The sequence below is a fragment of the Nuphar pumila genome, chromosome 8 (genome assembly GCF_984573655.1).
Source record: "Nuphar pumila chromosome 8, dmNupPumi1.hap1.1, whole genome shotgun sequence".
Taxonomy (NCBI): Eukaryota; Viridiplantae; Streptophyta; class Magnoliopsida; order Nymphaeales; family Nymphaeaceae; genus Nuphar; species Nuphar pumila.
The window spans coordinates 88,275,655-88,347,743 of NC_143256.1; the positions used below are offsets into that span (position 1 = coordinate 88,275,655).

Below are 72,089 nucleotides of genomic sequence, written 5' to 3' on the forward strand. Positions count from 1 at the left end.
TCACGAACAAGTTCAAGTTGCTCAAGGGTTTGCCAATTTCTTGAATGACCCATTTTTATCTACATACAATCCGGGTAGGCAAAACGACCCTAATTTTTCATGGAGAAACCAACACTCTCACCCCTCCGTCTCACTAGGTTAGGCCCTGTACTTTCACTCAATCATTTCAGAGGCCAAATTACCCCCCAACCCTCTTCTACCTTTCCCATGGTTATCCTTCAGGAGACAGTTTCACAGTTGTCTCTTGAGGAAAAGATTCTTCAAGCATTGCAGGAGGTGAAAACCTCCAAACATAATGCTATAGAGAAGTGTAACCAAATGCTTAACTCCCATACACATTCTATTGCCAAGCTTGAAATGCAGATGAGTCAGTTAGTTGATGCATTAACGAGGAGAATTGAGGGTAGTCTGCCGAGCCAACCTGTGATGAATCCCAAAGACAAGGAACTGGTGGCTTCCAAGCTGAAGACACCAGAACTCCATTGATAAATACGACAAAATATGAGCAAAGACAATGTATCATATGTACATAGTAGGAATAGAATTTTATTTATTTTGACTTTATTTCTACTTGGATTTTATTGTTGTCATGCAGGTATGTTTTATCATTTGATGCTTCAGTGATTGAGTTACAGGTTATCAGACACAAGACACGACTTCAGAAGCATATTATTTGTCAGACCAATAGAAAACTATGCATTTGTATATGCATAGTGGTGGTGCAAAGTCAAGGCAATTATCAGCTCAAGAGGCCTTGCACATAATCAGGTTGCATATTTCTTTTCTCCCATATTTATTTTATTGTTCTGAAGTGTGCATCTGCATTTGCTTGTTGCATTTTTATATGCCACTAGGGATAGTGTCATTCAGGCATGGGGGGATGGTATTAGATGCATACTCAATAAAAAAATATGTTCAGGTAGCTAAAACTCATAAAATTAGGCCTTTAAGAAACAAGTTTTTAGCATATATGAATGTTTTTGACATAATCTGACAATTTAGAAATTTTTAAGCCCCATATAAAAAAAAATCTGAACTAATCTAAAAAGAGTGGTTATTTATGTAAATTTTAAAGAAAAGATTGTATTTGAATGTTAGAATTGTTTTGAATCACTAAAGTATAAGTATGCACAGTATGTTTTTGAACCACTAAGCAAATGAAAAAAGAAAAAAGAAAAATAAGCTTAATAGAAAAAAGCTTACATTTAGTCGTTGATGTCTTTGCGATCCCCAGTAGCTGGGCTTAGATACAAATTGAAGTGTTTGAGTCTCGTGATGAAAATGATAATGAAAGAAATCACCTTCTTGTCTAGTCGATATCTGTGGCCTATTTGGGTCAAGCAAGTAGAGCCTGAAGGTTGTTTACACCTGGTGCCCAAAAGCCATCTGGTTTGGGAGCCACCGGCTTGGAAGCCCATTACATGGAATTCATAGAAAGCCTAATGGATATAGACATTGCACATGAGAAGAAGAAGACTATACATAAACTATAAAAATAGAAGGTCTAGTGACTCGAGCAATTAACTCTGAGGGATACTCTATATCTGGTGCCCTAAGGTCATTTATCTTGGGAGTCACTGACCCAAAGCTCATTACATGAGTCACGAAAACTGGATATTTGAAATAGTGCTCAAGAAAAAATGAAAAATATAAAAATTAAAAATCAAAATCAAAAGAATGAGCTTAAGGAAAAATTCATTGCTTTGAAGTAATATTGAAATACTGTGCAGAAAACATACAATTTGATAAATGAAAAACAACATGATAATACTTGATTTTATGAGGAAATTCATAGATAATTGCAAATTTTAGAAAAGTGAAAGGAAAAAGTTTTATTGTGGAGGCATAAAAATTCTAAATGTGTTATGAGAATGTAATTACATGCAATACTTTCTTAAACTAATTTCTTAATTGCATAATACTTTTTGAAAAAAGAATTTTTATTTTATGCGCGACATTGATGTTTGTGGGTAGTATCACTGCAAACCCTCATGAGACCTTACTCGTCCACTGGGTTAACCTAGGGGTTTAAAGAGCTTGTTGCATTAGCTAAATGCTACTGTGATTCCTGCGAAAGTGAGTTAGCGGTTTTATTTTATTTGTTCATTACTTGCATTGTTTATTTTTAGTGCTTAGCATATTAATTTTCTTTATTAGTTTGTTAAGGGACTAACAAACATTCAAGCATGGGAGTATTTGATGATGCATGAAATGTACAACATTTTTATAGAATATTCATGCATTTTCATAAGTTTTGAATGTTTAGAACCCGTGTATTGATGTAATTAGGTACAAAGAGGTCACAGTGCAAATTTCACTCGAATCGGAGTTAAAATGAGAAAAATAATGCATTTTTAGGATTTTGGATCAGTTTTTAAGGCAGAACGGGTCCAAATCTCACCCAAAAGCTCAAATTTGGATCCTGAACTAGATCCAAACCATACATATCCCCAAACCCACGTGATCCAAAGTGTTTTTAATAATATTTTTTGAAAACCCTCTCGTTATCAAGCACTTAGGTACCTAGTTGTAAATATTAACATAGTTTAGCATTTACTAGAATTAACTTTGTATTTAGGTAGTTTTAGAATTAGTAATAATTTTAGGTAGTTTAAATAGTGTGATTTTTTTAGGGCTGACATTTTTGGAGTTTAGAAAAGCCGCCCAACTCTCTCTCTCTCTCTCTCTCTCTCTCTCACACACACACACACACACACGCGCCCCCCCCCCCCCCACTCCCCCCCTTTGTGAGTGTGTTCTTCCCTTCTTCTTCTTCATTTCAATTCTTGTTTTTGTATTCTTTTATGTGTTGTGTTTTCACTTTTGTTGGTGTTGCAGACCATGTGGAAGCTTGCCTCGATGGTATGCCATCTACACCAACGCGGGTTGGTTGTGCCTCCTCTCTATACGGCCCTCTTCCTCCCTTTTCTGATCCCTTCTCTTGATTCAACTTCCTGGTGGGTGCAACAGTGAAAAGATGTATTGCAGCCCATTAAAGAACATGTTGAGCACGATTTCAAGCTCCATCAACCACTTTTTCTCCCCCCTCCATCGTCGGACGGCCCTAGAGGTTAGACTTCTTTCTCACCCTTTTCTTCTAGATAGATCGAGTCAAGCCATTGTGTGTCAAGTGTCGTGTTTTGGCCCAATCATAGGTTTGTCTTTTCGGTATTTTGTCAGTCATTAATCTATTGTTTTTACTGTGTTACAACATTAGCAAATCATGTTCTTGCTTATGCAAGAACCGATTTCAAACTTTGTAGCCGATTGCATTAAAAAATTCTATCTTCAAAACAACAATCAGCTAAATTATTTGATCATATACATAGTGTAAATTATGCAATCTTTTTAGTAGCTAATTACATTTTGAATTTTAGTTTTACTAAGTCTGATCGTGATCTGCAGTCATTATGCTGGTTCGGTTAGTGTTGCACCTTCACATCAGTCGGTTAGAAGATAGCAGATTAGAGTTAAGCGATTAACTTAGGATTAATTTATTTAGGTTAGTCTTAATTAAGTCTAATCTCACAGTAATCTGTATAGTTCTAATTCTCATTTTCAGCAGTGTGTTATAGTAAGTTAACCACAGCTATTAAGTTTTATTTGTTGTTTGCATGATTAAAATTAACATAATTAATGTGTTAGGCATATAGGTTAAATTTTCTTGTATTTATTTTGGCCATCAATTGTTAGTTAAGTTAGTTAGGTTAGGTCAAATTAATTTAGACTTAGGTCAATATATATTGGGTTGGCGTATAGATCTTTGAAATTCATTCTTAATGGGTCTTGATGTTGAATAGGGTTAGCAATTTTTTCAAAACTGTTAAGAGTGCTATTTGAGGTAAGTTCAATTAAATGTTCCTTTTAGCCATATGAAAATCTTGCATTTGTAACCCTTAAGTTAATTATCATATTTGGTTCTGTAATTTTTTTTTTTGGCAAGTATTAACGTGTGGTAGGCCTTAAGTTTTTGTTAGGGTTAGCAATTGTGTTTTAGCCAAAACCGTATGGTGCAATAATTTAAGTAAGCTTTTAATTCCCTTGTTTAGCTTTAGGTAAATTTTATGTGTTGAATTAGGGTAGGTTATTTTAATCTAGAATAGGTCCACATATGTTAGTCATTACATCATTAGGGTAGCATAGGGAGTTTTCTTGAAATTTGTTGTTAGTCAAAGTTGATTTTTTTGGTAGCATTCAAAACTATGTAGGTGTTTTAGGAAGTTTATTTGCTTGTTGCTTTTAGTCTTAGGAAAATTCTCTGTGTTAGGGTAATTACTGATTTAGTTCCATTGTTTGCTTTTGGTAAGTATCAAATGGTAATTAGATGTCTTTGTAAAAATTTTAGCAAGTTTTGACATTTTAGATATGATGTTCAAAATCGTAAATTGTATTTTAGGTAGTATTTGATTTCTTTGTTCAGCTCTTGGGTAAATTAGATTTTTAGTCTTAGTATGAGTTTAGTAAATAGTAGATTCTAATAGAGTAACATAGGTAATTGTTGGTACGACTATTTTTTTGGTAATAATTGACTTTGAATAGGTTTTAGACAATTCGTGTGATGTATTCATTTAGGAAAGTGATTGGTTTTTTTTTTAGGCTTAATCTAGTTGCCATTTCTAATTCTTAGCATTAGATCCTTAGTTTGAATTGAATATATTGTCTTTTTTATTTGAATTGATTTGTGTTAATTAAGTTAGTGATTAGGGTTAGCATTAACTTAGGGTAAGTAAATTAAGAATAGCTTTTAAGAATAGACGTTTTTAGTTCATTCCTTACAATCTTGCCTTTTGCATTTTAGCATTAATTTATGTAGCATATTTTTTATTTTTATTTGCTTAATGTCTTTAATTGATTATTTTGGTAAGTTCCACTTTTGTTAAGTGTATTTAGCCTTAGTGGGGTCCAGTAGGGGGCGTGATTGTCCAAGTCTAAATCTTAATTTAAAATCGCCCCCTTGTGTCGTAATTAAGCAAGTAGGTAATCTTAGTTAGTTTTAAATTCAATTTGCAAATTCAAGTTTTAAATTAAGTTAAGTTAGTTTGCTTTAAGTTAGGTACGTTAGTATTAGTTTACAAGTGTAGCTAAATTAGTGTTTTACCCACTTGTTGATTTAGAATTAACTCGTAGTGTCTAGAAAGTAATTTAGGTTTTGATTATAGTTTTAATTTTGTTAGTTTAATCAAGTTTTAATTATTGTTATTCAGCTTAGCGTTAGGTCTGTTTTTGCATAAGCCTAAATTTAGAGTGCATGAATTAAATGCAGTTTAATTGATTTCAAATTGAATTTTGAAACCGGATTTTATAGTCAATTGCAGTCGTTATTTTATGTGAATTTTTTTCAGAGTTTTTTTGAAAAAATCACTTCCATTCTTTTTATCCATGTATTGGCTATCTGTAGACCAAAAATCAGCTCAATCGGAGTTGATTTGGTCAGATTTTTAAACATTTTTCAAAAACTGGTTTTTTGGATTTTCAAATTTTGGGACAGGCTAATTTCCCAATTTTTTTTGGTTTTGAAACGTTTATATCTAAAGCTTCTAGATGAATTTTTAGATTCTATAAAAAGGGTTTGATTCCTGCTTCTGTCAGGAATAAAACAAAATAAATTTAAGAAGTTTTGGATCTGTTTTGACCCTTCAAACTGTATATTTTTTAAAACCTATCAGAAATTGATTTGTGCACTATAGCAAGGGAAAAATAGACATTTCACCAATTAGTTAGTTTTCTATTATTTTTTTATATTTTTTTGCATAATAGTTAGTAATAATTACATTTATTAATTTAGTTAGATTTAATATAAATTAGTTAGTTTAATTAGCATTTATAATAGCTTGCTTTTTTTTTATTTGCAATTTAGTTTTAGTAGTTGTTTTTAGAATTAGAATTAGTTGTACTTTAGAATTAATTATAGTTATTTCAATACTGACTTGTTTATTTTATTTTGCTATAGTTTGACAAGTCTCCTACAGGTTAAAGGTTAATTATGTCAAGCGCGAGAAAGTTATACTTGGTGAAATGATAAAAATGCCCCTGTGACCTGGAGAAAGCTTGAGTAACTGCATTTAGAATTAGCTGTAGTTAATTTTTATTTTGGTAACTTAGTTATAGTGTTTGATTTTATTGTAAACATTTGTTATATTAATAAAGTGAAATTTTTAGATTTAATTAGAATATTATCTCGTTCCTTGAGGATTCGTCTCATACTCGCCACGAAAGTGGAAAGTCAGTTTTTATATTTTTGGTTGACAATTTTCCAAAGTTTTTATTGAAAAATATGTTTTAAAAATACCATTGCAAAAAGTACAACCACTAGTCCTAAATAAGTGACTCTTGTCTTATTTGATTGTGGTGCAACTCATTCGTTCATTTTTGAAATGTTTGTTAAACAGTTAGATGTGCATGTTGAGTCTATAAACTATGCCTTAGATGTACATACCCCTGATGATACATGAAATGCACATCATTTTTATACAATAATTTATGCATTCATATACATTTGAAAGGATAAAAACCCATGTTTATGTAGAATTAGGTGCAAGAGAGCTACGATCCAAATTTCACTCGAATTGGAGTTAAATTGAGAAAGATAATGCATTTTTATGGTTCTGGAGCGGTATTTGAGGCGGATCAAATCCAAATCTGACCCTCAAGCTTACTTTTGGATCATGGATCAATTCTTAAACTGTTGAAATTCAATACACACGTGATCCAAGGTCCAAAGGATGATATATTTCAGAAAACCCCTCAGGAAGTGGCGCCTAACAAATATTTTTATTTTAAACCTGTTTTTGACTTTTCAAAACTTCGTAATAGGTTTAAATACTTTTTGAAAAATTATGTAAGGGGTCTTTGGCTATGGAACTGATGCTCCTTCCTCTCTCTCTCCCTATCGTCTATTCTAAATCCTTTTTTTTCCCTAATTTCTCAATTGATCCTTCACTTTGTAGTCATTCCTCGTTCCCAACGCTCACCTTGTTTTTCTTTTCTCTTCTTGGCTTCGTTTGCACTGTTCTAAATTGTGTTTTACCTTGAGAGTATTGTTGTGTTTTTACAGGTTATAGCAGCCCCAAGTGGAGGACTTGCTCATATTCGGTTTGCTGCCTACCACCACCGAGGATCGGCCGTGTTCGCTCTTCAACCGATTCTCCATCTTTTCTTCACCATGTATCTTCCTCTTCATATCTCAGTTCTCTCTTGGAGGCATCAGACATTGAAAGCACAACAGCAACATCAAGGTCATGTGGAGTGTCATTCTGCACCAAAGACCAATCTACCTCACCACCTCCCTCGTCGGACGACCCTAGAGGTTAGTCTTCTTCACCCCTCTCTTCTAGTTAGGGTCGAGTCCTATCTTGGTCCAGTCATGTGTCAATTTTTGTAGGATGTTGTGTCAGTCCAATATTCACGTTTTAATGTTTAATTCTCAGCCAAAATCGAGTTCTTGTCTGAGCAAGAACAGATTTTGAATCTGATGTTCAGCTGGTGAAATCCACCAATTTCAATCCCTAAGTATCCATCAGCTAAACATGTATATTATATATATATATTGTAAATAATTTTAATTCTTTTATTTTTCTTTTACTTTTAGATAATTAAACTCTATTTTTCTTGTTGTTTTTGTCAGATCTGGGTGTGATCTAGCTGCAACTAGATCTGGCCACTAACGTGTGGTTAGAGTTAGAATTAGTCGATTTAGGGTTAGTCATTCCACCATGTTAGTGTACAGTCTATAGTTAGTTTTTTTAAAATTAATTTGTAATGATTATAATTATGTCTTAGCAATTGTTAACAGTAGATTAATGTAGGTAGTAAGATTATGTGATGGCTGCTTAGTTAAAATTAACATAGTTAAAATGCTAGGTATGATAGATTAATTTCTTTCTTAGTAATTTGAGTAGTATAAACTCTCTTAATTGTTAGTTTTATGGCATTTCCAATTTGTAATTAATATAATTAGATTAGATTATGTTGCTTAGACTTAGGATAATATAAATTTTTACAATCATGTCAATTGGTTAGCATATAGGCTGGGCGTGTAGTTTTAGTAATAGTTGAATTTGTTAGGGTAGTAGCCAAAACCGTGTAGGTGTTTTAGGAAGTTTGCTTGATTGTTGTGTTTAGCCTTATGAAAATTCCATATATAGAGCAATTATTAGTTTAGTCCATTATGTGTTTTTAGTAAGTCTCAAGTGGTAAGTAGGTGTCATTACAATGTTATTAACAAGTTTTGACTTTTTAGATGTAATGTTCAAAAACGTGCATTGTATTTTAGGTAGTCGTGCTTTCTTTGTCCAACACATCGGTAAATTCCAGATGTGTATTGTTATGTTGATTATTAGATATTGCCTTCTAGGGTTGAGTGTGGCAAATATGATTTTTTGGAAGGATGTCACTAGTAATTAGAAAGGTAGGCTTTGACTTTGCTTAGAGTTTGGAATTTTAAAATCGTGTGGGATTATTTAAGTAGTTGATATTCTTTTATGTCTTAGTGTAACTTCCATTTTAAATATTAGATTAGATGCTGAATTCAGATTTTATATTTTATTTTTTTAGTAAGTATTAACTTTTAGGTAGGGTTTGTAAAATCGTGTAATATTATTTTAAGTAAGTAATTGCTTTCTTTCTTAGGTATTAGTGTAAAGTCCATTCTTAGTCTTAGAAAAATTATGAAATTAAATTGTGTAAATTTATTTCTAGCATTGACTTACTTGGGTCTAATTAAGGTTAGTATTAGGTTTTCAAAATTTGTGTGGTGTGTCTTGCCTTGTGGTTTTTTTTAATTTAGTTTCCCACTTTACTTTTAGGCTAGATTTTTATTTGGAATTGTTTCCTTAAATTTCCATACTCCAATTGAATTGTTTTAAATTATTGTTTTACTTTGTGAGTTAGTCAAAATTGTGTATAGTGTTAATTTAGGTAAGTTAGTATATTCCTTTAAGATCTAATTTCATGTGTGTTTTGAATTCTTAGGTAGTTACCATATTTGTGAATTGTGTAAGTACGGTAAGGGATAGCATTAGTAGACGTGTGCATTTATTCCATTTCTTTCTTGCTTTCTCAATTGTGCTTTAGTTTAATCATAGTCTTTACTTGCTTTCTTAAATTATTAGCGTGAATTAATGTTTATTTTTTATTTCTGTAAAGTATCACTAGTCATAGAGGGATCCACTAAGGCAGCGTGAGCCTCTAAGTCAAAGTCAACACATACCCCGCCCCCTTTGTACCCTAATTAACTAACTTCATTTTAGTTAGTGTTCCATTAACTTTTAATTTTAAGTCTAATTAGTTTTATAATTCTAGTTAAGTTAGTATTGTATTCTAATTTAGGTCCTTAGTCTTAGTTTGTAATGGTAGCTTAATTAGAATTTACCTACTGTTTATTTTAGAATTAACTTGTGTTCCTTAAGATAAATTAGAATCTAATTGTAGATTTAATGTTTTAGCATAATTAAATATTGTTTATTGTTATTTAGTTTAGTAGTAGGTCGATAAATCTGTTTTGCCTAAGTTTACATTAGATAGTGTAAAAATTAAATTCTTTCATGTGAATAGTTCACTAAATTTCAAAATCGGATTTTGTTGTATTTTGCATCCATTATTTTATGTGCATTTCCTGAGTTTTTCTAAAAAATTTATTCTATTCTCTTCATTGGTGTGTTAACTGTCAATTGACAAAAAATCATCTCAATTGGAGTTGATTTGGTTTGATTTTTAAGCGTTTTCCAAAAATAGGTTTTTGGGGTTTTTAAATTTCGGGACAAACGATTTTCAAGATTTTATCATATTTGAAACACTTATATCTGGAGCTTCCGAATGAATTTTTCAACTTTGTAAAATCTGACAGATTTTTGAATCTGTCAGAAATAGAACAAAAGAAATTTCATAAAATTCGAACTTTGTTTGTTTCTCCAAACAATCTATTTTTGAAAACCTGTTAGAATTCAATTTTGCACTATATTGAGGGCAAAATAGTCATTTTGTTAAATGGTCAATTTTTTATAGTTTTTCTTATTTTTCTGCATATTAGTTAGTGTAATTACAGTAGTTAACTTAGTTAGAATTGATCTAATTAGTTAGTTTAATTAGATATTATCTTTTTAGTTTATTTTCAGTTTAATTGTTATTTAGATTTGATAATTAATTTTAAAATCAATGTTGGTGTAATTTTTAGAATTAATTGTTGAATTATTTACTGACTTTTATTTTTTGTTTGTTTAGGTGGATAAATTCAATACAAGTCAAAAGGTGTATTCATATTGAGAGTGTGAATGCGGTTATGGTGAAAAGACAAAAATGCCCCTAGTGATCTATAGAAGATTTAGCAACCGGATTAGGAGTTAATTTTTATTTTTAGTTTGTAACTTAATTAGAATTATAATGTTTGACTTAGTTGTATATATTTATGATATTAATAAATTGAAACTTTTATAATTAATTCAAATATTCTCTCGTTGCCTGAGGATTCAACTCGTACTCGCCACATTTATGGAAAGTCGGTTTTTATATCTTTGGTTGATGATTTTCCAAATATTTTATTGAAAAATATCTTTTAAAATACCACTGTAAAAAGTTCAACCAACCCCTATTGGTGATCGTTCTTTATGAGTCACTTATGAATATTTAAGTGTTGTTAGAAGGGCAAAATTTGCATATAGATTTGATCCTACTTGATATGGATAATTTTGATGTCATATTGGGCATGGATTGGTTGTTTGAGCATCATGCTCAAATTTTTTTATCGGAAAGGAAAGGTTTTTCTATCTCAACCTAGAATTTTGAATGTGGAGTATAGACTTTCTAAATCCGCTATGAAGGACCAGGTGATCTCTACCTTGAAGGCGCAAAATTACCTGCAAAAGGGGTGCACTGCTTTTCTAGTTAGTGTCTCTTTGGTGGAACTAAAGACCGTGCCGATTGAAGAGCTGCATATTGTATGAGATTTTTTGTACGTGTTTTCAGAGGAGTTGCCTGGACTTCCTCCACATCAAGACGTGGAGTTTCACATTCTGTTGTTAACTGAAACTTCACTGATTTCCAAAGCACTGTATGGTGCCAACAAAGCTCAAGGAGCTTAAGAAGAAACTGCAAGAGTTGATTGAACGAAGTTTCGTTCGACCGAGTGTATCACCAAGGGGTGCACCAGTGTTATTTGTGAAGAAGAAAGATAGTTCGATGAGCTTATGGAACAAGGTTTCGTTTGACCGAGTGTATCACTATGGTATGCACCAGTGTTATTTGTGAAAAAGAAAGACGGTTTGATGAGATTGTGTATTGACTACAAAATTCTCAATCAAGCTTCTATCAAGAACAAACATTCGAGGTTTGTTATAGTTCTGTTAAGTAACCCGAGTAACTAAACATACGAATACCTAAAGGGGACGGCCTGTGACCGAGAGAGTACTCTCTCATGGCAAGAACTAGAAATATGATGCATCCTGAGGCTTATGTAGAAGACATGGATCTACCACCTAGGATATATTGGTAGTCCTGCCCCCTTAACTTCGAGGATGGGGGACCGGGTAAGAAGCCTAATTCTCACAAACACAAAGAGTATCCCACAAAGTTTGTATCATTTACCCTCTCAAAGTAGACCACGAGTCCAGTAACATACACTGTCTTTCAGGTGTACCCAGAATCCAGAGAATCTAGTAACATATACAGTCTTTCAGGTATAACTAGAATTCTAAATTTTATTTAAGAGTGTTTATCTTAGTTTGTATGTTACTTGATACGTGTCACAACACCTCACAATAATATCATAATTCCAACCCGTACTTGGGTGAATCCAAGTGTAAACAAGTCTGACTTATTACAAATAAAATACTCGGACAATTATTCACAAACTGTAGGCTCATGTTCACCTAACACTCTTTCACTACATGTCAAGTCCTTTTGACAATTCAAATGTACATGACTGTGTCATGCCTTTTATAAATTTTGCTAGAACTCTTATGATGTGGTCTCGATAAGCACCGATCCACGATCTAAGATCCAAACGGATCTTAACACGCGTGGAAGCTTTTTACGGGGATGAGTCTGAATAGGACTCTGGGAAACAGGGTTCTTGGAACCCATGCACTCTGTTTTGATAGAGACAGTCCAAAAAAAAAATCATGCGTGACTCGCACACCTTTCCAATGAATCTAAAATCACCATATTTGTATCTGAACTATCTGATCCACAGACTCAGAACTGGGACAGGTAGACAGGTCTGTGAGAGACTTTCTGGGCTCGATGGGAAGTCTGTTTGAGGGGGTTTTTGACCGCTCAGACGGTAGAGTTTGCAAAAACTCCCAACGGATGAATTAAAGGTCGGATCGAGACCTTTCTAGAAAGCTAAAATTCTGATTTTTTGGGCAATCCTACAAGTGTCTACAGATTTTTGAAGTTTCTGGTCGATTAGGTTTCAACTGTCATAACCCATGACAAAAGGTTCTATTGAGTCACTCAAATCACCCTGGATTCGGGCACTTAGATGAGGATTTTGGAAGAAACTCCAAACTTTAGTAATGTGCAGATAAGTATTAGCTAACCACACCAATTTTTAGTTTTAGAAATCACACACTAAAACTCCATATATTTGAAAATCAAAACAACCTATGCAGGATTCTACAACAGTCAATTTGCATGCTCAGTTTACAGTAGGTGTAGAAAATTTGACTCTTTCGAACTACTTACAGGATGATTTGGAAATATTTGGAAATATTTGTAAATATGAAAGTTATAGATCTCTGTTCTAATTTCCACAGGATCAAATGGATCTAATTTTTATCAAGGGGATTATGAGAAATCTTGAAAATACGGAACATTGTCTGGAGCATTCTAGACTGGGCAGGGACTGATAAACCTTGCCTGTCCAACAGTTTGTCAGGGATATTCAAGGACTCGACAAGCCAAATCAGGCCAAGACTTCAATAATAAAGTTGGAGGTCTGTGTCTTGGCTTTCCAAAAAGTCTAAGAACACCAAAATCTGACTAGTATCTAGGCAGATACAATTGATTCTTTAGAGTTATCTCAAATAACTCAAGAACCAAGAGACCCATTTCTTGACAAAAACTGAACTAAAATAAACCACAAGATGCAAAATGCTAAAACAAATTCTAGAAGCTCTCAGTAACTTAAAAACTTCAAAACTTTCATTCAATATACATCAACAAACCATTTGCAGGATACAAAGATCAGAAACATCAAGATTGAAGCACATAAACAAGAGAGATCAAGGTATGCAAACACAGTTTCGTAAAGAAGATGGTGCGGCTGTGTAGCAACCAACACCATCTCATGGAAGGTGGGAAGTGCAGAGCCCTCCAGCCATGGATGTGACTCTTGCAGCAACTCGACCAATGTGACCTTCTCTAAATGAACCTTTAAACACATACCAAGCACCAACTCGAGTTTTTCTTTCACCTTCTTCCTTGATGTCGTTAGCAGGCAACTTGTTCGGGACTTTAGCAACTTAACTGAGCCAAATCAAGCCAAATGGTAAACAGAAAACTTGTAAAGCAAGATCTTAACTTTTCAGCAAGCTAAAGATCATGCAATTTGAACCAGTATCTAGGGAGATATAGTCAAAATACAGAGACTTTGTTCACCCTTCAAACAGACACTTCCCCTCTCTCATCACCATTTCAAATTTCTTTAAAAGTTAGACAAAGGACCTCTCACTAATTTTTCTGTTGGAATTTAAGGGGCACAAAGAGAGCAAGTTCTCTCGTTGGCCATGTGAGAGGCAACCGCTTTTTAGGCCAATGAGGGCAGCCTCCCTTGAGACCAATGAAAGAGCTTAATTCAAGCAAGTTCTAGCTCTCATTGTACCTCAAGTTGGCCCAATGGCACAACACCCTTTTGAATTAATTGGACCAGCTAGGCGGCACCTCAATTACGCCCAATGAGGATGGGCTGATGTGGTTGGTCAAGAGAAGCTTGAATATCATTGACCCAAGTCTATATTGGTCCAGCTCTAGGGCACCAATATGAATCCAGGTGGTCGTATTGGATCTTGTTACAAGATTCAATACTCAAACTAGATCTTTACACATATATTACTTTGGATCCAACATTAAAATTATAAAAAATAAAAATAAAACTACCTAATTACCTCGTACATCCTCTAGTGCCACAAAAAGATCCTACATGGCACTAGAACTATTCGGATGTGAAGAATTCAACACCTAAAAAAAGAAAAAAATAACAGAAATAAAATACATAAAAAGTCTAAATGATTCTGGATATACAACATGGAATCAAATATAAAAATATAATTTCTGAGAAACAAACAAAATATCCCAGAAATTGGAACATGATATTCAAAGTGGATCTGAGTACGCAGAAATCCAATTAAACCCAGATAGTCCTGTACGATTGGATCTACCATGGATCGCATCCCGGATCGGATCTGATGAGTTGGATATGAATCCAACTTGCCTTCAATGCATGGATCTTCAAGATGCTCTGCATCATTCTCCCTAGGTAGAAAGGCTTTATCCTCAAGCCTGTTTCTGCTCAACCGCCACTCCATAATCCCAACAACATTTCAAAATATAATCAGTGCAGAAACTATTCAAGGTAAATAAAAGAGAACTAAACAAGGCAAAAAATTCTCTATAAGAATGACAAGAATATTTGATGCAATGCAATGCAATGTGTTGGGCAAAATAAAATTCAGATAGATGCGATGCAGAACTTTGGAATTAAAGATCAAAATCATGTAAAACATTATATTTAATGATCTTACCTTGCATCAAGGCTTTACAGATAGTTTCAAAATTTGGATCAACCACGACTAAAAATTGCCTATAGATCATGTTGTTTAATAATTCGAATTTTTCACTAATATTTTGGCAATTATACGACAATTCACGAGCATTACAATATAACATTAATTCATATTTACTATGAAGATTTATTAAGAATGTAGAATCTATATTATTGACTAAATCTTGATGTTTTCACAATAACTTTGGGGTATGCATGATTGTTATTTCAGCTTTACCCATAACGCATTTGGGGCTCACATGAGGCTCAAAACTTTCTACTGGTTCACTGAGAAAATTTTCAGTTTTTAAGGATTCATTGACATGAATTTTCATAGACTCTCTAATACTTCGATTGAGCTTTTCAATTTTGATATTAGCCTCAAAAATAGGATTATTAATGATAAATGTGAAATCATTGATGACATCCTCACACACAAACGCCTCTTGATCTTTGATGTCTTCATCAGCATCGCCATAAAGTAGATTATAAAAAATGAAGTTGTGCTCGAACCAGCTTGGACAACCTTCGGGATTCTCCATAAATAAAGGGTTGTCAAAAATGTTGTGAGACAACTCTTCATGATTTTATATATCAAAAAGTGAAGAAAGATCAGACAACTCATCGGTCTCTCTAACGAGGGTGGGTTCTACCTTCATCTCTTCAAAGACTCGATAAAAAATGAATGCACTCATAAGAACATCCTCAAATTCAGGTGAGGTTTCCTTCACGATTTCCTCATTAACTTCAATGATAGAATCACTATCGAATTCAGAAGAAGGGTCCGCTAGGGAATCCTTCATGACAGAATGGGATTTTGGTTGATCCTGAAGTTCATGCCTCACGATGAACACACTAGGTCCCTTGATTTGAGATGCTGGGATCTTAAGGGACTCATGAGGAGAAATGGGGATGACAGAAGAAGAGGAAGAAATGACAATAGGAATGGTGGATTAGACAACGGATGATAAGGCGGAAGACAATGGAGGCAGATCTTTTGAAGGAAGCAACTTGATCTTTCTGCCTTCAAAAGTAAAGGAATAGGCATTGGTCTTACCATTATGCATGACATTTTTGTCATATTGCCAAGGTCTTCCTAAAATCAAGTGGCTCAGATCCATAGGAAGCACATCACACCACACTTTATCAAAGTAGGTGTTTTCTATCGAGAATTTGACCAAACAGTGTCGGTCAACATGGACGTCAATGCTCTTCTGGAGCCACGACATCTGATATGGACGGGGATGAGTTTTATAACTCAAGTTTAATTTGGTTATGGCTTCGACCAATATCCCATTCTCACAACATTCAGAGTCAATAATAAACCGGCATACCTTTCCATTAATGGTACAGGCAGACTCAAATATGTAAGTTCAAAGCCAACAGTCGTTTGCTTCTTGATACGGGGCTAAACAGATCCTCCTAGAAATGAGTACTTCGCCTCTATTAGGCAACAACAGCTCCTCCACGTACTCCTCTTCGGGTTTTTCCTCAAAATCTTTAAGATCTTGATCATAAACAGGATTGGATTTGAGATCCAATCTAGAATCATTCTCAACATGCGATCCTTCAATGAACAGAGCCTTGCCATGACACTCAGTGGACTTGTGACCCGACTTCCCACAAGTATAACACTTGATGGGGGTACTCAAACTAGAGGTCCTTGCCTGATTTCCTACTGGGCCATTCTGGCTTATAACCCTAGGTGGGTTTGATGCATTGGGGTGACGGTAGGGTGGGACAACTTTTGTATTGGGGCCTGCATTGCTGGTCTAGTCATAAGACTAGGCCTAGCCAAGGTCTTTCTCTGGGTGGACCTCTCCCATTGGCGTGCCTTTTGATGTGCCTTCGACACAATCCAACACTCTATAAAATGCAACATATATTGTAACTGAAAGTTCAGTCCTCCAATATACTTTGATATGAGTTGTTTCTCACTCTCACATATATCATTCTGTGCAACAAGATCATGGAAATCTTTGATGTATTGGTCCATCGATCGGGTTCCTTGCTTCAGACTCTGACATTTTTTATATAATTCACGATGATAGTTCAGAGGCAAAAATTGAGCACGAAGCTTCTGCTTCATGTGCTCCCAACGCTCAATCGGGGCACGACTCTGATGTTAGTGCATTTGTTTGAGCTGACACCATCAGGCTGTAGCTTGACCCTTCAATTTGAGGGATATCAATCTCACACGATGATCCTCTGGGACTTCTTTAAACTCTAGGATTTTGTGAACTTCGCTAATCCAATTTAAGAACTCTTCGAGGGTTCTAGTTCCCTTAAACTCTGGGATCTTGATACGAAGAGCAGAATCTCAATGAGATCTCTTCGGTTGGAAGTTATCTCTCATTTTCAAATTATGACGATTTGACTCAAAGTCATCGTCAGAATCAAAAGATTAGGTCTCACGTGTTCTTCGAGAACCACGTGGACTTCGCTCAGCTCGCCATTCTTGAGTTCTTGCGCTTTTGGCTAGTTGATGAGTTAATTCTTTAACTTGGTGCTTAGTCTTGGTGAGTTGCCTCTTAAGATCGCGAACCTCATAACGTCGGTCACAATCATTTCTTCTCCTATTAAGGTCATTCCGACCTCGACCTCCCATTTGACCCGCCATGGTGAATGGTACCTAAAATTTTGTTTGACCTCCCACTACATTGGTAATCGTGTCATATTAAGAAATCTGACAACCCTTTCTCTGATACCAAATGATATAGACTCGCTAAGCACCAATCCACGATCCAAGATCCAAACAGATCTCAACACGCGTGTAAGCTTTTCACGGGGATGAGTCCGAACAAGACTCTAAGAAACAGAGTTCTTGGGACCCATGCACTCTGTTTCGATAGAGGTTGTCCAAAAAAAAATCATGTGCAACTTTCACACACCTTTCCAATAAATCTGAAATCACCAGATTCAGATCTGAAATGTCTGATCTACGGACTCAGAACTGGGACAGGCAAACAGGTCTGCAACAGACTTTTTGGGCTCAATAGGTAGTCTGTTCGAGAGGGTTTTTGACCTCTCAGACTATAGAGTTTGAGAAAACTTTCAACAGACAAATTAAAGGTTGGATCGAGACCTTTCCATAAAGCTAAAATTTTGAATTTTTGGGCAATCCTATAGGTGTCTACAGATTTTTAAAGTTTCTAGTTGGTTAGGTTTCAACTGTCATTGCCCACGACAGAAGGTTCTATTTAGTCACTCAAATCACCCCAAATTTGGGCACTTAGATGAGAATTTTGGAAGAAACTTTGAACTTCAGTAATGTGCAAACAGATGTTAGCTAACCAAACCAATTTTTAGTTTTAGATATCACACAGTAAAACTACAGATATTTGAAAATCAAAACAACCTATGTAGGATTCTACAATAGTCAATTTGCATGCTCAGTTTACAGTAGGTGTAGAAAGATTGACTCTTCCGAACTACTTACAGGATGATTTGGAAATATTTGTAAATATGAAAGTTATAGATCTCTGTCTTAATTTTCATAGGATCAAATGAATCTAATTTTTATGAAGGGGATTGTGAGAAATCCTAAAAATACGGAACGCTATCTGGAGCGTTCTAGACTGGGCAGGGATTGACAAACCCTGTCTATCCGACAGTTTGTCAGGGATATTCAAGGACTCGACGGGCTGAATCAGGCCAAGACCTCAACAATAAAGTTGGAGGTTTGTGTCTTGGATTTCCAGAAAGTCTAAGAACACCAGAATCTAACTAGTATCCAGACAGATACAGTTGCTTCTTTGGAGTCATCTCAGACAACTCAAGAACCGAAAGACCCATTTCTTGACAGAAACTGAATTAAAATAAACCACAAAATGCAGAACGCTAAAACAAATTTCAGAAGCTCTCAGTAACATAAAAACTTCAGAACTTTCATTCAATATACATCAATAAACTATTTGCAGGATATAAAGATCAAAAATATTAAGATCGAAGCACATAAACAAGAGAGATCAAGGTATGCAAACACAGTTCCGTAAAGAAGATGAGTCCAAAGAGGGCAACCTCCCTTGAGGCCAATGAGAGAGCTTAATTCAAGCAAGTTTGAGCTCGCATTACAGCTCAAGTTGGCCCAATGGCACAACACTCTTTTGAATTAATTGGATCAGCTGGGTGGCACCTCAATTACACCCATTGAGGATGAGCTGATGTGGTTGGTCAAGGGAAGCTTGAATATCATTGACCCAAGTCCTTATTGGTCCAACTCTAGGGCACCAATATTAACCCAGATGGTGGTATTAAATCTTGTTACAAGATCCAATATTCAAATTGGATCTTTACACATATTACTTTGGAACCAACATCAAAATTATAAAAAATAAAACTAAAACTACCCAATTACCCCGTACACCCTCTAGTGCAACAAAAAGATACTACAGGGCACTAGAACTATCCGGATCTGAAGAATCTGGCACCTAAAAAAAAGGAAAAAAAATACAGAAATAAAATACATAAAAAGTCTAAATGATTCCAGAGATACAAAATTGAATCAAACATAAAAATATAATTTCTGAGAAACAAACAAAATATTCCAAAAATTGGAACATGATATTCAAAGTAGATCTGAGTACACAGATATCTAATTGGACTTAGATAGTTCTGTACGATTGGATCTACCACGGATCACATCCTGGATCAGATATGATGAGTTGGATATGGATTCAACTTGCCTTCAATGCATGGATCTTCAAGATGCTCTGCATCATCTTATGGCACCATACGATTTCGACGAGACCACAAATAAAATTTTGAGCTTTAGAAATGCTCTGAATTTCTTTTTAGGGTACAGTTGATTTTTAACCTTGACATTAGTTGGTATTCAGAGTAGGAGCATCTCATGTGCATTCTCACAACTTGAGATATGATTGAGAGTCCATTCAAATTTATCTCCTTCAACTTGCATATCTCGACATATATATAACTATATATGTCAAATTCACACACACACACACACACACACACATATATATATATATATATATATATATATATATATATAAAAAATTGTGTGACTTACGTGGACCGTCTACACAGACTTCCTTCGCTTCGTTCTTGTACCTATCCTGAATGGGTGTCAGGTTGTCCAACATAGTAAAATTTGCTTATTCACTTATTTATTATTGTTTTTTCCTTTATAAACTGATTGAAGCAAATCCATGATGAATTGCAGCCCAGTTAAGCATACTGGTTGATCACTCCTTTACAATGGTGAGTATTGGCAGCGGCAATGGCAACCATCCGATGAGCCATATTATTTTTTTATTCTTTTATTTTGAAATTCAATCTCAGATTGCGCCAGACCCCATTGAGACATGTCTTGCTGATCAATTTGCAACTCACAACCAGCATACTCCCTATATTTTTTGTTCCATTTGAAAGGCAAGTTGGGACTGCGACAAAACCTTGTTGTTCGGATCTGCAGTGCCCAACACATCATATAGTTTTTTTTTAAAGGCAAATTGGGGTTGTAACAACACTCATTGAGACAGCAACAACGTGTTGTTTGAGTCTGCAGTGTCCAACAACTTAGTATAAATTTTTTTGTTTGACAAGGCCAGCTGGGGCTGCAGTAGCACCCATTGAGATAGCAACAACGTGTTGTTCTGGTCTACAGTGCCCAACAACTTAGTATATATTTGTTTTGTTTGACAAGACCAGCTGGGACTGCGACAACACCCATTGAGACAACAACACCATGTTGTTCGAGTCTGCAGTGCCCAACCAATAGGTATTATATTTTTTTCTTGAAACGGCAAGCTGGGGCTGCGACAGACCCCACTGAGACAACAGGTTGTGTTGTTCGGGTCTGCAGCCAGTCACACATATTACCTTACAATGGCTATGTGCCACTTGCATTGCAATGCACAGTCTGTGTAAGGTTGACAAACCTCAGGCCGTTCTGGTCGAACTGACCAGGTACGGCTGGACCCTCGAGCATGTGATACCATGATGTCGGCCTGCAGTCCGCTACACATGTAGTTCTGACTCGAGTTATATTTTTTTTCTTTTGATTGCGTACATCTACACATGATCATGCATAGGGTATGTTAACACAACATTTTATAATTCATCTAAATAAGAAAATGGTACACTAAGTGCATCATAATACATAAAATGACAGTAATATATATATATATATATATATATATATATATATATATATATATATATATATATATGCACTCTTGTAGATCTTATTAAGGCAACACATGATACATGGCATGGTTGGTATATCGATCATGACATGAAATAATAGTCAAGCCTAGTGGTTCATACATGTATTTCGAAATTGCAGATCTGTGATTCATATGTATGCAAAAATTTATATATATATCAATGAAGTTCATAATGCTAAGAACTAGTAGTTATGCACGGTTTCAAACCAGATTAGAGACATAGCATGAATAATATATTTAGATCAAATGTGACTTTGTAATTAGGCACAATACACATTCACAAGCAATAGATCTCCCACATCCTAATCTTTTGCAACAGATTTTTTTGTTTTGTTTGAATCATAGCTCACATATCCTACTTCTAAGTAATGCATTCAGTTATGTCTAGATCTATATACAGATTTTATTTTCTTAAGAAAACTCTCATCTTAACACACACATATCAGATTTGTTTTTGAACAAGAATATATGCTTCATCGACGTTTACCTTTGTCTATTAATAGTATATATGCTTTTACAAAAAAAATAGTCCTTATTTTGTCATACTTTACACATATATTGAGTGAATCCGATATAATGTTTATGCTAATAAATCCACGGTTTTACAGTGGTTCGATGCACAACCTAAGATGTATTCCAGCATCACCACGGATGTTGCACGTTATTCACCAATCTGCGATTGGTTTAAACCTTGATCAACCATGTTTGAAACCCATGACTGAATATGTATTTCATATACATAACTGGACAATATGATGAATATGTGTATCACACGTCCCTAAGCACACATATAGGGATTGAATTTCCCTACCTCTTTCGACGAGTCGAGTCACTGAATGAACTCTCAAGGTATGGCTGAATCAAGGGTTCATAGTCCTTCCTCCAATCGGTCTGTCATCCAACACCTCCAAGATGAGTGGTTGCACGACAAGGACGGAGAAAGAAGAGATGAGAGGAAGAGAAGAGAAGAGTTTGAGAGAGATGAGAGGGAGGGTTTGAGAACCAAAATCATGTAATGCTTCTTTGGCAAATCTCTAAAAAATTTCCTTTTTTATTTCTTTTGTTTTATTACCCAAATTAAATTTTTTTAAACCACCCTCTCCTTTCTCCATTCACGCATATGAGAGGCTGGTCCTCTCATATCATTCATTTTCTTTAATTAATTTTTGCTTTCCTCGTCTTTTTTAACTCCTACCTTTTTCTTCCAGCCATGCCCACAAGGCAACCATCTTGAATCAACCAAAACAAATCATGAAAATAGAAGGGGGAATAAATTACTTTACAAATATGAATTTTGTCAACCTTTCATGTCCTCTTAAATTCTATCTTAATACCATAGGGAAAAACATGTGCTGTATGAGAAATGTCCTCATGTCTTAAAACAAAAATTTTGAATTCCAAAACCCTAGTCATGTATCTCATTTTGGAATGCTTGATTGGTTTTATTTTCATTAAGAAAATGTGTATTTTTTTTAAATAGTTAGAGTTTTATCAACAAGAAAATGTAGTACATCCATTACATAAATCATGTGTGTGGTGAAATTTGAACTCAAGTTATCTCCCTAAGAGGCAACGAACCTCTCCACAACACTAATGCTCTTTTTATTGAAATTTATGTCTATATTAATTTATTTGTATGCATATAGGAGTTAAAATTTTGTCAAAAAGGAAATGTAGTACATTCCTACCAAAACCATGTGTGGTGGGATTTGAACTCACATCATCTCCCAAAGAGGAAACAAACCTCTCCAAAACACTACCTCTCTTTTCGTTGTAACTTATGTTTACATTAATTTATTTATATGCATATGGGTTTTCTAACGGGTCTCAGATTTGGGTTGGATTGCATAATACTTTAGATCTTCTAAAACTCCCCGACTGGATTTCGGATCTTGGTTGGGTCATATAATATTTTGGATCAAATAAAAATCCAATCAAATCCCAACTGGGTTTTGGATCTATCTAGGATCTAAATTTACTTGCCATATCTGAATCGAAATATTGCATCCATATGATCTTGTTCGGATCCAAGATCTATTTGCATAAAATTCATTCAAATAATAACATATTATCATATTTATTCTGAAGAAATTTCACTTTTATTTATTTTAAAAATTATCAAAATTTATAGTTTTTACAGTATGTGCATGACCTGACACGTGATCCAGTTTGAAGATCTAAAGGTACAAAAGAACCTTACTATAGTGGAACGACCAGTTGAGATTCTTGACCGATGAAAACAAGTGCTACAGAAGAAGGTGGTTCCTTTAGTGAAAGTGTGATGTCAACATCATAGGATCATGGAATGCATGTGAAAACTGAAAGAAAAATGAAAGCAAAATGCTCAGAGTTATTTGGTAAGTAACTAAGTATAAATTTTGTGGATGAAATTTCTTTACGGAGGGTAGGATGGAATACCTACATATTTTTTAATATTAAAAATTAAATTTCTTGAAATTTAGAAACAAAATTATACAAAACGTAGGTTTGGATATGCATTTGGACCCAGGAATGGGCCATACAGGGTCTAGATTTGGATCTTAAGTGATAAGTGGGGCCCAAAGCACACGTGCAATACAAGTGGTGCCCACACAGATCGTGAAGCCAACATGCATGTGGCCCAAGTCCAAACCTAGTTGGACATCTCCCTCCTCCCATTCTCATATGTGGGTTGGCTTAGTTGGTGATTAGCTTCCTAATCAAGTAAAGAGATTAGGAAACTAAATAGATAATGATGAGATTTAATAATTAAATTAAACTAATTAATTGAAACCTCTTGGAGATGAGTGGGACGTCCCCCACTCTTTCCTAATCGTAGGAGGTAAGAAAAATATTACAAAAAATTTGTATACACACACACACACACACAATATATATATATATATATATATATATATATATATATATATATATATATATATATATATATATATATATATATATATATATCAAAATAACATACCAAATTGGTGCGGTTTATGAAATAAGCTAAGAATAAGGACTATTAGGAAAATTAGAAACATTATTAGGAAGGGAAATGTGGGACATTCCCACTCCCTTCCCTCCTTTAGTTGAAGTAGAAAATCTCCTCTCTCCTTCCTTTTCCTAGATTATACAACTTCCTCTCCTTTTTTCTTGGGTGTGAGACACCATTGAAGCTACAACCAAGCTCGATGATGGTGGTGCATAGCTACGGAGAAGCCAGATTTACCATCAAAAAAAGAAATTAAGGTAGGGGTATCGTGAACTGAAAGTTACAACGTCAGATTAGGGTATGTGTTTATACCATGACTGTTTCAACATCTGATCAGGCCCTAGATCAGACTTGATTCATCGTTGGATCTGAAATTTAAGATTGATTTGAGTGTGTAAAACATATTTAATGTTTTCCAAAAAACCATGTTTTGAGAAAGCTTGTATAAACGAAAAGATGTGATTGATTAGAGACTTGGTTAATTCTGAGATAGTTGATGAATTTTGATGTTGATTTCATGCAATTTATGTGCTGTTTACTATGTTTTTACCTCAGAAATTGTGTTTGGGTTGATCGGGTGATATATTGGGGTTTGTAGGCATGAAATCGGGTATTGAGTTATTGTTCTATTATGATAAGAAATATATTGCTCAACTTCCATCTGTTTCATGTTGCTTTTTTAGTTGTATATCATGTTTTTAATTATAATATTATGATCAACATCGATATGGTGTCTTATTGGAATGAAGGCATGCATTAAACCAGTCTCGAAAACTAGATACATGCAGTTTAATGTTTTCTTATGATTACCACTTTCAGAAAAACATCTAAATCTTTCAAAACTCTCAAATACTATACAAAAATAAATATATGATGATGTAGTACACATTCAGGACATATTCGAGATGGTATTATATTGCCCAAATGGATATTGTATGAGAGAGATAGGCATGGCCGCTACCCTATTGTACGGATTGAACTGACCCATGTTTGTAAAAACCTTATGAAATCTATGCAAATAGCTGTTTTTGGGATTGCCATTTTTTTGGGGGTTTGTTCTTACATAGAGGAACGCTCGATAGATAAGATAGGGTTCGAGACATTGCAACAAAATTTTAAAAATTCATGCAAGTTGATAAAAATTTATGCAACTCATTGAAGACTACATATGGCACTTTTCAAGAGGAGTCTAGTCGATGAACTCTTCTGATTTTTTTGTAGGCATGTTGAACCTCGGCCCCTTGGGACTGATTGTTAACATGTGTAGGATCCTAAGAAAAGAAAAACAAGTCCCAAAACTTTTAGCATGATTTTTAACAAATTTTATAAAATCAGTCATAAATCTATGCCTACCATTTTCTAAAGAAGGCTAATATATATGTGATGCTTTTTACGTACGTTAATTGTTAAATTATTTAAGTTTCTCAACAATGATGTCTGCTCCATTATGAATACTTTGATGAGTTATACATATTAAAAGGATATACAACATTTAAATACATGCATATCATGGTGAAAAAACACCCTTATACTCGATAGTTTATATGTGCATAATTGTGTAGTTTATACGTGCATAATTGTGCATGCTACCTTTGAAAAACATCAATGCCTAAATGGTCATGAGGCATATATGGATGATCAAATGCAATGAATACTTGTTGATGCTAATAACATGCACACAACATCTATTTATCATGCAATAATAAATTTAATCATAATGCATGTATGCTTTTGTGCAATAAATTTACATGTTAGATGATATATGCATCTCACATTAATTATAAGTTATGTATGCAGTCCTTGTGTGGACCATAATCTGAAAATGTGCTTGGGTCCAAATTGGAGGTCGTTAGCTATGTGAATGTCTATGTTTGTTCATACATGCATGAGGTCTGGATGGTGATCTCTTAAAGCTATGACTGATAAATTGTTAATTGCATGTATGATTAAGATAATTAATAAATTTAAACTGTGTACAATAAGAATTAATTCTCTTAATGACTTACAAGAATAATGCAAGTGATACTTTCGGTTATGTGATATTTTGTTATGAGCACGGAAGTTTGCTTTTTCTCAGCCACAAAAATAGAGAAAACATACCACTGAGACTACGGGGTGGTTAGTACACAGCCAGTTGACGAAGTCTGATATATCAGGTTAGTGGGTTAGAGATCTTTTCTGTTAAAGGTTCACCTCGTATCCTGACACCGGTTTCGTTGAGCAAGACCAGGTTAATAAGACAATGTTGTGAATATATCCCTGGGTTTTTGCTTAAGAAATAGACATGTGTTCATATAAAAAAAAATGTGAATGAGGAACTAAAGTTGTGTCGGAAATAAACATGTCATCCATTACTTAATTAAAAAAAGTTAATTGAACCGAAAGAAGTCACTCATACATCAAGTTAATGTCTTTGAAATTGTTATCCGTACCTACATCAAAGTTATTGTTATGCATAATGAATAAGATTATGACTGAGTAAACTTGCAAGCATGTACCTAGTATCCTATGACTTGCTTTTCTATGTGTTTACTTTGAAACCTTATGTAATTCATTTGAGTGTTATTGTTGGTAGTATGAATCTATAACGGGTCAAAAACCCCTTGTATGAACATGCATATTAATCCTATGTTTAAATGCAAAGTTTATGATGTTTCTACAAGGAACTCTTATTTTTAACATTCACTACCCACAAGTGATGCAGAATGAGCAGACACGGTGACAAATGCGAGATGTTATCAACTACAAATTTTGGGATTCTAGATTAGAATTGAGAACTTTATTTATTATGTTTTGAACATTGTTATTTAAATTTTTTAAATATTGATTGATTAAATAGTTTGGTTCATTTCTCAATATAGTTTAGTTTTATTTATTTTTTTTTAAGAAAAGACACTCAGGGGTTACCCCGAAGATCTAGTTTTCTTTATTTAGATTAAAGAGCTTTTATAAAACAATCCAAATGTGAGAAATGTTACCTGCTAGACTTCTAACTCTCTCAAAGTTTTGAATCGTTGTATAATTAGTATTTGTCGTGTACATTTTTTTTTTAAATTTAGTTTTCAAATTTTGGGGTGTATTGAGTTTTCGATATTTGACTACCGTAGCAATAATGCCAGGATCCACTCAAATAACTGGGTACGGATATAGATCAATTTGGTCCAATGAGTGCAAATTAGAGTTTGTCCAATCATGACCCCCCCTTTGACCGTACAAAAAGTGCCCACGCAAACGCAATTATTCTACGTTTGGTATGATGTCTGTTGAAAATTATCTTAATTGACTAGAAGCAATGCCAAAAGACTTGAGAAATGCCCAAAAGAAAAAAAAAAGAAACTACTACGCCTATCCTGCTTGCAAAGGGGATCTCTATCTCCGCATTTATTTAGCGATCAGAGAGAGAGAGAGAGAGAGTCATTGTTCATTCAATCGTCGCCATCATCGTTCCCCTCGGTATTCCTCCCTTCTCAATGGCTCGGTTCTATCTCCATTCGCAACCCTAGCTCGCCCCGATCGGTGTACGGACCTCGCTTCTCCCTCTCGCTATGGGCGTCGGTCGAGCTGCATTTGGTCCGATTCTGGTCGGAATTTGCACCGATTGGCCAGCGTCGTCTGATCGACCTATCTATCGTGTCTTCTTCCTTCGTCTCCGTCAGATTCGCCAATAAGCTTGATATATACATCTCCTTCTTCCTTTCTGGGTTTGTAGAGTTAGGATTTGCTTTTGAATTGAGGAGTTAGTCTCTTGGCTGAAAATCGTGATGGAGCCTCGCGTTGGTAACAAGTATCGTCTCGGTCGGAAGATTGGAAGCGGCTCGTTCGGAGAGATCTACCTGGGTTGATTTCCTCTTCCCTTTTTGATGGCTCTGTTTTTAATTCATTTGTTTAGCGGTAGGATTGGGGTTTTGATTTCGTTTATTTTTATTTCAGGAACGAATATCCAAACCAATGAAGAAGTTGCCATTAAGCTGGTAAGTTTCCTCTCCTTGTCAACTGTCGATTCTGATTCTATCTTTTTTTGGGTCTTTGAATTGGTTTCTTTTCTTTACTAATATTGGTGGAGGTTAGAGGTTCTTGCATTCTGTGTGTTTTTCATGTTCCGTTGAGTTTCTTTTGTTGGTCTTTTCTGTTGTTTTTTTGTAGTGGACGATGATTTTGTTGTGATATTCAGCCTAAAAGTTTAAAAAATTTAACCTTTTCTCCGATTATTTATCATGGTCGATCAATAGTGTGAGTACTGGGTGATCCAGTTCCTGTTGATCGTTGCCTTTGTCTTACATTTGGTTTTTTCAGTGCTCACGTAGCATTTCAACTCTTCTTGTGGTTGGTGAATCCAATCGTTTAAGAGATGGATGATGCACTTTGATGGTGTTCAAATATCTCTTCGTTTTACTATACACTGCCATTTCTTTTTTTCCTCGACTTTGTTGTCATAGATGCGATGGTTTCTTTTAAGGCTATGTTTGGGAGCCTTGAATCCAAGGTTGTGTTATGGTTTCCCCCGTGCTCTCATACTCTCTTGCTGTTTGGGAGCAGTGGCGTTACTGAAATAATGCATTGGGAATGGTGTTGGCAGCCCCAACACCACATTTCAACACCATTCACACGAGGAGCCCCTCCAATGGTCACATTTGTGACCGTTGGAGGGGCTCCAACGTCTATGAGTGGAGCCCCTCCAAGGTTCCTTTATTGTTGTTATAAATAGGGGCTCTCCCCTTTGTATTTCTCAAGGCTTTGAGTCAAAGCTCAAGTGTTCTTCAATAAAACTTTTATTCTTTTATGCCTTTGTGCATTTGAGAGATTTAGCGAGTTGTGCTTTTGTGCACAAGTGTTCTAAGAGTGCTTATTGTGCATGTGTGCACGTGCTTATCATCAAGAATATTAAGGTCTTGATAATAGTATCTTGTTAAAGATACTTTCACATGTGCATCATTTGGATCAGGAAACAGGAAAAAGTCTTCTTATGTTACTATGGTCCTCCTATTGTGTGTCTCTCCAGGGAAGTGTTCATGTGCAGAAATTTTGTCAGTGCTTCATGTAGTGTTGGTTTATTCACTTTGGAAAGGAATTATGTCATTCACTGGCCTTTCTCATCATTAAATATTTGGATTTTGGAAGAAATCAGTCTCTAGTGTACTGTGTTGAGGTATTCCATAGCAGGACTATATGGACTCCAAATGAGAGTAAATGGAGGCCCGTCTTTGATGTAGTGATTTTGGATGGGAAGGGGGAAACTTGCTTTTTTACGTGATCAATAAGATCTACAAAAGTAATGGCTATCTGGCCTAAGAATGTTTCTGCTCCTCAAGGAAGGTGCATGTTCCAGTGACGAAATATGTCTTAAGACTCTTCACGTGTTACCATGTTACGATTACTCTGACTATGCACGTCTGATTTCATATACTGCTTTTAGTAGATTATGCCATGAAAAACACATATGTAATAAGCCAGAGATTTAGCTATTCATAAATTGAACAGTTTAGCTTCTTCAGAAAGAAAATGAAATTTAAGAATTTAGAAAGGAAACATTTTGGCTTTTGCGAATGGAAAAACAAGCCAGCTGGCAAGGAGTAAGGGTGTACATTAAGGGACAGATGATAAATCTATTTTTCTTGGTGGATGTATTAGATTTAAAGGAACAGCTATCTTTGTTGACAAGGTGACTGATGCTAGACTGCTACATGTTCAAAATTGATGGTTGAGTTTTTTTCCTTTTAGAAAATAAAGGAGTGGAAGCCATATGCAGGAAAATTATGGTTGATTTTTTGATCAATTGAGCCATTTCAAAAAGGTATAGATAGGTGAGGATGCATGTGAATCCTTGTAGGTTGGTATGTCTTAAAGTCAAATCATGCGAGATGGAGTCAACTGGTATTAGTAATTTATCCTAGGTAACAGCTCCATGGGAATTTATGCCACAGCTTTTCGGCGTTTTTGGGCTATGATCTTGTATGAAAGCATAAAATGCTGTCTGATGCTTGCATTTTTTGTTTTGTGGTCTTGTTTTATTCTTTATGAGAAAGTAGCATTGAATATCATACGCTAATAAGTTTCATATGAGAAAGTACTCACTTTCTTACTGAATTTACTTTCTTGCTAACCAAATATAACTGAATGTGTTTGTCATGATTAAATACTTCTTTTCCATGTTAGCTACAGATTAGAAGTGTCCTATGTGAGGAATGTAGTAATTAGTCAGATTTGAAGAAATAAAGAATTTAGACAATCAAATTCTAGTCTGAGTTATATTATAAAGTAGGATGGAAGGTTTTAGAAGAGTTACTAGGGATTTAACTGTCAAATGAATAAGAACTTTACATTAACATGTGTATATAATTTGCTAGATGTTATTCGGTGACAGCAACTTGTCAATCATTTTGTTTATTCTATATTCTTTCTTTGTTTGGAACTTTGGACACTTTTGGTTTGCATTTCTTATCTTTTAAATACACCTATTCAATACTGTGCAGCAGCCTTGCATTATATCAGCCACTTTGAGTATCTGTTGCATGCACTTTGGTCCATCAATGTGCAAACTTAATGACATTAAAGATGTTACTTGGTTATCTGTGATCGATCTTTTCCTTTTGACAGGAAAATGTTAAGACAAAGCATCCTCAATTGTTGTATGAGTCGAAGTTGTACAGGATACTTCAGGGAGGAAGTAATATATGTTTCTCTCTCTCTCTCTCTCTATATATATTTCACTTTTTATCATTTTTTTGATCTATTAGTTTGCTTGTTTGTAAAATGTTCTATACTTTCTTAGCTGGAATCCCAAATGTGAGATGGTATGGAGTTGAAGGTGACTACAATGTTCTTGTGATGGATCTACTGGGACCAAGTCTTGAAGATCTTTTCAACTTCTGTAGTAGGAAGCTTTCACTGAAGTCTGTTTTGATGCTTGCTGATCAGATGGTAGGTTTAATCTGAAGCTTTCCCTGAAATTGACATTATGTTTTGTATTGCTTTTGACTATTTTTATTTCTGCTTTAGATCAATCGAGTTGAATTTGTTCATGCAAAGAGCTTTCTTCACCGTGATATAAAGCCTGACAATTTTCTTATGGGCTTGGGAAGGCGAGCCAATCAGGTATGCTCTTAAGCAAGATGATACTGTTCAGTAATGGATGTGTTGACACATTATCTTGCTCAGGTTTACATTATTGATTTCGGCCTTGCTAAGAAGTATAGAGATTCGGTAACCCACCAACATATTCCTTATAGGTAAGATCTTGGATGGCTTTGGACTAAAGATTTGTGTTTGTGGAATATTCTCCCTTGATGTTTCAGGTTTTAGTACTTGACAGTATATTCTTTTAAGCTTGGACATCACTTTCATGAAAATGAATGGAAAATGCAATTGAAATAGTGCATTTTTTTAATAGTTTCTACACCAATCAAGTCAAGATGATGAGCATTGTATTTTGGGGTCATGAGCATTTTGAGTTTTCTATGGCAGACGTGTGTGTGTGTGTGTGTGTGAGAGAGAGAGAGAGAGAGAGAGAGAGAGAGAGAGAGAGAGAGAGAGAGAGAGAGAGAGAGAGGAATTGGCTTGTTGTCAGAGACATGACATGTCACTTTCTTCATTTTGTATCAATCACACATCATGAGAGGGCCCTTCTCATTTTAATAAATATTACAAAAATACCCTCTTGTAGGTTATTTAAAATATTTTATATTAATTATATTAATATAAAAATGTTTTCATAAGCTCATAATACAAAAATGGAAAAATCTTTTAAATAAACAATAAAAAATATTTCATACCACTATAAAACACTTTATGTTATATATGTTTGTATTGCCATGTCATTTCTCAAGATTTTATTGAATTAGTGTCATGTTTACGAGTCACATGCATATACGTACTCATGTGTTTGTGACACAGGTTCAAGCTGAATGACATGGAGTTCGATTCCTGGGGTGTGCCTCCCTTGCCGCAAGGTTGAAGGCGGAGACTCCCTGGTGGGCAAGGGGTATGGCTGAGGGTTCTTAACTGTCTGGTGTGGGCCATACAGAACGGTGTCATTTTCTCTTGGGTCCCACAGCCTGAACTGTACCAGTCTCGACCTGACCTGACACTGGTACGAGTATCCGATGCGGAAAGAGTACATGCTGGTTTGGAGCGGGTTGGGTCCAACCCTGACCCAAGCCAAATATTTTTTTTGTTTAACCTCGGGGTGAAAGGCAGGGAAGAAGAAGAAGAAGAGGAAGAGGAAGAGGAAGAGGAAGAGGAAGAGGAAGAGGAGGAGGAAGAAAAAGAAGTAAGAGAGAGAGAGCTTTTGTGCAACTGTTGGAATGTGTGCATGCTGGTCAAAACAACCCCCTTGTCAAGGATCTGCACAGTTTGATTGGGTCCAACTGTGGGGTTTGTGTTGATTTGAGTAGGTCTAGGTAGGGAATTCATTGGGTAAATAGGTGGCCCTAAGTAGGTTAGGGAGTGACTTACCTGAGTTGGGTTTTGGATCACTGATCAGATTAGGATTTGGGTGGCCAGGATAATAGCCTTGGTAAAGATCCGGTTGGATCACAACTGGATTGGATAAATATTGACTCGTCGGACCCGAAATAGGGTCGGTCGAATACTAGATCGAGGTTTAAGGGTAATAAGCCTGGTTAAATCTGATCCAAATCCAAAATTGTATTGGGACTGGTCTTGACTCAGGCCGAACGGGGACTGGAGCTTTGTCCAGGTCCGATTAGGTCTGGTTTGGGGACTCATATTCGGAGCAAAAGTAGGTTGGGGTGCCTAGCCTGGTGGATCTGGACAAGGTTGTAAGTATCATATCGTAACCTGTATTGGTCGGACCCAAAGTTAGATACATATTGTATTGTAAAAAATTATAAAGCTTTAATAATTTTTTTTCAGAAATTAAAAAAAAAATCAAGAAAAATCAGAAAAAACTTAAATTCTAAAAAAATCATAACACATGAAACAATAATGAATTTCACAAAATACAACCATAAAATCACATATGAAGCATTTATGTCTCTATGAGCTGCATATGACATCATCAAACAATGATGAATTGCATAAGATAAAACTATAATATTGTATATCAAAACAATTATGTGCTATGAATGGTATGCATAAGCCATTGAACATTAAATAATCAAGATAATATGCTATAAATGGCAATCTCACAAGAGAAACACAAACTATGAAATAATATGCATATTAAATAACGAATCTAAGCTAACAAGTCATAAGATTCATAATAATGTGTTTACATGAAAAAATATCAGTGATGTTTTAGTGCTTAAAATTTTTACATAACTAAATTTTTTAAAATTTCAAACAAAAATGAATTAGATAACGTCAATCATTGAGTATCATCAACATCATCACTTTTTTTTTTTTGGAAAAAAATCTCTCTAAATCACTCTTAAGCTATTTAGGGATGAATATGAACTAGCCCCAAGGGGCCTTATATGTTTTCGAAAAAAATGAAATAACTGGATTTAAAATGCATTTATACTGTATCGTAAGATACACTCCGTATCAAAGTGTATCATAAGATAAGGGGCATATCGTAAGATACATGGGTGTATCGGATCAGAACACCCAATAGTAACAATACACATCGTACTGTATCATACAGTACAATACAACATTGGATCTGGGTATTGTACTGGATCCACAGGGCCTGAAACCAGTGGGTTTTGGGTCGGACTCAGGCCCAAAACACCTGAAACTGAGTTTTGGGTCTGAGAACCGGCTTCAAACCCAGTTTAGGGGTTGAACTGGTTCTCCCCCTTGAACCATCGGGAGCGACTCCACCTGTCTTGGGAGCCCACGGGTGGAGCTCCCCACCCACCTGGGTAAGGGGCAGGGCTACCCTCGCCAACGACAGGAGAGAGCTTGCTGGTGATAGGTAGGGATCACGCTGCCTTGTGCTGTCCGATGGATAACTGCCGAACAATGGCTGCCTGGGTGGGAGTCCTCCTTCCACTGGGTAGGGTTGGGTGGTTCCAGTTGGGGGAGGGGCTCCTGCTGTTGTCCCCCTTCCTAGTGTTGGATAGCTAGAAAGTGGGTGGTTGAAGGCAGCATGGCTAGTGGGATGGTGACCTGCAGCTCACTGCTTCCCCCGATGACATGGGTTGACTGGGCGTACAGGCTCATTTTGGACCCTCCTCTGTTATGTGTGACCAAAAATGGCTCGGTGACGACGCCAGAGTTACTGTGCAGGCTCATCGAGGGCGGTGGTTGTTGGGCATTGGCAAGGGTCAATGTTGCCGTTTCACCTTCATTGCTGGGCATCTTTCCATGGATCTCTCGAGTGTGATGCATTCGTTCTTTTTCTTCATTCGATCGTCACATGAATGCCTTGAACATATGTTCCATCTTGGAGAACCTTTGATCGAGCATCTTAAGTCTCCGGTTTGTGTCTGTTATCGTCGTTCTCATGCTTTCCAGATCAACCTTTAGATTGGTCACTTCTGCAGGAAGATCCATCACCATATCCTTAGTTTCGACAATGATTTTTTCAATATTATCTCTTTGATCGCTCCCTGACATTGCCACAAGATCGAGATCTTGATCTGATATCACTTTGATGCACCTTTGAATTTGAAGATGTAGAAGAATCACCAAGTTATGCTACTCTTACGAATCTATACTACCAAAGCAAAATTAATGGAAAATAAAGCAATTAATTAAGCATAAACTGAAGAAAATATCAAGTCTCAATCCAATCAACTCCCCTCCAAAAACCCCATAACAAATATTTATAGTTTAAAGGAAAACCCTAACCCTATGTTGGATCATGGATACAATTCGAATACGAAAGCAAAACCCGAATCCAAAACACTAACCTACGGAGCCAATTGGACCTCAGATCCCAGTTCCATCACTACGAGCGCATCAGTATTACAACGAAAACTTGATTAACTAAAACTCAAGAATTCTTGTTAAATTGATTTGATCTAAAGCATGTTTCTTAGTGAATAATGATCAAAACATCTATAGGTTTGGATTAAGCAAAAACACATGCAAGTGTGTTTTTTTAAAGGGTTTTAGCACGGTCTGGGACATAAATGGCCTGGAACCTACACATTACTCACACACACACACACACATATATATATATATATATATATATATATATATGGTTATAAATAATATTGTGGTTATAGACTTATACTATATTAAGTTTATTATTTGTTGGTTTAGAGTTGTATAGATGTCTGTTAATGAATATCATAAAAAAATAAAGTTAGGACCAAGAAGTGAAAAACTAACTAATGGCCTGTGTTCCAGTGTGCAAATTATGTTGTCCATGTGAATCTTTCGGTGAATGACCTTAATTTGGAGAGGCTTTCTTGATAGATTAACCAATTGTTAACCAGTTTCTTGAAACTCTCCCCATCTCTTGCCCATAGGACTAACATAACAGATCCAAGTTAATTTGAGAGCTGAGTTTTGTTAAGGAAAACTAACCATGCAAAAATCATTGCCATGGTTGATGGATGGAATTCCATATCATGTTCCTTGGAAGAAAATACACTGACTGTTTTATTTCATATTTGGCCTACTCTCTGTATATCGAAGTTGACGAAATGACAGTTTTGTTTTTAATTCATTTGCAATATTGGAAATTCGGTATCATATTATATGGTATGATAAATTGCAATATCATTCCTCCATTTGATAAGATACAAGCCCCTGCATTAGGAGAAACGGTATATCATACTATTTGAGGCTGTATCATACAGAACAATACTGATGGTATTATAAATTGCAATATCATTCCTCCATTTGATAAGATACAAGCCCCCTGTATTAGGAGAAACAGTATATCGTACTATTTCAAGCTGTATCATACAGAACAATACTGCATCATAAGATATCATAATATACAGGAGAAACAGTAAGGAAGGCTCCTTTCGAGTTTCTTGAAAAATCTTTCTATTTGTTGCAAATAAGACCCCATGAATTTTCTAATGACACTATTCCTAAACAAACGAAAGAAACTTTTTTCCCAACTTATAGTGAATATGTAGGCCAAACACATATGGTTGGAGTCCTTATGAGTCTGCCAGGCCAACCCAGTGACTTAGCCTGCTTCTGCTAACTTGTATTTTAAAAAAGGAAATAGCATAAATGTATTAGGTAATTTGAAAAATTTATATGCCATGGCAAAAAGATACATAACAAATAACTGTCATAAAGAGCACTTAGTTGTGCTAATTGTGATATTGATAATTGAGATCTTCAATGTAAAAACACTATAAAAAATCTAAAATAGTAACTAATAGTCATTACAATCAATGTTGTAAGTATGATACTCTGTGATATGTATTGTATCTATGAGGTAAACCGATACAATACACACCCTTAGTTTAATTTGGGTGTGTATGGTATCTGTATAACACCCCGATATTTGCTGTATCTTCTTTTTTATGTTTGGAAACATATAAGGCACCTTAGGTTCAATTCATACTCATTCTTAGACAACTTGAGAGTGGTTTTGAGGTGAGCTTTTTGCAAGAAATAGAAAAGGATGATGATGTTTGACATCATCCAGTTTCTTTTTTTTTTGTTTGAATTTTGAAAAAAATTGGTTATGTAAAATTTAAGTATTGAAAACACTTTGTGATTTTGTTTTTGTTTATGTAAACACATCCCATGAGTAATCTCGTGGCTTGCTAGCTTAATTTCATTGTTTAATATGCATATTTTTCATAGTTTACATTTTTCTTGTGAGATATGCATGCCATTCGTAGCATATTATCTTGATTATTTGATGTTTGATGCTTTGTGTAGTATATAATTGTTTAATATGTAAATTTATGGTTTTATTTTGTTACTAATATTATTATTTCTTCCATTATGAAAATTTTAGAAATTTTCCTAGTTTTTTTAAATTTTAATTGTTTTATTTAAGTTAAAAATACAATATTTTTACAATATGATACAATGTGATACTTTATCCTATCTTTACAACCTTGGTTAGATTAGCTAGAATATTTCATTATACTGAAAATTAGATTGGGAATAGATTCATTTATGTGGGTTTAGATAACTAATGCTACATGTACATTTCAAATGCATTCCATCTCTATTCTGTAATGGATTTCAGTGTTCTGTATCTTTTTCATTTGAGGCTTTGCAGAATGCTGCTTGTGAGCTTATCATCATGTGAAACTACACCTTGACGTTTCTTTTCTTGAAATTTGGTGGTTCATAAATTATCAAAAACTTTGTTATGTTTTAATATATAATCCATTTATGCTGCTATTTCACAATCTCATTCTCTGCCCAATGATGTAGAGAGAATAAAAACTTGACTGGGACAGCAAGATATGCTAGCATGAACACCCATCTTGGCATTGGTAGGTGTCAACTAAAGAGAAAAGCAAGATTGGCCCTGTCTTTTCTCATAAAATCTTCTAAAACATATTTTACTTTTACAATATATGCGAGATGTATTAATTGCAGTTATTCGTTTTCTTGACTGCAAGAACAAAGTCGAAGGGATGATCTGGAATCTTTGGGATATGTTCTTATGTATTTCTTGAGGGGAAGGTTTGCATTTCTTCAGAAAACTCTTTCAAACATTCAATTGGCTCACTCTTTTTACTCTTCCTAATTCTGGTGCTTTTGTAGTCTTCCATGGCAAGGTCTCAAGGCAGGAACCAAGAAGCAAAAATATGAGAAAATCAGTGAAAGGAAGGTTTCTACATCCATTGAGGTACATATATTGAAATGTTTGTAGGGTATCACAGACATACTTGTGAAAACACTAACATTGAATTGTCTACCAGTCTTTGTGCAGATGCTACCCTTCAGAATTTGCTTCATATTTTCATTATTGCCGTTCACTACGTTTTGATGACAAACCAGACTATGCTTATCTGAAAAGAATATTCCGTGACCTTTTTATTCGTGAAGGTTTGGTTTATATTGCTCTAATTCTGAACCTTTACTTCTTAAAGATTGTAGAGCACACTTTCCTTTCAAAGTCAGTGGTTAGGCATCCTAATCTTTTGGGTTTCTTGCTTTCTGCAGGCTTTAATGCAACATCTCAAATGGTCATGATAATCATAAAATTCTTTTCTTGTCTGACCTTTTGCAGGTTTTCAGTTTGATTATGTGTTTGACTGGACAATTTTGAAATATCAGCAATCCCAGATTGCCAGTGCTCCTCCACGTGCTCTTGTAAGTTTCTCTTTTTATGCTTAGTTGATAGCAGATTATTGTACGTCTGATTTCTAATGCTGCATTGCTATTTAATTTTTTTTTCAGGGCCCAGGTGCAGGAACAAGTTCTGGCCTGACACCTGGTGCTGCTAATGCAGATAGACAATCTGGTATGTTTAATTAATGCATTTCTTCTTGGAAAATTTTATGGTATATGGGAAAAATTAACATGTTGATATTTGATGCATGATTATATGCTTCCTGCATTATTCAGTTACCTTCATTTTAGAAGGGCCACTATTTTTGGACGACAGCTTGATTTTGAGGCTAGAGTGACTGAATCTACAACCCACAGGGATCCAAATCTCTGATAATGCAAAATTTGGACCCAATCAGTTTTACTTTATTGAGATTCAGGCAAATTGGCTGGAAGCTTGGAGAATGGCAATTTATGATTATATGCATCCTGCGTTATTCAGTTACCTCTTCTCTGTATTTTTTTTGGTTTTTAAGACATTAAAAGTGGCTCTGTAAACTTTCTCCAAAGTTTCAGGATGAGCCATGACAACAGACATAGACCTTGAGAGTGCCGTGTTCTAAATTTAGTGGCATCATTACCTGATAAAAAGATTTTCGTTTTCTACTAATTTCTATTATGTGGCAGAATCCTTCATTAGTCTATCATCATCTTGTATGTATAATGACAACTGTTTTTTTATCTTGTTCAGGTGGTGAGGAAGGAAGAACAAGTGGCTGGTCTGGACTTGATTCTTCTCATCGCAGAGTGTCAGGGCTTGCTGTAAATTCTGGTAGCTTACTTAAACAGAAGAATCCAGTTTCAACTGATGCAGCAGTCACTAAAGAGATGGTAGGACAAGTGATCAATTTATGCTTTTGTGGTTAAGCATGACAGGATGGTTCAAAATCAAGGTTGTATATATTGTATCATAACTCTGTATAGGTCAGGCCCAAAATAAGATACATATCATATTGAATAGTAAAAAATCATAATTTTTGAAAAAAAAAAATTAAAATTCTAAAAAAATCATAAAAAATCAGAAAAAATAGCAAAAATTCTAAAAAGTCATAACACACAAAACAATGATGAAATGCACAAAATCCAACCATGAAATCACATGCAAAACACTTATGTTTCTATGAGCTACATAACACATCATCAATCATCAAATCTCAAAAGAACAATGCAAAATAGTAATATCTTCAATTAAGAACATGCCACAAGATTCATCAAGAAGAAAAAAACCAAGTTTATGAATAATTAATAGTTACAAATTACAATACATAACCAAGTTTTTAAGAAGTATACCATCAATAATCATTATCATCATTATCTTGTTCTTGTTCTTCATCTTCTTCTTCATCAACATTCAAATCATCTCCAATATACGAGGGGTCTTCGTCATCCACGTCCGGTGCTCCCTTCACGTTTATCCATTGCTTCATTCATGAGGTCTATTTCTTCTTGGACCCATTCATCCAATACATCGAAGTTCTCTCAAACTATTCTTTGTGCCTCCTTGATGACAACTTTTGTATTTGCCCAAAAAGATAACATGAAAATTTAAAATTAGTTGAGTTTTGTATGCATAAAAAACATTAAATAACACATGAATATGACAAATAAACTTTATAATTTTAAAATTACCTTTTCTCAGTTGTAGGTTGTAGCGAACGGAGACGAGGTCATTGAGCCTTTTGTGCTCTAATCTGTTTCTTCCGTTTGTATGAATCTACTCAAAGACACTCCAATTTCTTTCGCATCCACTTGCAATGAATGTTTGACTTAGGATGCGAATAGAAAAATCTCTTAGGTTTGAAGCATCACTTCCAAACCTAGTCCACTACATATATGAAAAACAAGAAAACAAGAAATCAATAAGACAATAACTAATACAAATCATACAATCATATAAAACATTATAACCTATGTCACATGGGTGCGGGTGCGGGTGCGGGGATTCGGCACTTCCAAAAAACCCGGGTGCGAGGGTGCGGCAGGGGCAAAAATGTAAAAAAAAATTATATATATATATATATGATTTTGAAGTTTTAACAGTTTAACAGTAAACATTGTCATAAACTCATAATATGATTCATCATGCATGCAATATATCAACCTAAATATCAAATTATCAATCAAATAAGTAAAGCAATTACATAAATCGACCTAAATATCAATCAAATAAGTATTGCATAAAAGAACTAAATTACATACCAAAGTATATCCTGATGAAGTAATGGATGCTAATAATTTTCTTCTTCATCATCAAATGCATCATTAGAAGGAATACTGGGCTCAGCTAAATCCATGTTTGTTACGTTGAATTCATGTTCTCCCTCGAAGTCACACTCTTCTGGGTTTACATCCCAAAATTTGGATGTTCCTTGTCTGCATTATAAACCCAATTTGAAAATGATAAATACAATACAAGTATATTTAAAAGAAAACTAAGAAATAATCAAATAACTAAGAGAGCAAATTAGTATCTGTATTCATCATTGCTTCGCGAAAGTAATCGAAGATTTGAATGAACATATACTAAATCCTCTGCACGCTTACTGGTGAGTTTGTTTCTCTTCATGTTGTGGATTTGAGAATATGTGCTCCAATTTCTTTCACAACAAGATGAACTAGCAGGCTGCGATAGCAATCTTAATGCAAGACGTTGCAGAAGAGGTGTTTCTGATCCAAATGTTGACCACCATGTGATAGGATCTATATTATCTTCTTCTCTCGCGAATAATGCTGGTGCATATAATCTCGAAGATGAAAATTTTCCAAACTCTTGTGTGACTTGATGTAGAAGATATGCTTCTGGAAAAAGTCTAGTCATACACATATTTCTATGTCTTGATAGCTCTGGGTCTAAATTTGGAGGGACACGACCAATACCACCAGCCCGCCACTTATTTGCATAATATTTTGGATTAAGAGAATGTGCCATGCAATGCAAATGAGTGTTGCTCTTATCCCATCTTCTGACTAAAATTGAATGAATATGATTAAAAAAATCTGAATTATCCAATGCAGGATTTTTTCCTTCATGCATGAAAACTATAGCTTGTATTTTTTCAATCATATTATCCTACATTTCATAAACTCTGTGAAGCATGGGCTCATCCTTATCAACTTCTCTTAACATTTCCCAAATAGGTTGCGTAAATTGAAGGAAGTATACCACTCTGTCCCAAAACTCATCATCAAGAATGAATTTCTTAATTTCTTGAGCCTTCATATCATCATCAACACGATAGAATGTCCATTTTTCATCAGTCACCATGTTAATCAAAGCATTCTTCACTCTTTTAATCCTCTTCATCATCACAATGATGGAAGCAAAACGTGTTTCAGCGACCTTCAACAATTTCAAATCAGAATGCCTATTAAATATAGCATTAGCACGATGGTGGTTAACAACAAAATTCCTAATGCTTTTGACATTTCTTTCTAAATCTTCAATCCATGAACATAAAGCATATGCTTGTGAATTTTCTTCTTCTTTGGGGTTGCATATGCTCTTTAGGGCTAGATTTAAGCTGTGTGCTACACAGGGAGTCCAAAAAATATGAGGGTACTCACTCTCCAAACTCAACGCTGCACTTTTACAAACTGGAGCGTTGTCTGTAATGATTTGTACCACTTTCTGATCACCCACTTCTTTTATCACTTCTATAAACAATCCCTTCAAATACTCTGCATTTTTATATTCCCCAGATGCATCAACTGCTTTCAAGAATATTGGGTCACTAAGCGAACAAACAATGAAATTGATTAATGGACGCCTTTGAATATCTGTCCATCCATCAAACACAATGGAAACTCCATTTTGCTCCCATGAATATTTTTTAATTTCTAGCAACTTCTCCACATTTTCCCTCTCTTCTGCAAGAAGTGTGGTTCGTATTTTTTCTGAACTTGGAGGCACATAACCACTCAAATTACAATTTGCCAAGGATGTTACTAAATCCTTCCAATAAGGATTTCTAGCCGCATTAAATGGGAGTGAACCAGAATAAAAATACCTCCCAACTTTTCTATCCAATTCTTCTCTTCCATATGTATTGAATGCTGCTTGTATCGTTCCTCTACCTCCTACATTGACTTTTCTTTTTTTTCAGCATCTTCTTGGTGGCTTGCAAATGACACACTGACTGCAGAAGAATCGGCCATTGCCTTTCTCTTCTCATATTCTTCTTGTATTTTCTTGTATTGTCTTCGCATTGCCTCATCAACTTTTCTGCAAGCTGAAATGCCATGTCCTGGTATCTTCAACAAATGAGCCTTCACTCTTGTGTAAGACCCAACAAAATCTCTTTCGCAGAGCTTACATCGAAATCTCTTGTTTCCACCACCTCCTTCTCTAGTTTTTGCGAGTTTATCTACATGTACCCATAGTGGCCCCACATCATCAATCCCACTGCAACTATCAGCAAAACTAGCAGCAGAACTCGCATGTTGGGATGAAGATGACGCAAGTCCTTTCCCTTTGTCCGTCATTTTTATCCTGAAAACACAAAAAAAAATACATTACAATTTTCAAATCAATTCGAAAACACAGGGAGAAGGGGGGGCTCAGCCCCTCCCCTGCCAACCCAACAAGAGAGCGAGAGCGAGGGGGGCTCGGCCCCTCCCCTGCCAACCCAACAAGAGAGCGAGAGCGAGGGGGGCTCGGCCCCTCCCCTGCTGAAAACAGAGGGAGCAGGGGGGGGGGGGCTCAGCCCCTATCCTGCCGACCAAAAAAAAAACAGATGGAGGAGGGGCTCGACCCCTCCCCTGTCGACCCAAAAAAACAACAGATGGGGGAGGGGCTCGGCCCCTCCCCTGTCGACCCAAAAAAAAAACAACACATGGGGGAGGGGCCGCCCCTCCCCTGTCGACCAAAAATAAACAACACATGGGAGAGGGGCTCGGCCCCTCCCCTGTCGACCCAAAAAAAACAACACATGGGGGAGGGGCTCGGCCCCTCCCCTGTCGACCCAAAATAAACAACACATGGGGGAGGGGCTCGACCCCTCCCCTGTCGACCCAAAATAAACAACACATGGGGGAGGGGCCGAGCCCCTCCCCTGTCGACCCAACAAAAGACCGAGAGGGGGGGGGGGGTGCTCGGCCCCTCCCCTGCCGACCCAACAAAAGACCGAGAGGGCGGGGGGGTTCAGCCCCTCCCCTGCCGACCCAACAAAAGACCGAGAGAGGGGGGGGGGTGCTCGGCCCCTCCCCTGCCGACCCAAGAAGAGAGTGAGAGAGGGTACCTGCGAAAGGAGAGGATGAGCTGAGACGATGAGCCGAGAGGAGGAGCTGGGGCAGCGGCGGCGGAGCTGGGGCGGCGGCGGCGGAGCTGGGCCGGCGGAGCTGGGAGAGAGCTCGAGCTCAGGGGGAGAGAGAGGAGAGATTAGGGCAAAAAAAAAATTTTGCCCTAATCCTCCTTTTCATCGGGGATTTTTTTTTTTACGCTCAAATCGTGGACAAAAATGACCCTGGGTGCGTTGACCGCACCCAGGGTCGTGTTGATCGCACCCGGTGCCGCACCCGCACGCGCACCCGCGTCGCGTCGCGTCGACGCGGGTGCGGCATATGTTTTGCCGAGTCCCTGTGACATAGATTATAACTAAATAATAATATGAAATTGAAATTGAAATTGAAATATACAAATAAATTATCTAGGCACGTTGTGGTACGATTTCACATTGCTGTAGGTCTCCCCATATCATACAATGCATTGTCGTAAGTTTTCATTTCTTTATGAATCTTATTTTGAATGCCATAATCAAGGTTCAACCTTTCAATGCAATCTAGGAGACCCTTGTTGACTTCCCTGTCTATCTTAAATGTAGGAGAGTATCTAAGTGCATGATTTAAATAATACGCTGCAATATGAAGAAGTTGATGAAGCTGCGCAGTCTACCTATGATCAATGATGCACGCCACTTAGTGGTTAAAACACAAGTAAAAAATATAGGAATATTATTAAGAGAATGCTTATGAACAAGCTTCACGTACAAGAGGAGTTATACCTCCTATTTATACACAAATGAAAACAAAGAAGAGCCATTGGGAAGTGCTTCCAACAACCATGCACGCCACTTAGTGGTTAAAACACAAGTAAAAAATATAGGAATATTATTAAGAGAATGCTTATGAACAAGCTTCACGTACAAGAGGAGTTATACCTCCTATTTATACACAAATGAAAACAAAGAAGAGCCATTGGGAAGTGCTTCCAACAACCAAAAATATAGCTTCGGAGAGCACTCCCAACAACTTTATTCCAAGGGCATTATAAGGACTATAATGCCCTAAAGGAAAATAATAAAATACATTAAAAAAATGAAAACCCTAAAGTGCCCTCTAGGAATACCATTAATTACATGATATATAATGACCAAACTACTCCTATTGGGTTTCACTTATTACGTAAATATATATATGTAATTATGTACATACACAAATAATAAGTATATATATATATGATAGCATATTTATATATACTTTAACATTTAACACCCTCCTCAAAATTATAGTGACTCAGTGTAAGTTTGAAATTACAAGAGAAGAAACCCATTAGATAAAATGTAAGTTTGAAATTACAAGAGAAGAAACCCATTAGATAAAATGTCTCCGTAGACTTCATCAAGTTCTTTCATTTGATGCTTCTTTAGAGAGTGTTCAATCATATACTCCATTACACAGAGGATCTTCAATATCATCAATTCTTGAAGACCTGTAAATAGAACTAACAAAACAATCCAACTATGCACATATATATCATAAGAAGATTTCAAAGACTAACTTTATTAGCTATCTATTATGGAGAGAGGATGGCCAAGCAAACAAACATACAATATATAATTTTTTTTTAATAAGCCGATTTAACATATTTCAAAATTATTTCAAGAATTAATTTTGAAAAATCATTAATTTCAAACACGGTAGTCATTAATTACTTCAATCATTCATGAAAATTATGCACATATATATCTATCACAAAAAGTACTTTAATGCTATTATACATTTTCAATATTATCAATACCACGAAGAGGAGTATAAATAACAAATCATTTTTACACAACGGAAGATAAGAAATGATTTCAATCACTCAATAAAGATTTAAGAAAAGTCAAATACACATAGATTAATTTCATTATTACATTTTAGAAGCAATATTTACCACACAACTAATGTATATATGAATGAACAATAGTTTAGAATCAACTAAAAATTACTTTTGGACTAATTTTAAGAAATCCTTTCAAGAGATAATAATGAAAATCTTTCAAGAACACATGCCTAGTAAACTAACTAATGAAACAAACGATAGTGGTCACTTATGAACCAAGGGAAAACCCACAATGAAAATACACACTAACAACTCACAAGGTAAAAATAATATATCCTTCATTAACAAATGCTTAGAAAGCATTAATTAAACTTATGCAAAACACACAAGACAATCAATCATGGAACATATTTAAAATATTCCTTGATCATGCAACTAAAGCATATTCAATGCAAAATGCATGAAAATATTTCAATAACCATCTCATAAGAGCAAATGAGTTGAGAAAAATTACGAAGAGATTTAAAAATTCTATATAACACAATGAATGATGTTAGCAAATCTTAACACTAGTTTGACCACCACCAACAATCAACTAGACCTCCAAACCTCAAAAATCAAGTCTATCAACTACTAGAACAAGAGCATAACCACAATGCCACTAAAAGGCTAAAACACACACACAAAAAGTGTGAATAACCAATATTTCTTGTCTCTATATAATGATACTTAAAGACCAGTGTATCGGCTACTAGATCAAGAGTACTATGGGCACAAATAACTCACCACTTTAAATAACAATATCTCTTGTCTACATAAAATGACACTTAAAATAAGTGTATCAAAGACTAGAACAAGAGTATAATTTCATTGCTACTTATGGTCTAAACAAACGCACAAAAGTGTGAATAAACATCATCGACTATTAAAACAAAATTATAATTTCAATGCCACTTATGGGCTAAACAAATAAACATCTCTTGTCTAAAAAATGAGTGTATCAGCTATTAAAGCAAGAGTAAAATCTCAATGCTACTTATGGGCTAAACAATCACAGAAAAGTGTGAATAAACATCTCTTGTCTACATATAATGACAGTTAGATAAGAGGCATAACAATAGGAAACACAAGAGGTACATAGAGCTTGTAATGAAAACAAACTAATGCCATTAAGAAGAATAAAAATATCAATCTTTCGAAACTCCATGGTTTTGTAACACAGAAAATACAAGATATCAAGTATCCAATACTGTAAAAATGGTCAAATAAATGAGTGGTAAAACACTCTCATAAAAAAAAGGAAGGACTCAAAAACAGGGAGGCCATTGGGGCTCCCCTAATAGACGTTGGGGAGCCCTTATGACCGTTGGGGACCCCAACGCCTATTTAGGTGGAGCCCGGTGAGGTTCAAAGCATTCATATCCTTTCCTATCATCTCCATCCAAGTCTTCCTAGGCCTACCCCGACCTCTTTTAACTAATATATTTTCCCATTTCTCCAACCTTCTAACTGGAGCATCATTAGGCCTTCGCCGAATATGTCCAAACCACCGTAAACGATTCTCTCGCATCTTATTCTCAATGGGTGCAACACCTACCTTCTTACGTATCTCCTCGTTCCGAATCTTATCTTTTATTGTATTTCCACACATCCATCTAAGCATCCGCATCTTAGCTACACTCATTTTTTGAATATGATGTCTCTTGGCAGCCCAACATTCCGTACCATATAGTAAAGCAGGTCTAATAGTCGTCCTATAAAACTTTCCCTTCAACCGCAATGGCATTCTACGATCGCACAACACTCCAGTTGCACTTTTCCATTTCATCCACCCAACCTTTATCCTATGATTTACATGCCCATCAATTTCTCCATACTTTTGAATGATGAATCCCAAATATTTGAAATAATCATTCACCGGTATTTCTTGCTCACCAAGCTTCACTACACTCCCATCACTACTTCGTTGCTTACTAAACCGACATTCCATATATTCAGTCTTACTCTTACTCAACTTAAAACCTCTAGCTTCCAATGTCTGTCTCCATAATTCTAACTTAGCATTAACCCCAGCTCTAGACTCATCAATCAAAACAATATCATCAGCAAACAACATACACCACGGTACATTTTCTTGAATTGATCTCGTAAGCTCATCCATCACTATCACAAATAGGAAAGGGCTTAAAGCAGATCCTTGATGTAACCCAACCGTTATCGGAAAATTGGTTGTCACCCCTCCACAAGTGCGGACATTGGTTACTACTCCTTCATACATATCTTTAATTATACTAATGTACTTGAGAGAAACACCTTTCTTCATCATTGTCTACCAGAGAACGTCCCTAGGTACTCTATCGTATGCTTTCTCTAAATCAATAAAAACCATATGCAAATCTTTGTTCCTCTCTCTATATCTTTCAATAAGTTGTCTAAGAAGATGTATAGCTTCCATAGTTGATCTTCCAGGCATAAAACCAAATTGATTCTCCGATATCGTGACAACCTTCCTCAACCTAGACTCAATCACCCTCTCCCAAAGTTTCATAGTATGACTCATGAGTTTTATACCACGATAGTTTGTGCAATCTTGTATATCACCCTTATTCTTATATAAAGGCACCAAAGTACTCTTCCTCCACTCATTAGGCATCTTATTTGTTCGCCAAATCAAGTTAAAAAGATTTGTCAACCATTCTAAACCTTTCTCTCCCAAGCATTTCCAAGCCTCGATAGGTATACCATCTGGGCCAACTGCCCTTCTTGATTTCATTTTCTTCAAAGCCTCTGCAATTTCTTTCTTTTGAATCTTGCGCATGAAGTCACGATTTATTTCATGAAAAGGAATGGAGAAGTCTCCAAGATCTTGAGCATGACTATCATTAAATAGCTTATCAAAATAATCTTTCCATCTCTCCTTAATATCCTCATCTTTGACTAAAACCCTCTGCGTTTCATCTTTGATACATCTAACCATACCAAAATCCTTCGATTTCCTATCTCTCATCTTTGCAAGCCTATAAATATCCTTCTCGCCTTCTTTGGTATCCAACTTGTCATAAACCTCCTTATATACCTTAGCCCTAGCGTTTCGAACAACTTTTTTAGCTTCCTTCTTTGCTATCATATACTTCTCCAAATTCTCATTATCACGACTCTTAGATTTCTATAACACTCTCTTTTAACCTTAATAGCTAACTTGACATCCTCGTTCCACCACGATGTATCCTTACCTAGTGGTGCACCGCCTTTAGACTCACCCAATACCTCCTTAGCCACTTTTCTCATACCACCCGCTATCTTATTCCACATCGATTCCGAATCCTCCTTGAGACACCAATCAGCTTCCTTAACTAGCTGCTCTACAAACATTCCTTGTTTAGCTTCTTTCAGTGCCCACCACTTAATTCTAGGATCTATCCTATGTCTATTCCTTTTGCGGCATTGTCTAATTCTAAGATCTAAAATTAAGACTCTATGTTGTGTAGCTACACTTTCTCCTGGTATAACCTTACAATCGATGCAACAACCCCTATCTCTCTTTCTAAGTAGGAAAAAATCTATCTGACTCGTAGTAACCCCACTTTTAAATGTTACTAGGTGAGACTCCCTCTTCCTAAACCAAGTGTTTGCTAAGATCATATCATAGGACAAACAAAAATCTAAAATCCTTTCTCCACTTTCATTTCTTTCTCCTATACCATAGCCTCCATGGATACTCTCAAATCCATCCCTACTAATGCCTACATGTCCATTAAGGTCACCGCCGATGAAAAGCTTTTCTCCATAAGATATCCCTTGTACTACTACATCTAAATCTTCCCAAAATTGATGCTTAATGGAATCATCTAAACCTACTTGAGGTGCATAAACACTAATAATATTAATAATATCCGTACCTAATACTAATTTAATAAGTAAAATTCTATCACCCTTCCTACGGACCTCAACTACATTATCTATAAACTGACGACACATAACAATCCCTACTCCATTCCTATTCCTATTTATTCCTGTATACCAAATCTTATATCCCCAAGGTTCTATCACTTTTGCTTTCTCACCTACCCATTTGGTCTCTTGAAGACATAAAATATCAATCTTTCTCCTACACATAACATCTACTAACTCTACCAACTTACCAGTTAAAGACTCTATGTTCCAAGTGGCTAACCTAATTTTATGGTCTTGGACTAACTTCTTTACCCCCACCCGTCCAACAAAGTGAGGGAACCCTTGCCTATTTGACACCACACCCGGGCGCCGGTGTGACGCGTCGCTTCTGGGCGACGACCTAGCAACCCTTGCCCATTTATCACTGCCTCCGGGCCTAGAGAGTACAACGCGTCGCTCAGTAGGGAACGCCCCAACAAAATTCTCATTCTTCACTAAGATCTCCATTTTAAAAAATATTTTTAACATCAAGTTGATAAATATGCCGTTTTTTGATAGAAGCAATTGCAATAAGAGCTCGAACACTTGTCATTCGAGCAACCGGGGCAAACGTCTCATCATAATCTACCCCATACTCTTGTGCATACCTTTAGCTACCAATCTAGTTTTATATATTTCTAAAGATCCATCACTTTTCGTTTTTACCTTAAAAACTCATCTACATCCTATGGGTTTCTTTCCTTGAGAAGCATCCACAATTTTTCAAGTTTGGGCTTTCTTAAGTGTATTAAGTTCATGTTCCATCACTTGAATCCAATGTGCATATTGTTTAGAATCATTATAATGAGATGGTTCATAAAAATAATGAATGGCTAATAGACAAGTTCTAAAATGTGGTGAAAAAGACTCACAAGACAAAAACCTATTTGGTGCTTTAGAGATATGATTTCACCTTCTTTGAGAGGATTCTTCCAAAGACATATTTTGAGAAAATTTATCAAAAGCACATGGTTGAGTGTTTTCACTTCTCCTAATATAAACTTGAGTGTTATTTGTTGTATGTTCATCTATACTTTCATGAGATTTATTTCTTTCAATGTCAAAAGTTTGATCATTTTGATTTTCAACTTCATTGAAAGGTTCGATATTCTCAATTGAATTTGATTCATCTTGTGGGGTAGTAAATCAAATAAGAAAATATAGTCATTGTTTTCTTTGGCTCATTATTTGCAAAACCACTTCTTCTTCAAGAAAGGTAACATCTTTTGAGATATAAAGTTTATTATTTGATAGATCAAAATATCGGTATCCTTTTTGTTTTTTCCATATCCTAAGAAAACACATTCAATAGCCTTTGGAGAAAGCTTATCATTTTTTTGAGTAAGCACATAACATTTACAACAAAAAATTCTTAGCCTTTTGAAATCTGGAGACATATTATAAAGTTTTTCAAAAGGAGAAACATTTTTTAAAGATGATGAAGGAGTTCTATTAATAAGGTATGTTGTAGTTAAAGCGACTTCGGCCCAAAAAGATTTTGGAATATTTTTAGAAATTAGAAAGGTTTTAGTTATTTCCATAATATGCCTATATTTTTTTTCTGCAAGACCATTTTGTTGCGGTGTGTTAGGACAAGATCTTTGATGACAAATTTCATTTTGTCGCAAATAAGTTTGAAATTCATTTGACATATATTCTCCTCCTGAATCCGATCTTAGAATAGACAAATTACTTAAAAATTGATTCTTAATCATTGCATGAAAGTCTTTAAAGATGAAAAATACTTCAGATTTTTTACTTAAAAAGAAAATCCATGTGTATCTAGTGAAATCGTCTACAAAAATTACATAATATGAGAAAACCTCCCTTAGACATGATAGGAGGACCCCAAACATCGAAATGAACCAATTCAAACGGTCGTGTAGAGACAAAGCTTTTTTGAGGAAAATGAGTGGCTTTTAATTTACCAAAGATGCAATCTTTACAAGTCATAACCTTTTTCATTACAAGAATTTTCCAAAAAGGAGAATTGAGACATCTTTGAAAAATTAGGATGGCCAAATTTCTTGTGCCAAACATCTATACTTTTGACATTTACAAAATTACAAAGTGATTTGGATGGTAGTGTCAAAAAATCCATGAAATATAGATCACCCCTTCTATGACCTTGCCCAATCAGCTTCCTTGATTGGAGATCTTGCATGGTGTAATCCTTAGCTGAGAAAGAGACTTGACATCCTTGATCGGTAATTTGAGAAACAAAAAATAAGTTTAAATTGATTTTTGGAGCCACCCTTACTTTTGGAACAAAGAAATTTTGAGAATGTTTTAAATCTAAGTGTTCCAATGTTTTCAATTTTTAAAGAAGTACCATCGGCTGTTGAAACATAAGATGTTATGGGAATGGAATGGACATTAGAAAGGATATGTTTACGAGGTGTCATGTGAAAAGAAACACTGAAGTTCAAAATCCACATACCTGGAGGAGATGAGGAGGTTGCAATAGCGGCACCCGAAGTAGAGGAACACTTGAGAAGATGTTGAAGTGCCTCCGAAATTTGATTTAGAGTGTCTTTAATATCTTCTTCATTGTTGTTCACTTTTTTATTTTGGACATTTTCATTAACCGCGGTTACTTTCCCTTTAAGCTTGGGACAAACTGGTTTAATATGACCCGGTTCATTATAATAGTGGCAAATGACACCCTTTCTAAAGCCATTATTTTTGGCAAAGTGGGGAGGCCTATAAGGCTTAACATTGGATCCCGGCCACGTAACAACCAAGATCTCTTTACTTTTATGAGTCATGCTAAGATGAGTTTCTTCTTGGCATACTTCGGTAAGGGCATCTTAAATGGGTAAGGCCTTGCTTCTACGAAGAAGGGATGCCCTTATTCAAATTCCGGTATAAGACCGTGAAGAAATTGAAAGAAATGTTCTTTCTCAACTTGTTTTCTCCTTAATTCAACATCTTCCGGAGCCACCCATTTAGGCTCAAGAAGAGCAAGTTCATCCCAAAGGGGATACAAAGCACTAAAATAATTTCAGACACTCTCCTTGTTAAGTAGATCAAATTTTTTCTTGACAAAAGAATTGTCTAACTAAATCTTTTTGGGTATACATACCTTTAAGAAAGAACCAAGTTTCATTGGCTCTCTTCTAAACTTAGCACTGTTGGCACAAATTTTTATGTCAACATTGTTCATGAACCACGCCAAAATTTTGGCATGGTTACTTTCCCAATCTTCTACCTTAGTAGCTCATTGATTGCTTTAATGCGATCTTCACCATCAAGAGCCTTTTCGACACCACCTTCCATCTTGGGGAGCTTCAATGTCAGTTCAAGAGTGGTCTCCATCACGAAGCCCCATAGTTTTTTTCACAAAGATGATTCTCTATAGCCGACGCCCACATCAAATAATTTGATCCGTTGAGCTTGAAGGAGAGTTCAACTCTTGTGTCGTTCTCTATGATGACAAAGAGAGGTAGAGGTGAGAAAGAACTTAGAAACAAACTTCAAAGATTACAAATAACCCAATTGGCTCTGATACCATGTAATGAGATATGCGAAAATGCAAAAGGGTTCAATAATGAACCAAATAACACAAACACTTAATATGCAAATTACACAAACCCACTATGGGGTGAAAGCCAAAAGGCAAAAGAATATTATTCAAGAGTGAGAAGAGGAGAAAACTCCTTACATACAAGGGGGGGAAGACCCCTTTATATAAAAAAAGGAAGGACTCAAAAAAAGGGAGGCCATTGGGGGCTCCCCTAATAGACGTTGGGGACCCCAACGGTCATTAATATGACCGTTGGGGACCCCAACGCCTATTTAGGTGGAGCCCCCAATGGTTCCCAAAAAGATAAAATAAAAAAGAAAAAAAGAATGTAAAAAATACAAAAAAAGGAAAAACCTAAAATATACAAAAATTAAAAAGTACAATGAAAAGACCAAAATACCCCTATTGGGTATTTTGGATATATATTAACACTTTACACCCCCTTATTTATACACAAAAGGAAGCAAAGAAGAGCCATTGGGAAGTGCTCCCAACAGCTAGAAATATAACTATTGGGAGCACTCCCAACAGCTCTATTCCAAGGGCATTATAATAACTATAATTCCCTTGAAAAAAAGAATAAAATACATTAAAAAGAAAAACCCTAAAGTGCCCTCTAGGAACACCACTAATTACATAATGTGTAATAACCGAAATACCCCTAATGGGTTTCACTTATTATATATATATATATATACTTTAACATTTGACACAACCAACTAAGTTGACCTAGTAAGGGGGTCACTGGGTCAACCAATGGGGTTTTCAAACAATGGTAAAAACTATGTCCATGATTTTCTGTCATTGTAAGGGTATATCTTAGTATTTCGGAATGGATTCAATCTGGCTTTTACTTAGTAGACTGCCTATTATTCTCTCACAAAAGATTCTTGTATATTATCTTTAAAGTAGGATTTTATTGGTATCATTCTATATTAGATTGCAAGAGAGAAAATGCAGTGTTTAAGGGTACTTAAAGAAAGACAACTAAGGTTTTAATTTCTTTTTGGTTCTGTTTCCTGTTGCAATTCTGATGCAAGAAAGATTTTGTATTTTTCAGTAGTTCACATTCGGTTGTTTCTTCATGAAGGATCATTGGGGATTTTGTTGAAAATGTACATTTGCATGGTTTCTCTGTGTTTGACAGAATGCATCGTTGTCTTGCTGATGTCATTTTCTGGTTCTGGATCATTTTTTTTGATAGGATGGATATGGATTAAACATTGTCCAGGGTATTCCTGGGAGAATTCAATATTAATTGCAATATTTTAAAAATGTTTTAAGTCTCTTTTCAAAATTTAAAATAGAAAAACATCATTAATTAAATAATTCTAAAAGATCTAAGATTTAAAAAAATTCTGAAAATTTTTATGGGAATATCGTGAAATTATTGTCATAATATCATGATAATTTTTTGATAAATTCAAATGTATTAAAAACATTGTGTTTATGAGTTATTGTTAAATACTCTCTGGAAAACTTTTTGAACTTTCTGTGAGAAATTAAAAGTTGTCCTCAATTGGTGAAATTTGAGTTTGATTAAATTGAAAGTTACTTTTTAACCTTAAAAAAGTAAAGAGATCTTCAAAAGTGCCCCCACCTTAGCTGTAGTTTGGTGTTCTCATACTATTCAAAAGCTTTTTAAGTTAATAGAAGGGGTTTAAACTTCAGTGCCTGTTCTTGTGGGAATGATATGGAAGAAAGAAGATGCATTGTGCTTATCCCATTAGCAGTTGTGCACTTTATGTAATATAAGACTATTTTTCAGAAATCTAATATAGTCTAACGTAGGATGATATATTTCACCAAAATTATTGCCACTTCTGTTTTTGAAAAGACATAAATTCAACAAGATACTTTGTCATATTCCCTTGTTAGGCAATATGCTTTTTGGAGAATTCAACAAAATAGTAAAAGTGCTATGAGATACATTTTAATGGAAAGTGAAATGTCTATTGTATGGATTGTCAATATTATTTCTAGGGCATCTATAAGCAGACCGATGCTAGCTTATGGTGTTAATGATGAGGGTTTTTTGGACTGAATGGAGGAATTCCCATTCTCTTTGTCATTTGCTTCTAGCTATGTTGGAGTTTGCTCTGTGTTCCTGCTTCAACCTTTATCCGGATGTCATGCTTTCAATAGTTTTATTTGACCATCTGTTTTCCTTGCATGTACGATTTATATGTTGCTCACTTTAAGATAATCCAAGTAAACTGAACTTTGATGGTTGTTGCGTGTTTATCTTGCCTATCATGTAGATCCTTTGAGCTAGCTTTCTGAAAATTCACTTGCGAGATTCGGTATCTATGCCATTATTGCAATAAAGAGCTTGGGAAACAATAGCTAGTTTAGAAGAGGTGCTGTCTATAGGCAGAATGGATCTGCGATGCAGAGAGTAACAACTTGTAGTACTAATTTCTTGAAATTTGTGGTCACTTTTATGACCACTCTTCTATTAATAAAATACTTTTCTAAGATCGATGGGTAATTTTTCTGTTTTTTGTTAAATAATTTGCCTGTGACAGTCCTGGGATAATACATTCGTAGCAAACATAATTTTGTCTTTAGTCTTGAGTTGTTATCTGGCTATATATGATGTGCAGGGGTCTTTGAAAAGTCCTTCTAGTTCTGGTCTGTGTTTGCTTTTACTGTACTGGAAAGTTATACAAAATTACAAATAGTTCTTTAGGAGTCCATGTGATGAAAGTTACAACGTCTAGATTATGGTATGAACAATCATTTCCCCCTCTTTTTTTGATCTTGCAGCTAGCCAGTTCCACATATATAGGTAGATCTGGAGGCTCATCAAGGCGTGCTGCTGTCTCAAGCAGTCGTGAAGCTTTTTTAGGGAGTGAAGCTGACCCTTCTCGTCCTAGAATCACAGATGCAAGTCCAAGTGGGTTCCATAAGGTAGTCAGTGGTCTGAGAGGTTCACCTGTCGGTTCATCTGAGCCAAAATGTTCATCAGCAGGCAGAAACACCACCAATATTCAGAACTATGAATCGACTCTCAAAAGAATGGAGTGTCTGAATTTTGGCGCAGAGGGGAGGATCTATTAGTGCCCATTTTTCTTTGGAGCATTTTCTGCTTTCCGCACAAGCAGACTGTAAATCTTAGTGGTGTACTATACTCTTAGAGTGGGATTTTTTTTCTTTTATTTTCTTCTCGTGTGAGCTGTGATGAGGGGCATGGTTCGTACATGAACATATAATTAATTCGGCTCTCTAGATTGATCTGAAATAAAAAACAAAATGAGAGGAAAATAGGTCTGGGGAACCAATCAAGGGTTCTGTTAATACACCCGAGTTGACAGTTACAATTTCTGCCGTTTCCCCTTGTTCTAGCCCCAATCTCCTACATTCATGTAATTCCCTTGTTCAATTTGAATATCACGATCTACTTTATTTCCTTAAGACGTTTGTATCTTTGAGTGCTCAAAGGTATCATGAAAGTGCTAGTGTTGGAGAAAAAAAGTAAAGCAAGGCAAGCTAAAACAGGATTGGATTATTTTGTCTAGGTGGAAGGTGCATTTCCTGCATGTTCAGTCCTTTTTATGGCTTGGAGGATGATTGGTTATAGATTTGTATTCTTTCAAAAAATTTTTTACGGGTTGTAATGTCAAGCATTAGACAGATACTATTTTAGAGATCAAATTAAGGTTATGTTTGCTTGGTACTTGTTTAGGGGCCGTTTGGACGACTGTGGCCAAAACCTGGGTTTTCACTACCCCAGGTTTTGCCTCAATCTAGGTATATGGCAAACCTAGATTGCCAAGAACCAGCTCCGTTGGGCTGTTTGGGTCACCAAAAACCTAGTTTTTAGTTATTTGGTCCCAAACAACCAAACAAGAAAGAAAAAAAGTGGGCCACTTTTCGGCCAGCCACTGACTGGGAAATGGTCTGGCTGATGTTTCCTTTCTTGGGCAACATTGACCAGGACATTTTCCGTGGCCGAAAATGGGCGGACATTAAAATGTGAAAAAAAAAATTAAAGGGGGAATGTCTAGCCGGCCATTTTCCAGCCAGTTACTGGCGGGAAATGACCCGCCTGGGGTCACTTGGCACGGGTGACCCTAGGCCAGCCATTTTCTGGCCAGTCCTATTATCAAAAAACATTAAAAAAATGGTGGTGGGTTAGAAAATGGTTTGACCAGCCACCACGACCGGCTGGAAAATGGTAGAACTCACAACAGTGTTTGTGAGGGGGAGAGAATGAGAAGAAGTTGATGGTGTTCAGGTTTTCAATCAAGTTTTGGTGTCATCCAAACACACCAAGACCTTTGTTTTGGGATGAAAAACCAAATAACACCTAAAGCTCAGTTGAAAATTGGGTCTTAGGTGTCATCCAAACGGTACCTTAGGATGTGTATCTTTTATGACCAAACCCTAGTCTTGCCTTTTTCATTATAAAAAAAGTGGTATCGTGTAACACCTCAATTATTGAAACCAAAATTTTAGGGATTTTTTTTTTTAAAAACTCTTTTACATGATTTTTGAGAACGCAGTGAAAACTCTTTTTAAATACGGTTCAAGCCTTAGGTGGGTTACAGATACAATACACACATGTAAGACTAGAATAACTTAATCAAACCATAGTTTCTATTAAAATGAATCAAACACTAATTGTAAGACCCGCAAATTTTTTAGCAAACTTCTGAATAAATTCACTAGGCATTTCCAAGTGAAAATAACATCTAAACTTGAAATGCGAATCAACTTGTCCATATACTGTATGTAGACAAAACATGACATATTGTCCCAACTTGTCCACATAGCATACTTTTTTTTTTGGTTTTTATGTTCATTCTTGTCCATCTGTCATTGTTTTGTAGGGGTCACAGAATAGCGATGGATGCTGTTTTTGCGTCTACGAGACACACCAAACTAGCTTTCATGCATCCCTTGTTTGTGTGGGCATGTTGATGCGCATGGAGCCCATGCACCCCACAGACGAGGATTCAAATGCCTCCTTAGAGGTCATTTGTTTCACAACCCACTTTCATGTGAAAGTCATTCTTCAAATGAAACACACTCTTTCCCACCTGGGTTAAAATAAACACCAAGCTTGGGAACTATGAGTGGGACCCACATATTTTTTTACCCAAATAAAGGGCTTCAATAGAAACCCATCTCACACCTCACCCCTAGAGATGCATTTCCACCCAAGGGGGAGCTTTGGGAGGATTTTAGTTTCTGTTAATTTCTTTTTCTGCAAAATTAAATAAACCCTTTAGGGCTTGTTTGGAAAGTGAAAATATGAATCACATGAGAACGTTGTGTCCATGAGGGGCACAACTTTACTTGTTTGCTTAGTTGACTTGTAAAGCTAAATCACAAACATGTAATTACATTCCTTGGTTTGTAATACAACATAAGGATCCTTTTCTCAACTCAAAAGTGTGTGTATATAGTGTGGTCCCTAGGGCACGTTTGGTGGTGTGTTCGCTGTGTGATTTGGGATGGTGCAACCGCTACCAAACTATGGATGAGGTGGATGCACGAAAGATGTGTCCACTGCACCTCTGGAATGGGATTACACTATTCCAACCCCTGTTAAGCCGAAAACATAACCAGAGAAATGTTCCAAAAAAAAAAAAATAGGCAGAGTAATACACCCCTTGATACCCTTCTCTTGTTCTCGTCTAATCCGTTTCCTCCCCTCACTCTCACTCACCCCCCTTATGTGAGCAACAGTATGACGAGCCTCCCTCGGGCAAAGAAGAAGAACATTCCTTTGAGAGGGGGAAACCTGTAGCCAAGGTATGCCTCTTTTTCATCTTTCCCATTTCTTCCTTGCGTCTCTTTATGAACATCAGTTATACTTAGGATATTCGTATATTCAGAAATATAAGCTCAAACAGTCAGGGAGCCATAACTTTCTCTCTGAGTAAAATTAAGAGATTTGTACGAGCCAACTTTCTTAGTTACGTCAATACAAAGAGAATGACGTACTTAATTTTTTTTGGAAAAAACACCGAAAACCCAAAATTTTTGTGAGATCTACAGAAATGTTGGTGAGACCCATGAAAATATTCCTTAAAAAATATCTTGTGAGACCCACAAAATATCCCATGAAATATTCTATGTGGGCTCTACATAAAGGAACCTCTTGGAATTGATTTAAAGCCAAGGGCAAAAAGGGAAAAAAGTTTTGGATTTTTCGAAAAAAATCCAAAGAGAAGGTGGGCTTGGGCTACAAATAGCCCTCCCCCCTCTCTCTCTTCTCATATTTTTGACCCCCCTCTCTCTTTCTTGCTTTCCTTCTCTCTCTAAAACCTCTCCTACCTAGTCTAGCCTACCTGACCTGGTCTGAGTCTGCCTGACTTGGTCTGAGCTTGCCTGACCTAGTCTAAACCTACCTCTAAACCTACCTAACCTGGTCCAAACCTAGTTGGGTTTAGTCAAAATCCATTTTGGTCCAAAACCTAGGTTTCATTCACTTGACTTAGACTTAGCCTAGTTGGGCTAAATCTGAACCTGTCTGACCTAGTTGACTTGGACCGAACCCAGTTTGGTTCAAACCACTTGGGTTTAGCAGCTTGACCTGCTCTACCTCTTTCTCAACAAGGTCGAACTCATCTGACCTAGGTCAGCCTTTTGAAAGGAGGTTCGAACCCAGTTCGAAACAGACAGAGCATACAAGAGCCATTCTTCACTGATCAGAGGATAAGTTCGTTTCGTCGATCACTCTCTCTCAAGTATTTGATGATTTGTGTTGCGATATATATTGTATATGTTATGAAGTAGTATCTGATCCTAGTCTTTAGTTTATGCTCTCTAGGACACTTCGGTGTTCACGCGCATGCCTTGCGACTATCGTCAGATATATATGTTGAATACGCAATATAAGTGTTCTTACAAATGGTATATAGCTCTAGTCTTTGGTTTATGTCATCTAGGACACTTCGGTGTTCACGCACATGCCTTGCAACTATCGTTGGATATTGGTTTTTGTGTATATATGTATTTGAGATTGCCATCGCATCGAATGATGCCAAGGCTCCTGCTTTCTGCAATTTACATTATGCTTTTAAGATTGCTGTCGCGTCGAACGATACCAAGGCTTTTGTTTTCTATAATTTACATTATGCTTTTAAGATTGTTGTCACGTTGAACAATGCCAAGGCTTCTGCTTTCTGTAATTTAAATTACATATTTAAGATTGTCGTTGCATCGAACGATGCCAAGACTCCTTCTTTCTGTAAATATATATGTATTTGCTTCTCTCACCGAACATTAAATATGCACTCATTTACGTCACCGCATTATAAAGCACATACTTCTACTTATATTACATATAGTGCGCATAAATGAGCATTCAAATGAAGATCAAACTCCAAATCGCCAATGCAATTCTATTACCGCTCCTCGATCAAGATTCTGCTTGACGAATGAAGCCGTTATTGGAAAGGCTTTGCTTTTGCGCAAAACCACTTTTTCATAAAAACCTAAGTCACTTGCGCATGGCCTAGATATGACCCAGGGTTCCAATGAACCTTGATGAATACAAAGTACGTATAACGGTGTGCATCTATCCCCAAGTTAAAATATTATGATTTCTTTGTCAAAGAGGAAAAATGCTGCTGAAATTTCTGAAAAGATGCTCATCGGGCTTAAAAGAAATGCACGATTCTTTCGTCAAAGAGAGAGAGAGTGTTGCTAAAATTTCTGAAGAAGCTCATCAAGCTCAGAAAGAACATAACATGTTACTCCGTCATATAGAGGATGTGATGCCCAAGTTCTGTCAAATACTTTCTACTACAACGTAGAAAGGGTCATCACACTTCTGTCGTCAAAGCAGAAGTGCTGTCGAAATGGTTGGAAAAAGAATTGTTTGAACCAGTTGAATGACACGAGGATGCCCTATTGTCGAAATGCTGCCAGAATGACTCATTCTCATGTTCGCCTGTAAAGGCACTTTACTCGTAAGGGCCGAAGAGCTAGAATAGTCATTATGCCTTGACTAGGTCAAGTGGTCGTTGCGATGATATACACCGAGCAGTCGATTCGTTGATATCGTGTCATATGCATGCTCATTGAGATACTGTTACACAACTAGACTTGTAAGGACCGAAGAGCCGGAGTATGTTGTCCACCTGAAAGAGATGAGGTACCCATGTTGCCCGTTGATGTTGAGAGCAGAGTCAAGCAAGCATATAAATAAGACTTAAGGTCGCATGAAACCCGTGGTTGATGACCATGCTAGGAGAATACTAAATGGGGTCGGGTACATAATTCCTCAGTGCGGGTTGCACTGACCTGCCCGAATGACATACGAATATCTAACAAGTAAAGGTTAGACTGACACACCCCTTCAGAACTCTTGCTCATCGTGGAAGACGGTGATGGTGCAACCGCAAGTGACATATATTTGATTATGAACCTGATAGAGTTCAAGGGACCTCCCATCACTCAAGGGGTATAGAGGTTGTGGTTATCCTTAAATATCTAAGGATTGAACCCGACTACTACAGTAGATGATGCATCCGAACTGGCTTGTTAGGGTTATTCTGGTATGAGTTCTACCACCTTAACATGGATGGGGTCAATAAGCCTCTGGAGTGTCTAAAATACATAAAATAATCAACTCCCAGAACGTCGCGTTAATGCCTGGACAAAACTTTTCTCATGTACCAGGGGGTGAACTGCTAATATCGAAACAATGCACTAGCTTTATGTTCAATGATGTATGAATGTATGAGTGAATGTATGTTGTTTTGTCAAGTTCTGCATGACCTTGAGATATGTGTCATGATCAATATACTACTGGACCAATAGAGCAAAGACTCATATTGTATCCGCACGACTAAGCTAAGCTCGAGAAGCTAACACTTGAATTCATGGGATACATATATGCTAAGTCTTGGTGACTTGAATTTGACATCTCAAATGAGGCCTTGAAGAGGTCTAAACTAAGTCGTGAAGACTTGAATGAGACATTCAAATCACAGCCCTGAAGAGGCTCACGTCAAGTCATAGAGACTTGAGCAAAGTGTTCAACTTGTAGCCCTGAAGAGACTCTCATGATATATGCTAAGTCATGGAGACTTGAGCATCGTTGTTGCGAACTGTGACCTCGAGTGGTCTTTGCATGCGTTGATGCTTGATTTAATGTATGGATGAATGCTTACTTACCAGACGAGTAGTGGTTCTGACCCCGTTTAATGAAAATTTCTGGTGTTGAACTTGCGTTGCGATATATAGAGCAAGGCGACATCAAGTTTTAGGGTTTCTCTAGACAATGTTGTACTGCTTCCTTTATTAAAACTAAGTACTGCTTTTCCAAGCAGTGATGTTTGTAATAAACAAGTTGTTTTGATAAATTGAACACCTTGGTGGTCAATGAGTGCTTGGCCACATACCTGTGACTTCCCCAAATTTTTCTAAAATGGATGACTTATTATCGTCCATTTTCGCTGCTAAAACCTTTTCTAAGTTCCGCTGTAAAAAAAAAAAAGAAATTCATGAAATTTTCAACTTAGCTTCATTTTGAAAATTCGTGGCGTTACACTAAAAGGGTAAAGAAGCGTTTCTAAGAGACACCCCTCACTACTCCTAAGTGAAGAAAGAAGAAAACTCTAAAAACGTGAAAGGGGGAGAAGAACAAGAGAGAGGAAGAGTAGATGAACTCTTGGATGCTTCAACCTCTCTAATTGATGGGGTATTTATAAGGAAAAGGTAATGATTACTTTCAAGATGAGTGGCTTGGATCAAATACAACGAATAAAGGGTTGAGATTAAATTATCTTAATTCTCAAAAAAATTCTTCCAAGCATAACCCTTGACCCTCATATCACATGTTGAATTTTTCTAATATGAAAACCTATGCAAGCTAGAGATTCTGGCTCTTTTACTTTATTTGTCCTACCTATAATATATTTGAAGATTTACTTGGGATTTAGTGCATCTTACTTGGATTTCAAAAAATTCAGTATCTAATCATTATGAAAAACCGCCCCTCCTCTAGTGTACTTGCATCTTGTTAGATTCAAACTTTTAAGATGAGTGTACTTGCATCTAGTTAGATTCAAACTTATCATTACTACCTAGTTGTCTTTTCTATTTACTTTAACTAATTATTATTTTATTTGGTTAGATTCAAACTACCATTACTACTTAGTTTGTCCTTTTCTCTTTACTTTAACTAATTATTATTTTATCATTTCTTAGATATTCCATTTGAAAACCTCAATTAATGCTAATTCTATATTGGATATTATTTTTCTCAAAATTCCATATTGAGTCTTTAATTTTTCAAAATTCTATCTCAAGGCTACATTTTTCTAAAATTCTATTTCAAGGTTATATTTTTCCAAAATTCTATTTCAAGGTTATATTTTTCCAAAATTCTATTTCAAGATTATATTTTTTCAAAATTCTACTTCAAGCTTATATTTTTTAAAAATTTCATTTCAAGGTTATATTTTTTCCAAAATTCTATTTCAAGGTTGTATTTTTCCAAAATTTCATTTCAAGGTTATATTTTTCCAAAATTCCATTTCAAGGTTATATTTTTTCAAAATTCTATTTCAAGGTTATATTTTTTCAAAATTTTATTTCAAGCTATATTTTTCCAAAATTCTATTTCAAGGCTATATTTTTTAAAATTCTATTTCAAGGTTATATTTTTTCAAAATTCTATTTCAAGGCGATACTTTTCCAAAATTCTAAAATGACTAATCAAATTTAATCAGTCCTACCAACTTAGCATTCTATACTTTAAAGATATAAGCAATAGGTAGAATCGATATTTTTATATTAAGAATCATATTTAAATACCTAAAAATTTATTGGTCTTACATATACCCAGTCCTATCTTAGGATTCACTTGTAGATAGACAAACATTAGGTCCATATGTTGTTCCACAGATTGATGGAGTAATCTGGAACCCAATTGGCGAGCACACAAACTATCCTAAACCCAATCCTATCTCCGAGGCGTATCCTTGACAATGTCCAATACCCAATGCAAAAAGTCAAAAATATCAAAATAACTTTCATGTTTTTATGCCTTTGCCCCAAAAAGCTTGTCTTTATCTTCATCTTTTCAAGAAAAAGTCTTTGTCTTTTATAAAAAATACCAGCCATCTTGGTAAGATTCTGAGCGACTAGATGCTTGCTTCATTTTGGTTTGACCTCATTCGGCAAGACCTCCCACTCACAACATTGAGTTCAAGGGAGAACCCTCATGTGAAATAAGGTACCAAGCTTAGTTTGCAATCCACGTCAATCATCAAGCTGTTTATATGTCTTTTGTTAAAGATCACTTTTCGAAAATGCTTTGTTAAAGCCGATCTTTTACTCTACTTTCTTTGTTATCGATCAAGCATCGTGATGCAGAGCATCTAGATGAGCATAACATTGAAGACGAGTTGGATCCAAATTCAACTCTTCAGACCCAATCCGAACATCGTTATCCGAGGCGATCCACTCGCATGCAGAACTTCTGTGGTCCAAATGGATCCTCAGCTTAGCCTGTGTCCGTCGATAATTTCTTTTTGAATGTGTTGATTCCATGGAAACAAGTTTGAAATCATATGAAACATTTTTTCTTATTTTATTTTTTATTTTTATTTTTATTTATTTTGTTTTAGGTGCCAAATTCTACGGATCTAGATAGTTCTAGTGCCCTTTAGGATCTTTTTGTGGCACTAGAGGGTATATAGGGATCAAGGGTATTTTTTTCTTTTTTTTATTGCATTTAAATTTTAATGCATTTTTGCTTGTGGGTTCGAATCTTAACATTGTTTGGATCTTGTCTGAGATCCAAACATCGTTGGACCCATATGGGTGGCGCTACTTAGTGTGGACATCCATAGCCCTAGTTTGAAATTCATATTGACTTTGAAAGTCAATATAGTTGTTGAAGGGCTTTAATATTCCTGTGCTAAAAATGGCTTAGTGAAGCTTAGGGAGAGCTCCAACTTGGGAAAGGACTCTCTCTCTTTATGAGGCCCCTTCCCCATGTTTTTAAGAGGCCAAGGGGGGCGTCCAACAGGGAGGAATTTGAAAATTTGAGAAAAAAATTCTGGAGAAAACATGGAGGTGTGATAGCGGTGGTGTTGGCTGGTTCATCAAAAGAAGCCAATTTTCAGCTGGTATCTGATTCGGTTCTATTGCTGGTTCAAGTGTGTGTTGCTGTGAAAGATCTGTTCGAGAAATCCTATTGCATTGCATTGCTGCAGTTCTTCATGATCCATCAGAGTTGTTGTTGAAGTGTTTTCGATCTTGTTGGCTGCAAACAAGATAACATTTTTTTGACACTTGTTATCTTTGATTTGTGTTCTTTGCGTATTTGCTATCATCGTCTATTGAATTCATTGTTAAAGATTGGGAGACAGTTTCAAAGTGATATTGATATTGTTTATGAGTTATTGGTTATTCAAAAAACTCGGATTGTTGGTGTGTGCTTGTTCTTTCTGAATCTCGTTTTCTTGCTAAGGAAAGTCATTTCTGCATTTGAGATGTCAGACTGTAAACACCCCAAATTTTCTAAATTTCAAAATTTACCCTTTTTTTTGCCCTTTGATCCACCTCTTGATCCATTCAGGAGGATAATTAGATCGATCTTATTAGTTTCATCTCAGATACATTTTTCCATACCTAATATTTAAAATTCAATTTCTTGGATTCTGATTCAGATCCAAGATCCAATTCCATTTCTGGGCCAGATCTAAATCTAAATTCCATCATAAGCCCAAAATTTTCATTTCAGGGTTCGATTTCCAATTTGAATCAATTTCTTTCATTTTTACCTTCAATCGAGATCCAGATCCAATTGTTATTCAAAACCTCCTTTCAAAATTCAATTTTTATCCTAATTTCAAAATCAATTCTTGAATTTCAAATTCAAAACCAACATTTTGTGAAATCTTTTGAAAAATATTCTGGATCCAATTTATAATTCAATCTGAATTTTAAAATATCTAAATGGATCCAGATCCAAATTCAAAATCCAATTTTTATCCTAAATCGATTCTTGGGTTATGAATTTGAATTCAAAATCCAATCTTTATCCCAGTTTAAAAAACAATCTCTGAATTTCAAATCCAAAATCCATATTTTCACAAAATCTTTCAAAATGCAATCTAGATCCAGTTTCAATTCAATTTGGATTTAAAAAAAAATCGAAATGGATTGATTGTTCAAATTCTCGTTTGTTTTCATCTTTATTTTTCAAACCTTTCATTTTTAGCTTTTAAAATAAAAAAAAAACTCTTTTATAACGAGGGCTCCACTTGGCCTTTTTCAAATTTTAAAATAGCTTTTTATTTTAAAACCTTACCCTAGCTTTAAAAAACCTCAATTTCCATTTAATTTTAACTTCACCCCTTTGTTTTTAAAAACAACATGAGCATCACTTGCAAAGTGATGCCATGTGTCATATTTTAGCCAAATTACCCATTTTAGCCATTTGAAAAAAACAAAAATGCCCACATGGGGTTGGCGCCCCCCTTGTGTGCCACTTCAGTCCTATTCTAACTAGCTTTGAACTTGGGGTATTCCCAAATTGCCCCCAAGCTCAACTATAAATAGACCTCTTAGGGGGCTCTATTTCAATAAGTTGAAAAGGCTGGATAAGTAGAAAAGATTGAGAATTCCCTTAAAATTGGGAATTCTCTCTTTCTCCTCCTCCTCCACCTCCTCTATCTCTCTCTCTCTCTCCTTCTTGCTTGGGGTTTACACCAATTTGGAGAAGCATCCATCCCTCTCCTTCAGCCAAGGTAAGTTCTCTTCCCTTCTTTCAATTGATTTTTCATTTTTTTAGAAAAATTCTCTAAGTGTCACCCCCTTCTTCTTTCAATTTCTTCTTAATTTCATAAGTAGCAAGGCAAATCTGTTTCATTTTTGTATTAATTTTGATTTTATGCTTTTTGATCCATTCAATTTACTATTTGATTCATGCAATTTCATTTTAGCCATTAGAATTATGAGATTTGATCTTCTATAGATCAAATTTCATATTCAATTGGCCATATTAATTTCAATTCGTGCCTCAGCACTTTAATTATATTTACGAATGCATTCTGTCTTAATTTTTCATCATCCATGCATTCGTTCATGATATGGACCATTAGTTATCATGTTTGATCATTCTTGCATGTATAATTTGCTTTTATCATGTTCAAATGCCTTCAATCCAAATTTTCAATTCTCACCTATTTTTAGATCTATTAATTCATCTATAATTAGAGGCTATTTTGATATGAAAATTTTACTTCAACTTTATGCATGTGTTTTCAAAATCTCCACAAAAAATCAGATCATTCTGAGCTTGTTTGCCCCACTTTAAAAATCGAGATTCGAAACCTGTTATTTTGCACCGTTAGGATTTTAGCAAAATCAGAACCAACTTGCCAGAGTAATTTCTCCTTAACCAGAAATGATCTCTCTGATCCGTAAAAAGTAGTGTCTCTAGGATTGAATCTAGTTTGTTGCTCAGATCTACGATCAAATTGTTGCAATCATATCTCCCTAATGAGAGATCATTTTCTAATTCTGTAAAAAAATGTTCTCTTCAATTATATGTCTAGTTCACCTCTGCCAATTTTTAGAAATTTCTATGGCATATTTTTATTTTATTTTGATTAAACACTGAAACCCTATATTCTGATTATGTACGGACAATTCTGTATGTATTTTGATTCTGGCCCCATATTATAGTTGTTGCACTCCTTCAACAAATTGTCATTTGATTTGCGACATCCTTTAGCAAATTACCATTCAATTTGCGATATCCTTCAACAAATTGCTATTGCAATTTATAGTGTCCTTCAGCAAATCATCATTCGATTTGCGACATCCTTTAGCAAATCGCTATTGCGATTTGCAGTGTTCTTCAACAAATTGCTATCATAATTTACAATGTCCTTCAGCAAATCGCTATTCGATTTACAATGTCCTTCAACAAATCGCTATTCGATTTATGGTGTCCTTCAACAAATCGCTATTGTGATTTATGATGTCCTTCAGCAAATCGCTATTGTGATTTATGATATCCTTCAACAAATCGCTATTGCGATTTATGATGTCTTTTAGCAAATCACTATTGCGATTTATGATATCCATCAGCAAATTGCTATTGTGATTTACAACGTTTTTAAGCAAATCACTGTTCGATTTGCGATATCCTTCAGCAAATCGCTATTGCGATTTATGGTGTCCTTCAACAAATCGCTATTGTAATTTATGGTGTTCTTCACCAAATCGCTATTCGATTTGCGGTATCCTTCAACAAATCGTTATTTGATTTACGTAAATCGCTACTCGAATCAAGACTGACTTGCCAAAGTGATATCTCTTTAAACAGAGATGATCTCTCTGATCCATAAAAATTGGTGTCTTTATAATTGAGTCTAGTTTATTCATGCCAATTTTTACCGATTTCTATGATCACTTCATGCCTGATTTTGATTGAAAACCAGACCTCTATCATTCTGCATCATTTGAGTTGCACAGGTTTTAGTCTATTTTGTTAGAGTTATATCTCTTCAACAAAAGATTATTTTCCAAATCTGTAAAAAGGGTTTTCTTCCTTTACGTGTCTAGTTTATCCCTGCCAATATTTATAAATTTATATGTTCATTTGCTATTCTAATTTTTCTAAAAAATGAGACTGATTACAAAACTTCAAGGTCTGTAAAAAGACTATTTCCTAAGATGGAACAGTGACTTCCTAAAGTCACCATTTCCAAACTAGGATAGATTTTTTATTTTTGTAAATTGAAGTTATTTCTTGGTTGAATTGAGCAACTTATCCTACAAATTTGGGAGAAATTGAGTCAGTTTATCCTCTGAAATACTAAAATTACAAAAACTTATCTGCTAAAATCTAATTCCCTATTCCTAAAACTAATTCTCTAATGTTTAAATCATATCTCAAGTTTTAAAAATGATTTTGAAGTTCTGTAAAAGAGAAATGTTTCTCTAATGTGTCATGAATCCATAGATTTATTTTGAGCTTCATTTAAGTTTTTTTAGATCTTCATTCATTCAAAATTCTCTAACAGGTCCTTTTATAAATCCTGATTTTTGCAAGTTCCTGTTTTAATTGGATAAAAACCTTAATTCAGATTTTTCTCTAATCGTTTCTTGCATTTTTCAATTCTAGAGTATTTCTAAGGTTGTTAGGAGTCTCCACATCATTTTTCATCAACTTTTATGGTCATCTGACCTTTCATTCATTGCATTTTTCAAAAATCAATTTCATAAAAATCACTTTTCTTTGTTAAAATGAAGTTAATTTGAGCATTTTAACCTTTAAAATCCAATTTTCAAATATAATTCATATATTTCATAAACTGAAAATGTTTTTGAAATATTTTAATCTTGAATGTGAGTCAAACACATTTGAAATGGCAAACATGAAAACCCCAAATTTTTTTTGTGACCGTCAAGGTTTTGTTGATAATCTTGCTTCTATATCATTGATAAATTTTGATAGTAAGTTTGCTTTATTACTATATTGTGTTGCCTGTTTTCAAAATGAATTGTCTTATGATTACCAAACTCTTTGTGCAAAGTTTGATATTTTAAATAGCATGATATATAGACAATGTTTATCTGTTGTTGATTCGGATTTTGTTGCAATCATTCGAGCTCTTATGCAAGGTCAAATTATTAAATATCATGTCCTTAAAAGTTTTATGCTTCAATCCAATTTTCCTTAATTACATGTTGCAAGGAATGATGATTTGCATGTTTTTGGTCGAACCATTCATGTTTGGGAGAATCGATATGAGTATTTACGTGAAAACCCAAATATATTTGGCCTGCTTGATATAAATCTTAATGTATTCTTGATTGGTAGAACTTTATCGAATTTGCATTGCATACATTATTATTTCCATTATTATATGATGTCTGCATTGCATAATTCATTTCTTATTCCTATGAACAGTTTCTGCGTTGATTTTATTTTGATTTTTTGCAGGGATTTTAGAGTGTTGTGTATGAAGGACAAGGCTCCGAGGATGAAGCCCTTTCAACCAGGGGGAGATGATACAGAGCATCTAGATGAGCCAGATGAGCAGAGCATTGAAGATGAGTTGGATCCAAATCCAACTCTCCAGACCCGATCTGGACATCATTACCCGAGGTGATCCACTCACATGCAAGACTTCTCTAGTCCAATTGGATCCTCGACTTAGCCTGTGTCCATCGATATTTTTCTTTATATGATCCACTCACTATTTACTATTTTTTTTGAATCATCCACGTTAGGCTGTGAAAATTCTTGGCAAGCTTCTGACGTTTGAACAAGACCAGAGTTCTGTCATGTCAATTGCATCTTTGATAGTGTTTCGTGTTTTCATCACATCTTATTATCTGTTACATGAAAATTTATGAGCTTTAGCTTGTTGAAAAACTTACATTCGGATCTTTAAGTTTATTGTTTAGCATTTTACCTGATTCATTTTTGTAGAGCATAAAAAATCTTTGGCAAATTTTAATTTGTTGCATGTGACCTGAGTTAGCCTCTGTTGTTTGAAGTTCCTGCTAGAGTTTTATATTTCTGTCATAACTTGTTCATTTCAGTGTTGTTTGTTGATCCGATTGAAGTTTTGAATTTGTTACATCTTTAAGCACATCTTTCATGTTTTGATGTTTTGTTGAATTGTCCATCTACTGCTTTGAAAATTAGCTTATTTGCTGCATGATTAATCACCAAATTGATTCTCTAAGTATTGAGCTTCTGAAAACCCTGTAGAATAAATTAATCATAACTTTTAGCAGACATCGCCAAAATTTACAAATTGATCATGCATATATTTTAGGGTTTATTTCATATTAAAATATGCATGATTTCAGGAGAAAATGTTTTAAAAACCTGAATTTGTGCTAGTTTGGGTAAATGTGCAAAAATAATAAAAAATTTGAAAATGCATGAAAACTGTGTTTATTTTTCAATTTATGTCGTAATTCAATTAGTTGCAATTAGTTAAGTAGGTTAATTTAGGGGATTAAAGTTTCAAAATTAGTTTTAGCATTAGTTTTAGCAAATATAGAGAAATGAGCATTTTGGGCAATATATTTTCTAAGGAAGGTGCTTTTAGAATTGCCCAAAATAAAGTGGGGGGTTTTCAAAATTCTTATTACAATACCCTAAAAAAGGTTTTAAAAACCCACGTAAAGGGGAGGGAGGAGCCGTCTTCCCCCTTTGCCTGCTGCCCTCTCCTCTTCCCTTTCCCATCCGCCACTTCTTCTTCTTCTTCTTCTTCTTCTCCTTCTCCTTCTCCCTCTTTCTCTCCTCTTTCCCCTTCCTTCTTTCTGGTGGAGATCTTTAATCCGGAGGTAGCAAGCGTGGAAGTCCAATTTCTCTCCTAACCCCTCAAGTTACGGTAAGTCTTCTTCTCCTTTTCTTCTTCTCTATCTCTTCTCCTTCTATCTCTCATTCCCTCTTCTCCCTTATTCTGCTGTGTTAGAATTAGCGTGTGATTGAAAGTAAAAAGAAAAAAACTTTTGTATGTTTTTTGATTTTCCATTTGGGCATTCTGTACCTCATCTTGCATCTGCATCCCCTTTCATCATCAGCACCATCACTGCATCCAGTTCATCTGTAACCCCTGCATTAGTATTTACCTCTTAGTTGTAGATCTCTGTTAGTGTTATCACATTTTCCCTTTCTGAGTGCATCGTATTCCACTGTCATTCAACATCCCCATTTTGCATACTTTGCATTGCTTGATTCCATTTGCTTTCCTCTGCATATGCATCGATTCAGAACAACATCCACATTATTTGTGGTTGTTCTGAGTTACATCTCACCACATAACACGTTAGTTCCTTTGTTTTTTTTTTCCCCTCTGCATTGATTAGCTATCGTCAGACCACTCCACCATATCACAACATCGTCTGCAACCCCTGCATCTCATCATAACCCACATCTTTTCTTTTCTACATCATCGCACATACTTCTGCATCTTTGCATTTTGATTCAACATTAGCATCGCACCTCATTCCACTTGCAACTCTGCATATTTTTGCCGTTTCATTCTCATTTTGCATTTCCTTTGTTCTTCTCCACATTTGCATTTTCAATTTCAGTCATCTGTGCATTTACAAATCACTGCTGCAATTTCATTCACTGGCATTTGCATATGTGCATCGCATTTTGTTCTTTCCATTTCGTTCTCATCTGTGCATCTGTATATCCTCGGTATTGCATTCTGTTCAGCATCTTTGCATTTAGTTTACAACCTGCATCTTCATTTTCTTTATTGCATCAGATGCAATCTAGCATAACAGCTAGGTGATTTTTAGTGTGTTTTGGCTATAGCATTAGATTAAACAATATAGGCTATTCTGTTCAATGAGTGCATAGTTCACATCAGGGGATTCTTTTGTTAGTGTTTTTAAATTTTTTTTATTAAATAGTTAGTTATGGTTTCTAACATTTAGTTAAGTAGCTTAGCCCTGTGTGTTGGTTAGTTTCAACTCAAACCTGGTACGTAAATTAGTTAGCCTATAAATATTAACTGATG

At 35.6% G+C, this 72,089-nt stretch overlaps 1 protein-coding gene across 1 annotated transcript; it reads left to right on the forward strand.

Annotated features, from left to right (window-relative positions):
- The first annotated feature begins 27,226 nt into the window (after positions 1–27,226).
- On the forward strand, positions 27,227–56,019 carry LOC149830006 (casein kinase 1-like protein 2). The gene is made up of 14 exons (XM_090016245.1): positions 27,227–27,757; positions 27,851–27,891; positions 30,515–30,584; positions 30,690–30,838; positions 30,917–31,012; positions 31,076–31,146; positions 37,196–37,257; positions 37,387–37,450; positions 37,532–37,616; positions 37,690–37,816; positions 38,001–38,083; positions 38,171–38,234; positions 38,793–38,932; positions 55,372–56,019. The coding sequence occupies exons 1-14, from the start codon at positions 27,682–27,684 to the stop codon at positions 55,663–55,665; spliced, it is 1,422 nt and encodes a 473-aa protein (XP_089872371.1). The 5' UTR covers positions 27,227–27,681; the 3' UTR covers positions 55,666–56,019.
- Positions 56,020–72,089: the final 16,070 nt, after the last annotated feature.

Coding starts and splice junctions, on each gene's coding strand:
- LOC149830006 (XM_090016245.1), top strand. CDS start 27,682: ATGGAGCCTCGCGTTGGTAACAAGTATCGTCTCGGTCGGAAGATTGGA. Junction 31,013..31,075: donor TGGGAAGGCGAGCCAATCAG/GTATGCTCTTAA, acceptor TATCTTGCTCAG/GTTTACATTATTGATTTCGG. Junction 38,933..55,371: donor CAGCAGTCACTAAAGAGATG/GTAGGACAAGTG, acceptor TTGATCTTGCAG/CTAGCCAGTTCCACATATAT.